Raw genomic sequence first — 72,089 nt, forward strand, 5'->3', positions numbered from 1 at the left:
CTAAAGGACAAAGCTCTAGCCTGGGTCTCTCCCCTTTTGGAACAGAATGTTACACTCCTGCATGATGCTGATGAGTTCATTTCTGCTTTGTCTTCTGTGTTTGGGACTTCTGGCCGTACCTCTGCTGCGGAATATTCTCTCCTAGATCTCCGCCAAGGCAATAAAACTGTGGCACAATTTGCCATCGAGTTTCGCACCTTGGCACTTGAAACCACTTGGGATGGCAGTACTCTCAAGGCAGCCTTTAGGAGGGGTCTCCATGAATGCATCAAAGATGAACTAACTTATTGTGATATTCCTTTTTCTTTGGAAGACTTTATAGCGCTTTGTATTAATCTGGACTCTCGCTTTCATAAAAAGGCAAGCCAAGAGAGATAGAACTAGGAGGGTCCTTCCCCCTTGTCCTCTTGTTTGCCCTGTTTCAGCACCAAGCACTACCCCTTCAGCTACTCCAGTTACCTCAGTAGAGGAACCCATGGATCTCTCCTCCTTCAAACCTTCAGAGTCTGAAAGACAGAGAAGAAGGAGACAGACTATGTTTTTATTGTGGATCTAACACCCACCAACTGAAGGACTGTGACATTCGGCCGGGAAAAAACAATGCTTAGGAGGTAACACTGGGGTACCTCTAGGCATGGTCTCAACAAAATCCCCTCACTCCTCTCGGATCCTGGTACCTGTTACACTTACCTTCCTTCAGAATACTGTCCACACTGAAGCCTTCATTGATTCAGGGGCTGGAAACTTCCTGGATCACTGTTTTATGATTCAAGTTGGTTTGCCTCTTCTTCAGAAAAGACATTGTCTCAAAATAACCACCCTGGATCGCACCCCCCTTGGTTCTGGCGTGATCCATTTTGAGTCAGCACCCCTGACCCTGACTTTGGGAGTCCTCCACTCTGAACAGCTGCAGTTTGAGGTCATTCATTCCCCAGCACAGCCTGTCATCCTTGGCCTTCCTTGGCTTTGGGTACACAATTCGACTGGGCTGAGGGGCAACTGGCCTCCTGGGGTACCTCCTGTTTCCACTCCTGCCTTGCTAAAGTCATTCCTCTGCCCCATATTCCCATAGCCAGTATACAGACTCCTTCAAACCTTCCTTCAGTATACACAGACTTTGCGGATGTGTTCGAGAAAAAAGCAGCCGACGTGCTGCCACCCCTTCGTCCTTAAGATCAACCTCTTTCCCAGAGCCCCACTTCCTAAAGGGAGGACTTATCCATTCTCCAAGACTAAAACCAAATCCATGGATGAGTACATCCAAGAGAACCTAGCTAAAGGGTTCATTCGCCCTTCCTCCTCTCCTGCTGGGGCTGGCTTCTTTTTTGTCAGTAAGAAGGAGGGTGGGCTCAGACCCTGCATTGACTACAGGGCCTTGAACAACATAACCATCAAGAATCGCTACCCCATACCATTGTTCATCGAACTGTATGACTCACTCCAGGATGCTTGCTTTTTCACCAAATTGGACTTATGTGGGGCATACAATCTGATTCACATCTCTCCAGGCCACGAATAGAAGACCACCTTTAATGCAAGATCTGGGCATTACGAATACCTTGTAATGCTCTTTGGGCTGTGTAACGCCCCTGCAGTCTTCCAGGCATTTGTCAATGATGTCTTCCGTGACCTCCTCAACTGCACTGTCATCGTTTATCTGGATGATATCCTTGTTTTCTCTTCCACTTTAGAGGAGTATCATAGGCACGTGAGACAGGTGCTTCTTCGCCTCAGAGAAAATTCCTTGGTAGCCAAGCTAGAAAAGTGTGAGTTTGATCAAGAGCAAATCCAATTCCTTGGATATGTCATCTCAAAGGAAGGTTTTGCCATGGATCCTGCTAAACTCACCGCAGTACTAGAATGGCCTCAACCTACCTCTATAAAGGAATTGCAGAGGTTCTTGGGATTCTCCAATTATTACAGCAAGTTTATATAGAACTTTTCTCAAACAGTAGCTCCTCTCACTGAATTGACAAAACGGAACAAAGACTGTAAACATTGGCCTCCTGAGGCCATAAATGCCTTCTCTTGTATGAAAAAGGCTTTTTGTTCAGCTCCTGTGCTTCGCCATCCTGATCCTGACCTACAGTTCACTCTAGAGGTTGATGCCTCCGAGATAGGGGCTGGAGCAGTTCTTATCCAGAGGGACCCTTTGACTTCCAAGTCACACCCTGTAGCCTTTTTCTCTAAACGCTTTACTCCTGCTGAGAGGAACTACGATGTGGGTAATCGTGAACACTTAGCCATTAAGATGGTCTTGACTGAATGGTGTCACTGGTTAGAGGGCACCACCAATCCTATTCAGATTCTCACCGACCACAAGAATCTGGCTTACCTAGAGACTGCTCATCGTCTCAATCCTCGACAGGCCAGGTGGGCCTTGTTCTTTTCCCGTTTTAACTTTGTGGTCTCTTATCTTCCTGGGACCAAGAACAAGAAGGCGGGCACCCTTTCCCGTCAGTTCCCTCACTCAAATGATTCCTCAGAAGCTCCTATCAAGCACATCATTCCCCCCTCCTGTGTGGTTGCTCAACTCAATACCACCCTTCTGCAAAGATTCCAACGTGCTCAGTCTAGTAAACCTCCTAGTGCCCCCATGGCCTCCAATATCCTCTTTGTACCTCTGAACCTACATATCCCTGTGCTAGCCTGGACTCATGATAGCAAATTCTCAGGACATCCTGGTTCGACTAAGACTTTCAAGCGTCTTTCCCAACATGTATGGTGGCCTACTATGAAGTCTGACGCTCAGGATTATGTGAAAGCCTGCACAATTTGTGTGGCCAACAAGACTCCCCCATTCTTGACTCCTGGCTTGCTCCAACAATTGTCCAACGACCCTGGACACACATAACAATGGACTTCATTGTGAACCTTCCTTCTTCCAACCACCATACAGTTATCTGGGTTGTGGTGGACCACTTTTCCAGACTGGCTCACTTCATAACCCTAACCAAACTAACTTCTGCTTAGGAATTGCCGTCCCTTTTTCTCTTGCATGTGGTGGGACTTCATGGCATTCTTTTTTTTTTTTTAATATTTTTTTTATTGAAGGTGAAAAAAAGGAGATAACAACAAAGTTAAAAAAAACCAGTATAAATCTGTCACCTATACATTCAGCATACAAATAGACAACATTTCATAGAGTCAATGTTTTACTGCTCAATCTAAGACACTCTCACCATTACATGATAGATTTAATAGAGTGACCTAAATGTTTCCTCAATTTCTACCTAAACGTACTGATATAACCACTGAGTTATACTCCTTATCTGTCTGAAATCTTAAACTCAGCTATATACTGCATGAATTATTTACATAAACGGCCATCAAAAGAAAAAAACATAATTTATGTAAGAACTTACCTGATAAATTCATTTCTTTCATATTAGCAAGAGTCCATGAGCTAGTGACGTATGGGATATACATTCCTACCATGAGGGGCAAAGTTTCCCAAACCTCAAAATGCCTATAAATACACCCCTCACCACACCCACAATTCAGTTTAACGAATAGCCAAGAAGTGGGGTGATAAAAAAGGAGCGAAAGCATCAAAAATAAGGAATTGGAATAATTGTGCTTTATACAAAAAAATCATAACCACCACAAAAAGGGTGGGTCTCATGGACTCTTGCTAATATGAAAGAAATGAATTTAACAGGTAAGTTCTTAAATAAATTATGTTTTCTTTCATGTAATTAGCAAGAGTCCATGAGCTAGTGACGTATGGGATAGCAGATACCCAAGATGTGGAACTTCCATGCAAGAGTCACTAGAGAGGGAGGGATAAAATAAAGACAGCCAATTCCGCTGAAAAAATAATCCACAACCCAAATCTTTTTTCTTAATAATGAAAAAAACTGAAATCATAAGCAGAAGAATCTAACTGAAACAGCTGCCTGAAGTACTTTTCTACCAAAAGCTGCTTCAGAAGAAGAGAAAACATCAAAATGGTAGAATTTAGTAAAAGTATGCAAAGAAGACCAAGTTGCTGCTTTGCAAATCTGATCAACAGAAGCTTCATTCCTAAAAGCCCAGGAAGTAGAAACTGACCTAGTAGAATGAGCCGTAATCCTTTGAAGCGGGGACTTACCAGACTCCACATAAGCATGATGAATCAAAGACTTTAACCAAGATGCCAAAGAAATGGCAGAAGCTTTCTGACCTTTCCTGGAACCAGAAAAGATAACAAATAGACTAGAAGTCTTTCTAAAATCTTTAGTAGCTTCAACATAATATTTTAAAGCTCTTACTACATCCAAAGAATGTAAAGATCTTTCCTTTGAATTCTTAGGATTAGGACACAATGAAGGGACAACAATTTCTCTACTAATGTTGTTAGAATTCACAACCTTAGGTAAAAATTGAAATGAAGTCCGCAACACTGCATTATCCTGATGAAAAATCAGAAAAGGAGATTCAGAAGAAAGAGCAGATAACTCAGAAACTCTTCTAGCAGAAGAGATGGCCAAAAGGAACAAAACTTTCCAAGAAAGTAATTTAATATCCAGAGAATGCATAGGTTCAAACGGAGGAGCCTGTAAAGCCCTCAGAACCAAATTAAGACTCCAAGGAGGAGAGATTGACTTACTGACAGGTTTGATACGAACCAAAGCCTGTACAAAACAATGAATATCAGGAAGATTAGCAATCTTTCTGTGAAAAAGAACAGAAAGAGCAGAGATTTGTCCTTTCAAAGAACTTGCAGATAAACCTTTATCCAAACCATCCTGAAGAAACTGTAAAATTCTAAAAATTCTAAAAGAATGCCAAGAGAACTTATGAGAACACCAAGAAATGTAAGTCTTCCAGACTCGATAATAAATCTTCCTAGACACAGATTTACGAGCCTGTAACATAGTATTAATTACTGAGTCAGAGAAACCTTTATGATTTAGAATCAAGCGTTCAATTTCCATACCTTCAAATTTAATGATTTGAGATCCTGATGGAAAAATGGGCCTTGAGATAGAAGGTCTGGTCTTAACGGAAGTGTCCAAGGTTGGCAACTGGCCATCCGAATGAGATCCGCATGCCAAAACCTGTGAGGCCATGCTGGAGCCACCAGCAGTACAAATGAACGTTCCATTAGAATCTTGGAAATCACTCTTGGAAGAAGAACTAGAGGCGGAAAGATATAGGCAGGATGATAATTCCAAGGAAGCGACAACGCGTCCACTGCTTCCGCCTGAGGATCCCTGGATCTGGACAGATACCTGGGAAGTTTCTTGTTTAGATGAGAGGCCATCAGATCTATTTCTGGAAGACCCCAGATATGAACAATCTGAAGGAATACCTCTGGGTGAAGAGACCATTCGCCCGGATGTAACGTCTGGCGACTGAGATAATCCACTTCCCAATTGTCTACACCTGGGATGTGAACCGCAGAAATTAGACAGGAGCTGGATTCCGCCCATACAAGTATCCAAGATACTTCTTTCATAGCTTGAGGACTGTGAGTCCCACCCTGATGATTGACATACGCCACGGTTGTGACATTGTCCGTCTGAAAACAAATAAACGATTCTCTCTTCAGAAGAGGCCAGAACTGAAGAGCTCTGAAAATTGCACGGAGTTCCAAAATGTTGATTGGTAATCTTGCCTCCTGAGATTCCCAAACCCCCTGCGCTGTCAGAGATCCCCATACAGCTCCCCAACCTGAAAGACTCGCATCTGTTGAGATCACAGTCCAGGTTGGGCGAACAAAAGAGGCCCCTTGAATTAAACAATGGTGATCCAACCACCAAGTCAGAGAAGACCGAACATTGGGATTTAAGGATATTATTTGTGATATCCTTGAATAATCCCTGCACCACCGGTTCAGCATACAAAGCTGAAGAGGTCTCATGAGAAAACGAGCAAAGGGGATCGCGTCCGATGCAGCAGTCATGAGACCTAGAATTTCCATGCAAAAAGCTACCAAAGGGAATGATTGAGACTGAAGGCTTCGACAAGCTGAAACCAACTTCAGACGTCTTTTCTCTGTTAGAGACAAAGTCATGGACACTGAATCTATTTGAAAGCCCAAAAAGGTTACCTTTGTCTGAGGGATCAAAGAACTCTTTGGTAAATTGATCCTCCAACCATGTTTTTGAAGAAACAACACAAGTTGATTCGTATGAGATTCTGGAGAATGTAAAGACTGAGCAAGTACCAAGATTGTCCAAATAAGGAAATACCGCAATACCCTGTTCTCCGATTACAGAGAGAAGGGCACCGAGAACCTTTGAAAAGATCCTTGGAGCTGTTGCTAGGCCAAATGGAAGAGCAACAAACTGGTAATGCTTGTCTAGAAAAGAGAATCTCAGAAACTGAAAGTGATCTGGATGAACTGGAATATGAAGATATGCATCCTGTAAATCTATTGTGGACATATAATGCCCTTGCTGAACAAAAGGCAGAATAGTCCTTATAGTCACCATTTTGAATGTTGGTATTCTTACATAACGATTCAATATTTTTAGATCCAGAACTGGTCTGAAGGAATTCTCCTTCTTTGGTACAATGAATAGATTTGAGTAAAACCCCAGACCCCGTTCCAGAACTGGAACTGGTACAATTACCCCAGCCAACTCTAGATCTGAAACACATTTCAGAAATGCCTAAGCCTTCACTGGGCTTACTGGGATGCGAGAGAGAAAAAATTTTCTCACAGGAGGTCTTATCTTGAAACCTATTCTGTATCCTTGAGAAACAATGTTCTGAATCCAAAGACTGTGAATCGAATTGATCCAAACATCTTTGAAAAATCATAACCTGCCCCCTACCAGCTGTGCTGGAATGAGGGCCACACCTTCATGCGGATTTAGGAGCTGGTTTTGGCTTTCTAAAAGGCTTGGATTTATTCCAGACTGGAGAGGGTTTCCAAATGGAAACCGTTCCTTTAGGGGAAGGGTCAGGCTTCTGTTCCTTATTCTGACGAAAGGAACGAAAACGATTAGCAGCCCTGTATTTACCTTTAGATTTTTTTGTCCTGAGGCAAAAAGGTTCCTTTCCCCCCAGTAACAGTTGAAATAATAGAATCCAACTGTGAACCAAATAATTTATTACCTTGGAAGGAAAGAGAAAGCAAAGTTGACTTAGAAGTCATATCTGCATTCCAAGATTTAAGCCATAAAGCTCTTCTAGCTAAGATAGCTAAAGACATATACCTGACATCAATTCTAATGATATCAAAAATGGTATCACAAATAAAGTTATTAGCATGTTGAAGAAGTTTAACAATGCTATAAGCATTATGGTCTGATACTTGTTGCACTAAAGCCTCCAACCAGAAAGTTGAAGATGCAGCAACATCAGCCAAAGAAATAGCAGGTCTAAGAAGATTACCTGAACATAAATAAGCTCTCCTTAGAAAGGATTCAAGTTTCCTGTCTAAAGGATCCTTAAAGGAAGTACTATCCGCTGTAGGAATAGTAGTACGTTTAGCAAGAGTAGAAATAGCCCCATCAACTTTAGGGATTTTATCCCAAAACTCTAATCTATCAGATGGCACAGGGTACAATTTCCTAAACCTTTGAGAAGGAGTAAATGAGGTACCCAGACTATTCCATTCCCTAGAAATTACTTCTGAAATAGCATCAGGAACTGGAAAAACTTCAGGAATAACTACATGAGGTTTGAAAACCGAATTTAAACGCTTAGTAGATTTAGTATCAAGAGGACTAGACTCCTCCATATCTAATGCAATTAACACTTCTTTAATTAAAGAACGAATAAACTCCATCTTAAATAAATAAGAAGATTTATCAGTGTCAATATCTGAGGCAGAATCTTCTGAACCAGATAGATCCTCATCAGAAACAGATAAGTCAGAATGATGACGGTCACTTAAAAATTCATCTGAAATATGAGAAGTTTTAAAAGACCTTTTACGCTTACTGGAAGGAGGAATAACAGACAGAGCCTTCCTAATAGATTTAGAAACAAATTATTTAACATTAACAGGGACATCCTGAACATTAGATGTTGAAGGAACAATAACAGGTAATGGATTATTACTAATGGAAATACAATCTGCATTAGAAAGTTTATCATGACAATTATCACAAACAACAGCTGGAGGAACAGTTACCAAAAGTTTACAACAGATGCACTTAACTTTGGTATAACCAGCATCAGGCAGCGTCTTTCCAGAAGTAGATTCTGATCCAGGGTCATGTTGAGACATCTTGCAATATGTAATATAAAAAACAACATATAAAGCAAAATTATCAAATTCCTTAAATGACAGTTTCAGGAATGGGAAAAAATGCCAAATGAACAAGCCTCTAGCAACCAGAAGCAATGAAAAATGAGACTGAAATAATGTGAAAAAAAGGTGGAGACAAGAATATCGCCCACATTTTTTGGCGCCAAAAAAATGATGCCCACATTATTGGCGCCAAGTACAACGCCCCCACAATTTTGGCGCAAAAAAACATCTGAACGTCAAATATGACGCAACCATACGCAAACTTCCGGCGTCAAATAGGGCGCCGGAAATGACAAAAGTTTTGCGCCAAAAAAGTCAGCGCCAAGAATGACGCAATAAATTGAAGCATTTTCAGCCCCCGCGAGCCTAACAGCCCACAGGGAAAAAAAGTCAATTGAAAAAATTATTTTAAGGTAAGAAAAAATATTTCATATGCATTATCCCAAATAATGAAACTGACTGTCTGAAATAAGGAATACTGATTATCCTGAATCATGGCAAATATAAGTTTAAACACATATATTTAGAACTTTACATATAAAGTGCCCAACCATAGCTTAGAGTGTCATAAAAAATAAGACTTACTTACCCTACGACACTCATCTACATATAGTAGATAGCCAAACCAGTACTGAAACGAGAATCAGTAGAGGTAATGGTATATAAGATTATATCGTCGATCTGAAAAGGGAGGTAAGAGATGAATCTCTACGACCGATAACAGAGAACCTATGAAATAGATCCCGTAGAAGAAGACCATTGAATTCAAATAGGCAATACTCTCTTCACATCCCTCTGACATTCACTGCACTCTGAGAGGAAAACCGGGCTCCAGCCTGCTGCGAAGCGCATATCAACGTAGTATCTAGCACAAATTTACTTCACCACCTCCATGGGAGGCAAAGTTTGTAAAACTGAATTGTGGGTGTGGTGAGGGGTGTATTTATAGGCATTTTGAGGTTTGGGAAACTTTGCCCCTCCTGGTAGGAATGTATATCCCATACGTCACTAGCTCATGGACTCTTGCTAATTACATGAAAGAAAAAGAGATAAGAACACATTCAAAGAAAGATAGCCTGCACAAAAAAAAAAGGACAAGTAAACAAGGAGAATACAATTCCCATTACCGGGTTTCGAGATTAATACCTATTGATTTCCCAGTAGACTCCTGTCTCTTTTATCAGAGCCTGGAGCCTGCTTGCCAGTAGTAAGTTATTTCCTGACCACTTTGAATCACTATTTCTGGCTAAAAATTATTTTACCTCTTCTTTATTTGTTCTGTTATTATTTGCCCCTGCTTCCCAGCTAACTGGAAGAGATCCAACTCAGCGGGAGTGTGCCAGCTATGATCAAATTCAGAAAGGGTATAGAATTTTGAAATGGGGAAATAATCTGCTGTTGTACTACTGGAGATAATCCGCATATATATTTTTTCCACTTCTTGAAAAATATTACTACTTGCTTCTCTGCACCTTTATTCAGCCCCATTTGTTCTACAATGATCTGGCTGTCTATACTTTTCTGAAATTCCACTATGGAAGGGGAGTTTCTCTGTTTCCACATTTTACATATAAGATTTCTTGCGAGGACTTCATGGCAATCCTGTGAATATCATTTCCGACAGAGGTCCACAGTTCATCTCTGCCTTCTGGAAAGCCTTTTGTAAGTTGATTAGAACCACTGTTTCCTTGTCGTCTGGCTACCATCTTTAGACCAATGGACTAATAGAGAGCAAACCAGGATTTTGAAGCCTACCGTATTCTTTAACATTAACAGGGACATCCTGAACATTAGATGTTGAAGGAACAATAACAGGTAATGGATTATTACTAATGGAAATACAATCTGCATTAGAAAGTTTATCATGACAGTTATCACAAACAACAGCTGGAGGAACAGTTACCAAAAGTTTACAACAGATGCACTTAACTTTGGTATAACCAGCATCAGGCAGCGTCTTTCCAGAAGTAGATTCTGATCCAGGGTCATGTTGAGACATCTTGCAATATGTAATAGAAAAAACAACATATAAAGCAAAATTATCAAATTCCTTAAATGACAGTTTCAGGAATGGGAAAAAATGCCAAATGAACAAGCCTCTAGCAACCAGAAGCAATGAAAAATGAGACTGAAATAATGTGAAAAAAAGGTGGAGACAAGAATATCGCCCACATTTTTTGGCGCCAAAAAAATGATGCCCACATTATTGGCGCCAAGTACAACGCCCCCACAATTTTGGCGCAAAAAAACATCTGAACGTCAAATATGACGCAACCATACGCAAACTTCCGGCGTCAAATAGGGCGCCGGAAATGACAAAAGTTTTGCGCCAAAAAAGTCAGCGCCAAGAATGACGCAATAAATTGAAGCATTTTCAGCCCCCGCGAGCCTAACAGCCCACAGGGAAAAAAAGTAAATTGAAAAAATTCTTTTAAGGTAAGAAAAAATATTTCATATGCATTATCCCAAATAATGAAACTGACTGTCTGAAATAAGGAATACTGATTATCCTGAATCATGGCAAATATAAGTTTAAACACATATATTTAGAACTTTACATATAAAGTGCCCAACCATAGCTTAGAGTGTCATAAAAAATAAGACTTACCCTACGACACTCATCTACATATAGTAGATAGCCAAACCAGTACTGAAACGAGAATCAGTAGAGGTAATGGTATATAAGAGTATATCGTCGATCTGAAAAGGGAGGTAAGAGATGAATCTCTACGACCGATAACAGAGAACCTATGAAATAGATCCCGTAGAAGAAGACCATTGAATTCAAATAGGCAATACTCTCTTCACATCCCTCTGACATTCACTGCACTCTGAGAGGAAAACCGGGCTCCAGCCTGCTGCGAAGCGCATATCAACGTAGAATCTAGCACAAATTTACTTCACCACCTCCATGGGAGGCAAAGTTTGTAAAACTGAATTGTGGGTGTGGTGAGGGGTGTATTTATAGGCATTTTGAGGTTTGGGAAACTTTGCCCCTCCTGGTAGGAATGTATATCCCATACGTCACTAGCTCATGGACTCTTGCTAATTACATGAAAGAAAAAGAGATAAGAACACATTCAAAGAAAGATAGCCTGCACAAAAAAAAAAAAAAAAAAAAAAAGGACAAGTAAACAAGGAGAATACAATTCCCATTACCGGGTTTCGAGATTAATACCTATTGATTTCCCAGTAGACTCCTGTCTCTTTTATCAGAGCCTGGAGCCTGCTTGCCAGTAGTAAGTTATTTCCTGACCACTTTGAATCACTATTTCTGGCTAAAAATTATTTTACCTCTTCTTTATTTGTTCTGTTATTATTTGCCCCTGCTTCCCAGCTAACTGGAAGAGATCCAACTCAGCGGGAGTGTGCCAGCTATGATCAAATTCAGAAAGGGTATAGAATTTTGAAATGGGGAAATAATCTGCTGTTGTACTACTGGAGATAATCCGCATATATATTTTTTCCACTTCTTGAAAAATATTACTACTTGCTTCTCTGCACCTTTATTCAGCCCCATTTGTTCTACAATGATCTGGCTGTCTATACTTTTCTGAAATTCCACTATGGAAGGGGAGTTTCTCTGTTTCCACATTTTACATATAAGATTTCTTGCGAGGACTTCATGGCAATCCTGTGAATATCATTTCCGACAGAGGTCCACAGTTCATCTCTGCCTTCTGGAAAGCCTTTTGTAAGTTGATTAGAACCACTGTTTCCTTGTCGTCTGGCTACCATCTTTAGACCAATGGACTAACAGAGAGCAAACCAGGATTTTGAAGCCTACCGTAGATCCTTTGTCAAAGCTCGCCATAACAACTAGTCTGAATTGCTACCACTAGCTGAGCTGGCAAGAAACACTCATTGGCACTCTTCTCTTCGATGTTCTCCATTTCAAGCCGCAGCAGGGTATCAACCTCGTGTCTTCCCTCTTTCAGCTCAGTCCACTGGTGTCCCTGCCGCAGACCGACACGTCACTGAACTCACCACACATTGGCAATGTATTCGCTCTCAGCTGTGTTCAGCTGTCTCTAGATATAAGAAGTTTGCTGATCATCATAGGGCTTCTGTACATGCCATCCCAGTGGGTGAACGTGTTTGGATCTCTACTCGACACATTTGTCTACGTCAACCCTGTCACAAATTGGGGCCTAGGTTTATCAGCCCTTACAAGGTCCTGAAAAGACTGTCTCCTGTTGCCTACAAAGTGGCCTTGGCAAAAACCCTACGCATACATCCAGTCTTCCACATCTCACTACTTAAACCTTACATCAAGAATAGATATACCCGGCTCCGAGCTCCTCCTCCTCCGCTCTTGGTTTGTGGTGACCCTGAATATGAAGTAGCTATGATTCTGGACTCCAGATACAGGCGCAGACAACTGCAGTATCTGATACATTGGAAGGGTTACTCTGTGGCAGATCGTTCCTGGGTTCCTGCCCGTGATGTGCATGCTCCATCTCTGGTCTCCAAATTCCATGCTGCTCATCCTTTGAGGCCGACTTTGGTTCCCGGAGGGAACCCTTGAGAGGGGGGCTCTTTTGCTCCACGCCGCTTTAGCCGTTGCTAGGGGTGCGGCATCTCCTTCCCTGCTCATTGTCAGGGGCAGTGTCGGCTCCAGATGCGTGTGGTGCTGACATCATCGCCGCCCGCTCCGGATGCCTGGCGGACCTCAGTGGCATGAATCTGCACCTATTTAAATCTTTGAAGAAAGATCTGTCACTGCCCAAGTATAGGTGTTACTTTGTGTGCTCCTGGGTGTGACAGATTGTTCTTTCTTGTGCCTCATATCGTTACTGAACCTGCCTGCCTGACTGCTCTACCTGCCTTAACCCTTAAACTGCTGGATTAATTGCTGTTGCTGAACCTGCCTGTCTGACTACTCTACCTGCCTTAACCCTTAAACTGCTGGATTAATTGTTGTTGCTGAACCTGCCTGTCTGACTACTGCCTGTCTGACTACTCTACCTGCCTTAACCCTTACTCTGCTGGACTGTTCTACTGTTGCCAAACCCTGCCTGCCTGACCATTCTAGTGGTGTGCCCTTGGATTGTTTTACTGTTGCCAAACCTTGCCTGCCTGATTATTCTAGTGGTGTGCCCTTGGATTGCTTTACTGTTGCCAAACCCTGCCTGCCTGACTATTCTAGTGGTGTGCCCTTGGATTGCTTTACTGTTGCCAAACCCCCTGCCTGCCTGACCATTCTAGTGGTTCATCCTTGGACTGCTCTGCTGTTGCCGCTGGGGACTGTCCTGCCTGTGGTGAGTGCCGCCTTCCTCATCACATTAACTTTCTCTGCTCTGGGATATTCCCTATTATTCCAGCTTGACGCCGGGATAACAAGACTACTGGCCAAGTTTGGTCTGATAGAGGAGTATCCCACGAGCGTTACAGTATGAACCTTGTGTCTTCCCTCTTTCTGCTCAGTCCAATGGGGTTCCTGCTGCAGACCGACACATCACTAGACTTACCACTCATTGGCAGCGTATTCGCTCTCAGCTATGTTTAGCTGTCTCCAGATATAAGAACTTTGCTAATCATCATACAGCTTCTGTACATGCCATCCCAGTTGGTGAACGTGTTTGGCTCTCTACTCGACACATTCGTTTACGTTAACCCTATCACAAACTAGAGTCTAGGTTTATCGGCCCTTACAAGGTCCTGAAAAGACTATCTCCTGTTGCCTACAAAGTGGCCTTGCCCAAAACCCTGCGCATACACCCAGTCTTCCACATCTGACTACTCAAGCCTTACATCAAAAATAGATATACCCAGCTCCAAGCTCCTCCTCCTCCGCTCCTGGTTTGTGGTGATCGTGAATATGAGGTGTCTAAGATCCTGGACTCCAGATACAGGCACAGACAACTGCAGTATCTGATACATTGGAAGGGTTACTCTGTGGCAGATCGTTCCTGGGTCCCTGCCCGTGATGTGCATGCTCCATCTTTGGTCTCCAGATTCAATGCTGCTCATCCTTTGAGGCCAACTCTGGCCCCTGGGAGGGAACCCTTGAGAAGGGGCTATGTCACGCTGTGCTAGGGGCGTGGTATCTCCTTCCCTGCTCGTTGCCAGGGGCTGTGTCAGGTCCAGAGGCGTGCAGTGCTGACATCATCGTTGCACGCTCCTCTCTGGTCCTGATGCCTGGGCGCGTATCCTGCGCCTTTTTAAATTTACCTTGTGTGCTCCTGGGTGTGATAGATTGTATATTCTCTGATTGCCTTTACTGTTGCTGAACTCAGCTTGCCTGACTACTCTGACTGTTAACCCCTAAATTGCTGGATTGATTTACTGCTGCTGAAACTCTGCTTGCCTGACTACTCTTCCTGTTAACCCCTAAATTGCTGGACTGATTTTCTGTTGCCAAATCCTGCCTGTCTGACCATTCTAGTGGTGTGCCCTGGGGACTGTCCAGCCTGTGGTGAGTGCTGCCTTCCTCATCTTACTAACTTTCTCTGCTCTGGGATATTCCCTATCATTCTGGCTCGACGCCAGGATAACAAGACTACTGGCCAATATCGGTCTGATAGAGGAGTATCCCACGAGCATTACAGCAAGCGGACATGATACAATGTAGCATATCATGTCCGCTGCACATCGATAAATGCTGACAGCATACTCTGTGTGTATTTAGTCTCCCTATGGGAAAAAGGGTGCTTAGAGGAATATGGCTACACCTCACTGACGAGGCTCAATGAAGGCCAAAACGATCATCTGGGGTTGCTGTGTTCCTTGTTCATAGAGGAATTGCCTGGTATTTTGGCACTGGACTGACTGTAATAGGCGGGATCAGACTGATATACTAAAGGAAAGTTCTTCTCTGTAAAAGGCATTACTGGGCTAAAAGAAGCTGCACCCAGGTTGTAAATCGCCATAGAACAGGCTAACAACAGTATTGAGCCAGTTGTTCATTCCTGTAAGTGTGCTTCTCTCTGTGTGTATTTAGTCTCCCTATGGGAAAAAGGGGCAACCAGACGTGGACTCCTTGCTTAGTGTGCTTAGAGGAATATGGCTACACCTCACTGACAAGGCCCAATGAAGGCCGAAACGATCGTCTGGGGTTGCTGTGTTCCTTGTTCAGAGAGGAATTGCCTGGTATTTTGGCGCTGGACTGACCGTAATAGGCGGGATCCGACTGATATACTACAGGAAAGTTTTAATCTGTGAAAAGCATTACTGGGCTAAAAGAAGTGGCACCCGGGTGGTGAATCGACGGGGAACAGGCTAGCAATGGTGTTGAGCTGGTTGTTCGTTCCTGTGAGTGCACTTCTCTCTGTGGGTATTTAGTCTCCCTATGGGAAAAAGGGGCAACCAGACGTGGACTCCTTGTTCAGTGTGCTTAGAGGAATATGGCTACACCTCACTGACGAGGCCCAATGAAGGCCGAAACAATCATCTGGGGTTGCTGTGTTCCTTGTTCAGAGAGCAATTTCCTGGTATTTTGGTGCTGGACTGACCGAAATAGGCAGGATCAGACTGATATTCTACAGGAAAGTTCTTCTCTGTGAAAAGCATTACTGGGATAAAAGAAGCTGCACCCAGGTGGTAAATCACCATAGAACAGGCTAACAATAGTATTGAGCCAGTTGTTCATTTCTGTAAGTGTGCTTCTCTCTGTGTGTATTTAGTCTCCCTATGGGAAAAAGGGGAAACAGACGTGGACTCCTTGCTCAGTGTGCTTAGAGTAATATGGCTACACTTCACTGACGAGGCCCAATGAAGGCCGAAATGATAGTCTGGGGTTGCTGTGTTCCTTGTTCAGAGAGGAATTGTCTGGTATTTCGGCGCTGGACTGACTGTAATAGGCGGGATCAGACTGATATGCTACAGGAAAGTTCTTCTCTGTGAAAAGTATTACTGGGCTAAAAGAAGCTGCACCCAGGTGGTAAATCGCCATAGAACAGGCTAACAATAGTATTGAGCCAGCTGTTCTTTCCTGTAAGTGTGCTTCTCTGTGTGTGTATATATATATATATATATATATATATGTGTGTGTGTTAATATGTGTATATACTTTGATAATTTGGCCCCAAAGTCTGTTAGATGCTGAAGATTTTGGAATCAGCTTAGGATATCCTCCCAGATGGACTGCATGGTCATCATTTTATTCAGCGCTCTAGGTTCTGATTTAACAACAAAAAAAAATTAATGTTAAACTGTTTTGGTCAGTATTGAAAGTGTTTGGTGCAACCTATAAACCAACTTTATGAAGAAAATTTAAAATGGCAAAATCATAAAAGCAATCGTGCTTGAGGAAACCTGAGTAGCACTATAATAGCCCTTGAACTTCAATAAATAATGTTATTAAAGCCCTAGATTTGCGGTAATGTAATCCTGAAACTAAGATGGAAGAGATGATTGACTATTCTAGGTCCTTAAAGTATAGTCTCCTGGGAATATCAACAAGGAAAAATATACTACGTCTAAGACACTATCTATCATGAGGAAAATTGAGTGACAAAAATCTACTCACAACCAAAATAAAGCTGTGCCCATAAGATAAAAATAAATGAAATAAAAAGTGTCTAGACATATGTGTGCCAGAGATCTTGGACTATGTCTGTAAAAAAGTGACCTTGTGTTGAATCATATCAGTGGAGTTAATCAGTAAAGGTAATAAAACCTAGTTAATAATACAAGATCATATAAATTACCACAGTATGCTATTTATATATTCATAATAGGGCTAGATAAAGTAAAAAAAATAATTTATAAAGGCAAGACACAGCTAAACATTTCATGGTGGTGAAGGAGGCTAATGGGTGCTCAAAGCTTTTAATTTAATTTAATTTAATCCTCACATGCAGGAGGGTTACCTATGGATTATGTGGCAATAGCGCCACATTCAAATCCTGTATTTTAATCCAGATGTTACCTTCGAGTAGGTTTGTTAATTTGTTTGCAAGCAGTGATAGCAGTGCATTTTCAATATAGCATCAGTTATTTCTTAATAGAGGGAATTATTTATAACAGAATACTACACTCATCAAACTCTTGATTTTAGCAGCTGTTTGATGGATGTAGATCTTTAAAGGGACATTCAACACTTCCCTTAACATTATTTGCGCTAGAAATATAAGAACCGAAGATCCGCCTGCAGTATATCCCTCCTGCCATGCCGCCTTGCTTCTGTAGTAATCACTTTCGGTAACTTGTGTAATACCGGGTAAATATGGCAGCCGGATTCCCCCCACCGTTACGTAGCTGCCTTCTTCTTCAAATCATCATCAAATCAGAATCCAGTTACCGAAAGTGATTACTGCAGAAGCAAGGCGGCATGGCAGGAGGGATATACTGCAGGCGGATCTTCGGTTCTTATATTTCTAGCGCAAATAATGTTAAGGGAAGTGTTGAATGTCCCTTTAAATGATAGAAATGTATTGTTACAACTATGGCTGCTGAACATATCAGACAGCTGGCTACATTTGTAGCAGACTTTTCATAGGCATCTTATCATTTTTTAATTTACCACTATAGTATTCACAGCAGTAAACCTCCTGCTTGATTATTAGTAGGTAAATTATTCACAGCAGTAAACCTCCTGCTTGATTATTAGTAGGTAAATTATAGGTTGGAAGGCTCAGAATTAATTTTAAATATTTAATAATATTTTTCTATTTTATTTTTAGATGTTTGCCAATCATGTTAATAAAGGGAGATGTGTTTTCTTTTTCTATAACTTTATATCTCCCTAAGCGCCCAGACCCTGGCATGGTAAAAAATGTATTATCAGAATAATACATTTTACTTGCTATAGCTAAATTGTGAAGATGTTATCTAAATTTTAATTAGCAAATTACTCTAATTGCCTTATACTGCATCAATGGGACATACAACCCAAAACCTGTTATTTCATGATTCAGATAGAGTGTCAATTGTAATAATAAAAAAAAAGCAGGTAGGGCAGTGACGGAGTGTGCACGTAACAGGAGAAATTTATGGCAGCACTTGTATAACTGTTATTCATTTGCAAGAACACTAGGTGGCAACAGTGTTTCCTGTCATGTGCTGCTCGAGAAATGTGCACACCTCCTATCTAGACATTTCTTCAACAAAGAATACCATGAGAATTAAGTAAATTTGATAATAGAAGTCAATTGAAAACTTTTTAAAAATTGTTTGCTCTGTCTGAATAACGTATGAAATATTTTGAGTTTCATGTCCTGTTGAATATATCCATGAGCTGGAGCTTCTGGTCTTTATGTAAATTACAAAGTCACCTAATGCAATAGTTTCATTGTTTCATGGCTCTATATGTTTAGGATGAGGTAAGTTGTGGGGCTAAAAAAGTTTTTCAAAACTCCTAATTAAAATGTAGCCTTTTTTTCTTACAGATTAATCCCTTAAGTGGGATGACCACACATGGTTATCATCTACACAATGTATTCAGAGCAGATGACTACCCTGTGTAATCATCTGGGGGGGGGGCACTTTTCGGAGCTCATCTCGTCGGGCCCCCTGCACCTATCCACATCCCTGGTGGTGGTCCGGCAGTGACATCACTAAAGCCCAGGAATCCAAAAGTGGCAGGCAGGACAATAACGCTTGAGGTAGCTGGATAGGGAGGGTAGGTATTCAAACCCCCTCGATCTCAGCTCCCTTAAGCCTTAGAAACTCCCAAGATGTTTGAAAGGCAATCACATCTTGAGGGTATAAAGTAAAAACACACATTTATAAAAAAGAAGTTTGAAATAAATAATTTAACGACGGGGTCTCTAAGCACCTGTAACAGGTCTTAAAAATACCAAGAACCATTTTTAAAGCTCAAAAGCCCCCTCTTTGAAATATATTATTATTATTATTATCGGTTATTTGTAGAGCGCCAACAGATTCCGCAGCGCTATAAACAAAGTGGAGTACAACAAAACAATTATATGGATCAAACGGGTAGAGGGCCCTGCCAAGAGTTGCACTGTTGTAGTCAGCTCTTGAGAAGGTGATCAACAAACAGCTGGACTCTTAGGCTTACATGCCAAGAGGGTTCAGGGGATAGCAATGGAGGAGAGAAACTGGTATAAAGAAAGGTTAGCTTAGGTTGTATGCATCCCTGAACAGTAGAGTCTTTAGGGAGCACATGAAGCTTTCAAAAGTAGGGGAGAGTCTTGTGGAGTGAGGCAGAGAGTTCCACAAGATGGGAGCCAGTCTGGAGAAGTCCTGTAAATGGGAGTGTGAAGAGGTAACAAGAGAGGAGGAGAGTAGGAGGTCATGAGCAGAGCGAAGGGGACGGGAGGGAGAGTATCTGGAGACAAGATCAGAGATAAAGGGGGGAGCAGTGCAGTTGAGGGCTTTGTATGTCAGAGTGAGAATTTTGTGTTTGATCATAGAGGCAAGAGGAAGCCAGTGAAGGGATTAGCAGAGAGGTGCAGCAGATGAAGAGCGACGTGCAAGGAAGATGAGCCTGGCAGAGGCATTCATTATGGATTGTAAAGGAGTTAGGCGGCAGGTGGGGAGACCAGAGAGGACAGAATTGCAGTAATCAAGGTGGGAAAGGATGAGAGAGTGGATTAAAATCTTAGTTGTGTCTTGTGTAAGGAAGTGTCTAATTTTAAAGATGTTTTTAAGGTGGAAGTGGCAGGCTTTAGCCAAGGACTGAATGTGATGAGTGAAAGAAAGATCTGAGTCAAATGTGACCCCGAGACATCGGGCATGCAGGGTAGGGCTAATGATGGAGTTGTCAACAGTTATAGAGAGATTCGGGGTGGAGATTTTGGAAGAAGGTGGGAAAATAAGGAGCTCAGTTTTGGAGAGATTTAGCTTGAGGTAGTGAGAGGACATCCAGGAAGAGATGTGAGAAAGACAGTTAGTGACACGGGTTAGCAAGGAAGGTGATAGGTCTGGTGCAGAGAAGTAGATTTGGGTGTCGTCTGCATACAAATGACATTGAAAACCGTGGGACTTTATTAGGGAACCTAGTGATGATGTGTAGATTGAGAAGAGAAGGGGACTCAGACAGAAAGTGGTGACGGGGGCAGAGGAGACCCCAGAGAAGGCTACACTAAAGGTACGGTTTGACAGGTAGGAAGAGAGCCACAAGAGGGCTGTGTCACAGATGCCGAAGGATTGGAGGGTTTGGAGCAAAAGAGGGTGGTCAACAGTGCGGACATATCAAGGAGGATAAGCAGAGAAAAGTGGCCTTTTGATTTTGCTGTAAGTAGGTCGTTGGCAACCTTAACAATCACTGTCTCTGTGGAGTGATCGGGATGAAATCCAGATTGCAGTGGGTCAAGAAGGGAGTTTAACATAAGGAAATGGGATAGGCGTGCATATACTAGTTTTTCACGAAGCTTTGAGGCAAGAGGGAGGAGGGAAATAGGGCGGAAGTTGGATGGGGAGGTAGGATCAACGCCTATATACATTTAAATAATCAGGGGATCACTGTGGTAATAGCTATCACCTGGCATGAATAAATATACATTTATCTGCATAGAGGCTCATGGGAGCCCCTATGTGCAGATCAAAGCCCATTTATTTATAAGAGCATACACGCGCGTTATCTACACTCATCTTTTTTTACTGTCGTGCACACATATTGCAGGTCGCAATTAAAACTTTAGTTCTCTTGCAGTCGCATCCTCAGGCAGAAAAAAGACCTTGCAAAGTTGTGAAAGCGGGATTGTATTCCCCCATAGAATTTCGTTTCGAACAAAACAAAAATAGCCGCCAGCTCACTCAAAAACAAGCGCAGGATTGCAATGAGATATATGTATTTTTATACATTTGTATATCTGTATTTATATGTGTAAATATGTCTGTAAATACATATATACACATATACATACATATATACACATATAAATACATATATACATATGTATAGAAATAACTACATATATATTCATAGGCATACATATATTTACATGTGTTCCTATGGATACCTATGTAAAAGCAATTTCCTGTGTTTTTTTATAACACCTGACATCTCATATTTTTGCCCCTTTATAACTTTTTCATACAATAATTGTTATCAGGCAGTGTTAATATGAGTGTTACATGTGTTCTTGATATTTTTTGTGAAACTTTTTAGTCAAGCGTAACAGTTAACCAGAGCTCTGAAGTCGCACTAACCCGACGAGCGTGTTTGCGTTTACTTTCAATTTGTAATACGAACGGTCTTTTACATTCACCCGAAAGGCTAAAAATAGAGCTCTGAAGTTGCACTAACCCGATGAGCGTGTTTGCGTTTACTTTCAACTTGTAAAATAACTGTCTTTTACATTCACCCTAAAGGCTAAAAATATTTTGTCACTTGTAATCTAGCACTTAATCATTCTGTTATGGAAGTATTCAAGCTGTGCATGAAAGTTATTACCTTATGTATGTATAAAAAAAAATAATTAAACTACAAAAAATATTTAATGATTTAGACAGAGCATACACATTTAAAGTGTTTTTTTTTTTATTGAATTCTCTTTTCAAATTTGCTTCATTCTTTTTGTATCGTTTGTTGAAGGAGCAGCAATGCACTACTGGGAGCTAGCTGAATACATCAGGTGAGCCAAGGACAAGAGGCATATATGTGCAGCCCCCAATCAGCAGCTAGCTCCCAGTAGTGCACTGCTGCTCCTGAGCCTACCTAGCAATGCTGTTCAACAAAGGATACTAAAATACAAAGCAAATTAGATAACATTTAACTGGAAGGTTGTTTAAAATTGCCTGTGCTATCTGAATTGGGGGTCAAGTCCAGCGGGAACACATGGGAATGGATTTCCTGTACTATTTTTACAGGAGGAACTAAGTTCCCCCTGGAGAGAGAACAGACATGCTTCAGTCTGGTTAGAGGATAGTGAGATCCTTTAGTAATGGGCAGTAACACCCTGTCCTGGAAAAGAAGGAGAGGGGAGGAAGGAGGGTGTGAGGAACTGAAGCTAAACTGGCTATGCACCATGTAGGTTAAAAACAAAGTATGGACACCCTGGACCCTGACATTGAACAGCTGTTCATGTGTGTCTAGTTTAGTTATTTTCAAGTTGTTTTAAAAAAAAGTTCAGTGTTTCACCAAAAAAAACATTTGCTCATCAGGGGCGCGATCCGATATAGATCGCAGTTTGCGTCGCCCGCAGTTTCAGCTCGCAACTCGAGCTATCCCATATATGTCGCCGTCAGTTGCTAACGCGCCGTAAGTCTGACAAACCAGCGATGTCTAGAAATCTGCGCAATTACAAATTTCTGGCGTCGCCAGTGACTTGCGGCACGTTAGAAACTGCCGGCGCCTACAAAACCTGACTAAAGTCTAAATCACCCGCACTGTCTAACACGCCTCCCTAGCATAGCCCGACACGTCTAACACGCCTCCCTAACATAGCCCGACACGTCTAACCCTCTATCCGCTATCCCCCCTCACTATCCTAACAATAAAATATGTATTAACCCCTAAACCGCTGCTACCTAATAAAGTTATTAACCCCTAAACCGCCGCCAGCTATATTAAATCTATAACCCCCTAAAGTGAGCCCCTAACACCGCCGCCATCTACCTTACCTACCCCCTAAAGTGAGCCCCTACCCCGCCGCTATTTTAAAATTATTAACCCCTAATATAATCCCCCTACCCCGCCGCCATCTATATTAAATTATTTAACCCCTAAAATACTAAATTATCCCTACCACTAAACCTAAGTCTAACCCTACAAATAGCCCTGAAAAGGGCTTTTTGCGTGGCATTGCCCCAAAGTAACAGCTCTTTTGCCAGCCCTTAAAAGGGCTTTTTGCGGGGCATGCCCCAAAGTAACAGCTCTTTTGCCAGCCCTTAAAAGGGCTTTTGGCGGGGCTTTGTCACAAAGTAAACTGCTCTTTTGCCTACAATCTACATCCCCCTACACCGCGGCCACCTATAATAAATGTATTAACCCCTAATCTAATCCCCCTACACCGCCGCCAGCTATATTAACTATATTAACCCTAATTATATTAGGGTTAATATAGTTAATATAGTTATTATATTATATATATTAACTATATTAACCCTAATTATATTAGGGTTAATATAGTTAATATCGTTATTATATTATATATATATTAAGTATAATAACCCTATCTAACTCTAACATCCTAACTAAACTCTTATTAAAATAAATCTAATAATATTATTAATTAAAATATTCCTATTTAAATCTAAATACTTACCTATAAAATAAACCCTAAGATAGCTACAATGTAATTAATAATTACATTATAGCTATGTTAGGGTTTATATTTATTTTACAGGTAAATTGTTAATTATTTTAACTAGGTATAATAGCTATTAAATAGTTATTAACTATTTAATATCTACCTAGTTAAAATAATTACCTAATTACCTGTAAAATAAATCCTAACCTAAGTTACAAATACACCTACACTATCAATAAATTAACTAAATTACAAATATCTATCTAAAAATACAATTAAATTAACTAAACTAAATTACAAAAAAAACAAACACTAAATTACAAAAAATAAAAAAAAGATTACAAGATTTTTAAGCTAATTACACCTATTCTAAGCCCCCTAATAAAATAATAAAGCCCCCAAAATAAAAAAAATTCCCTGCCCTATTCTAAATTAAATAAAGTTCAAAGCTCTTTACCTTACCAGCCCTTAAAAGGGCCTTTTGTGGGGCATGCCCCAAAGAATTCAGCTCTTTTGCATTTAAAAACATATACAATACCCCCCCCCCCATTACAACCCACCACCCACATACCCCTATTCTAAAACCACCCAAACCCCCCTTAAAAAAGCCTAACACTACCCCCCTGAAGATCTCCCTACCTTGTCTTCACCACACCGGGCCGAACTCCTCATCCGATCCGGGCAATGTGTTGCTCCAAGCGGCAAAGAAGAATTCTTCCTCCGGCGATGTCTTCCTCCAAGCGGCAAAGAAGAATTCTTCCTCCGGCGACGTCTTCCTCCAAGCGGCAGCAAAGTCTTCATCCTTCCGGCGACATCTTTAATCTTCTTTCTTCGCTCCGCCGCTGCGGAGCATCCATCCCGGCCGACGACTGAACGACGAATGAGGTACCTTTAAATGACGTCATCCAAGATGGCGTCCTCCGAATTCCGATTGGCTGATAGGATTCTATCAGCCAATCGGAATTAAGTTAGAAAAATCTGATTGGCTGATTGAATCAGCCAATCAGATTCAAGTTCAATCCGATTGGCTGATCCAATCAGCCAATCAGATTGAGCTTGCATTCTATTGGCTGTTCCGATCAGCCAATAGAATGCGAGCTCAATCTGATTGGCTGATTGGATCAGCCAATCGGATTGAACTTGAATCTGATTGGCTGATTCAATCAGCCAATCAGATTTTTCTAACTTAATTCCGATTGGCTGATAGAATCCTATCAGCCAATCGGAATTCGGCGGACGCCATCTTGGATGACGTCATTTAAAGGTACCTCATTCGTCGTTCAGTCGTCGGCCGGGATGGATGCTCCGCGGCGGCGGAGAGAAGAAAGAAGATTGAAGATGCCGCCGGAAGGATGAAGACTTTGCTGCCGCTTGGAGGAAGACGTCGCCGGAGGAAGAATTCTTCTTTGCCGCTTGGAGGAAGACATCGCCGGAGGAAGAATTCTTCTTTGCCGCTTGGAGCAACACATCGCCCGGATCGGATGAGGAGTTCGGCCCGGTGTGGTGAAGACAAGGTAGGGAGATCTTCAGGGGGGTAGTGTTAGGCTTTTTTAAGGGGGGTTTGGGTGGTTTTAGAATAGGGGTATGTGGGTGGTGGGTTGTAATGGGGGGGGGGTATTGTATATGTTTTTAAATGCAAAAGAGCTGAATTCTTTGGGGCATGCCCCACAAAAGGCCCTTTTAAGGGCTGGTAAGGTAAAGAGCTTTGAACTTTATTTAATTTAGAATAGGGCAGGGAATTTTTTTTATTTTGGGGGCTTTATTATTTTATTAGGGGGCTTAGAATAGGTGTAATTAGCTTAAAAATCTTGTAATCTTTTTTTTATTTTTTGTAATTTAGTTTAGTTAATTTAATTGTATTTTTAGATAGATGTTTGTAGTTTATTTAATTTATTGATAGTGTAGGTGTATTTGTAACTTAGGTTAGGATTTATTTTACAGGTAATTGGGTAATTATTTTAACTAGGTAGCTATTAAATAGTTAATAACTATTTAATAGCTATTATACCTAGTTAAAATAATTAACAATTTACCTGTAAAATAAATATTAACCCTAACATAGCTACAATGTAATTATTAATTATATTGTAGCTATCTTAGGGTTTATTTTATAGGTAAGTATTTAGATTTAAATAGGAATATTTTAGTTTATAAATGAATTTTATTAATTTAATATAAATTTAGTTAGGGGTGTTAGGGTTAGATAGAGTTAATATAGTTAATATAAATACTATAGTAACTATATTAACTATATTAACCCTAATATAATTAGGGTTAATATAGTTAATATATATAATGTAATACCTATATTAACTATAATATACTTAGGGTTAATATAGATAATATAGCTGGCGGCGGGGTAGGTAGATTAAATTAGGGGTTAATAATTTTAATAGAGATGGCGGCGGTGTAAGGGGCTTACATTAGGGGTTAATAATATTAATATAGCTGGCGGCGGTATAGGGGGATTAGATTAGGGGTTAATAATTTTTATATAGGTGGCGGCGGTGTAAGGGGTTCACATTAGGGGATAGATAAGGTAGATGGCGGCGGTTTTAGGGGCTCACAGTAGGGGGTTAGTTTATGTAGATGGCGGCGGCGTCCGGGAGCGGCGGTTTAGGGGTTAATAACTTTATTAGGGATTTCGGGGGGGGGGATCGCGGTTGACAGGTAGATAGACATTGCGCATGCGTTAGGTGTTAGGTTTTATTTAGCAGATCGCGGGTGACAGGTAGATAGACATTGCGCATGCGTTAGGTGTTAGGTTTATTTTCTAGCTAGTTTAGGGAGTTACGGGGCTCCAATAGTCAGCGTAAGGCTTCTTACGGCTGCTTTTTGTGGCGAGGTGAAAATGGAGTAAGTTTTCTCCATTTTCGCCACGTAAGTCCTTACGCTGCATATTGGATACCAAACTGCGCTGGTTTGGTATACCTGCCTATGGCCCAAAAAACTACGGGCGACGGCAGAAATATACGGGCTTAACTTCTAGGTTACGCCGTATATAGGATACCAAACCAGCGCAAATATTGGCATCGCCGGCTTTTGCGGGCGACGATTTTTATCGGATCGACCCCCAAGTAGGGAAGAGTCATGTCCTTCCTGCTAACTGCTTTATCTATGATTGGGATTCATTTTAGTTTAGTTCTTCCAGATATACAGTAGTTGGGATGAGGTTTGCAATTACTTTATATTATACACCAATAGTATGTGCAGTTTGTTTATTTATGTTGGTGACTGTATGACTTTCAATTTATTGTCAGCAGGCCAGATTCTCTGCAGAATATTGACCTGGGCAAGATAATGGGGCCAATTATCAAAGTGCAGCAGACATGATCCGCTGTAGTGAATCATGTCCGCTGCACATTAATAAATGCTGACAGCATATGCTGTCGGCATTTATCATTGCACAAGCATTTCTAGTGAATGAGATCGGGCTGATTGCTGTCCGCCACCTCAGAGGTAGCAATCAATTTAAGGCTTGTGCGGAACAGGTGTATACGGCTCCATGCGGGCCATGATAAATTGGCCTCATTGTATTTGCTGCTGATTCAACCTTACCAATTTCATCCGAAAGTCAAAGGTGACCTATTTTACTTTCAATGTTACTGTGCCCTCCTGCTTCCTCTGCCAGAGTTATTTGCTTCCCATTTACTTGGTATACTTGTTAATGGTAAAAGAAAATGGCATGGGACCATAATTGCACTTTAAATCACATTATCATTGTTTTTTTACTGCATAGTAAGTGCACACACAAACCTTATCAAGATCATGATATCAGATGTTTACATTACAGAGCCTTACTGTCAGGGTGCCAGGAATCAGACTGAGATGAGAAGTGCAAAAATAATCACACCTTTATTAATAACAAAAAAATAATAAAAAGTCCACAAGTCAAATAACAAGCCGGGAGTCAAAACCAGAGCTGGTAGTCAGACGAGCCGAGTCAGGAGCCAAAGCGAATAGTCAAACGAGCTGGAATCAGAATCATTGTTTTTTTACTGCATAGTAAGTGCACACACAAACCTTATCAAGATCATGATATCAGATGTTTACATTACAGAGCCTTACTGTCAGGGTGCCAGGAATCAGACTGAGATGAGAAGTGCAAAAATAATCACACCTTTATTAATAACAAAAAAATAATAAAAAGTCCACAAGTCAAATAACAAGCCGGGAGTCAAAACCAGAGCTGGTAGTCAGACGAGCCGAGTCAGGAGCCAAAGCGAATAGTCAAACGAGCTGGAATCAGAAACAAGGAAAACAGCAGAGTCAGGAACAAGCCAAGGATCAGGAACCAGGAAGGACGTCAGGCAGCCAGGTAATACACAGGAACTCTCACAAACAGGTCTGAGACAACGCAAAGGCAAAGCATTCCAAAAGATACAGAATGGAAGTGGCGCCAATTAAGGCTATCTGATTACTTAGTAGACAATATGTGTATCTGAATATGGATATTTAAAATAAAGCAAATTACTACAATTGCAGGTTTAAAGAATGATCCACAATGATTTATTAATCAGTAAAAACAGATAATAGTTCTCAAGTTCATTCTATTTAGAGGGTTCAATTCATTTAGATGGTTCAATTCCTATCTAAAACAATGCATTAATTATATATCTAAAAAACATTCAATCTTTGTCTAAAAACACCGGTGTTCACTTCTAAAACCTAACTGGTTAATATGACTCAACTGATAAGTACAAAACAAGCCTTATACATACGTTGCAGGGATTGGAAATTCAGTTACCATAACACAAATCTAATTTCTCTATGAGCTTTAAACATATGTTACAGGGATTAAAAATTAATTTACCCTACACAAAGCTAATTTCTCTATGTGCTTTGTTAACAGAATGAAGACTCAGCGGTCTGATTGGCTACTTATATTACTGAAACACTTGCTTATGCAAACGTGTAGTGTCATACACTGGTAGATAGAGTCTATTGTATTCAGCTCTATTTTAGCAGCCAATTACTAATGATCAGGCAAAAAAGTTCATTCATAAATGTGTTTGAAATATTCTTGTGTGAGCCACTTAGCAGCTGTTTCCAGTGCTCTTTCAAGCTGCCGCTTCAGTGTGTCCTCTCCACAATCCTCCTGCCCGGAGTTCCGGTATGGGAGGAGGCAAGATACAAACACTCGCCTATGTTCATACAGCGTTGCCTTTAATCACAGTGTATCTTCTAAGTGTGCACACTTACAGTTTTTTCCTTTCTTTCACTCTTCGCTCCTACCGTCTGCTCAGCGTTGTTTTGCAGTAATTCCACTTTGGGCTGGTTTTGACGGTCCTGGGAGCCAGAAAAGTCTTTTCCAAAACGATTGAGTCTTTCCCAAACAAACTCTGGTGTGGTTTTCTACGCGTTTCAGCTCTCCAGGGAGCCTTTGTCAAGATAACCCTCACCAGCTGTGTTGCCTTTTTATACGATTACTCCATATTTAACCCTTTCTTAGGATTTTCCAAGTCTTTTAAGAACTTTCTGGTTCAAACTCATATTATTTCAAACCCATATTATTTCCCTTTTTAAAGGTTATGCACTGTCCCATACATTCAATAAAACATTTAATAAAACTTTTATGATGTTTCAATGCATTGTAAAAAACGGCTGTGTCTTCAGTTGGTCATACTTTAAAATTAATTTAGCAATTTGCTTCATAAACCCATCTCAAATCTAAATAAAAGAATTTAATAAATGAGTTTTGAATTGGTCTCAAATAAATGTACAATTGCAACGTTTCATTAAAAAATTAGAAAAAATTATTATAACAATAAAATATATATTTTGGTCAGATTCAAACTGGTGACTTAATGGTCTAGAGTCCATATCCCTAACCATTGTGCTATAATGGTTAGATGTCTTGTTGTCTAGACATATCTGAATCATATCTCTTTATCTAATCATCTTTTTAAGGGAAAAAAAGTTTACTAGTGCTTTCAATTCTATTTTCCTTCTCTGGATTAGAACTCCTGATCCTGCCCTGTCAGTGGTCGACGTCTTAACCACTATGCTATTTGTACAGTAGCTATAATAGTCTCAGCATTGAATCTTTTATATAATTTTAATTCAAATAATCTAGATATTCATCTCTCCTTACTTTCTATAGAGGAAGTGATATTTAATCAGTATTATATGATGTCAAATAAATATTTATGTCTGATTATGAGTGTAAAAAATTATTTTTAATAGTGAAAAAATATTTTTATTTTTTAATAGTGAAAAAATATTTTTGATAGTGAGAAGATATTTTTCCAAAAACTCCCTTATTTTATCTTAACTCATTTAGCTAAAAAACTCATAGGTCATATATCAAATCATGGATGATAGTATATATATTGTTCGATTAATTTGAACCTTCACATGATTAAGGGTTGTTTATTTTACCGTTCATTATATTAAATTATATTAAATGGAATTAGTACCTATCGTTTAGTCAAGGTTATATTTGATACTCGTCAAATATTTAAAAGATTGTCCAATTAAATGAAAGAGTTTATGTCCATTTCACTATTTAGACCTTTTGGGTGTAGTGTACCAAAGTTAAAAATAAATTCGGCCTCCTGCTTTAGTAGTCTCCTTGTTAATTTCCCTCTCCTCCCATCTGGTGTTACTTTTTTAATTCCCCAGAATTTAAGAGCTCCTATATTTCCCCTATGGACCTCTTTAAAATGTTTATACAAGATGGTATCCTCTCTTTCATGCTCAATCGCCAGAATATGTTAGCGTATACGGTCTTTCAGTTTTCGCCCTGTCTGTCCAAAGTACCTCAAATTACAATCGCACTGCAACATGTATATGATATTTGTATCTGTACATCTTATAATCTCGGTAATCCTTATAACCCTTCCATCTTTTCCAGATGTAATCTGTTTAAGTTTAGTGCTGTTCTTGCATGCCTTACATTGGTGGCAGGGAAAAAAACCCTCAATTTTCTCTCCTTCTAAGGTTTTATAACCCTTATTGCACATTTTTATATCTCCTCTAAACTCGCTAGGGGCTAGCATTGATTTTAAGTTCTTTGCCTTTCTATAAATGAATCTTGGATTCCTTCCTAGATTCGGCCCTAATAGGGGATCTTTCAGTAGAAGATGCCAGTGTTTTTGTACTAAATTTTGGAATAATTTATGGTGTGCAGAGTATGTTGTGATTACCGGTATATCAAATGTTTCTTTATACCCTTCTTTTTGCGATTTTTCTTTTTTAAGTAATAGTTTTTCTCGATCAATATTTTTTATGTCCTTTACTATATCTTGGATTTTATCGGTATTATAACCTTTCTGCCCAAATCTTTGTAAAAGAACTTCTGATTGTTCCTCAAAGTCTCTTAAATCCGTGCAATTCCTTCTAACTCTCATTATCTGTCCTTTTGGTATATTCCTTTTCCATTTGATGTGATGGCAACTTGCCGCATCAATGTAATTGTTGGAGTCGACTTTTTAAAAAAAAGTCTTTGTTTTCATTTTCCCGTTTTTTATCTCTATCTCTATATCCAAATAATTGATTTTTAGATTACTAAACTCATATGTGAATTTTAGGCCAAATCTATTGGTGTTCAGATCATCAATGAACATATCTAATAGCTCTGTGTCACCCCTCCAAATAAAAAACAGGTCATCAATGTAGCGTCTATAGAGCACAAGGTTCGCACCCCATGGGGACTGGTCAATGACCTCTCTTTCAAATATCCCCATAAATAGATTTGCATAACTGGGTGCGAACCTTGTGCCCATAGCCGTACCCTTAACCTGTAGGAAATAGCTACTTTCAAATTTGAAGTAGTTGTTTCCCAGAATGTATTTGATACATTTCAACAAAAAGACTCTTCGAATCTCTGTCATGTTAGGATCTTGTTTAAAGAAATATTCTATAGCCTGCACTCCCAGTTCGTGTTCTATGTTCGTATAAAGGGAACTCACGTCACATGTGACAAGTACAAAATTCTTTTCCCATTTTATATCTCTTACGATTCTTAGAAAATGCGCTGAGTTTGAGATGTAAGAGGGGAGTTCTTTCACATAGTCTTGTAAGAAGAAGTCAATATATTGCAACATATTTGATGTAATTGAGTCAATACCCGATATTATTGGGCGTCCTGGTGGTTCTTTAAGATTCTTATGAATCTTGGGCAAGAAGTAGAATATGGGGGTTCTGAAATTTTTAATTAAGAGGAAATTAAATTCCTGTTCAGTTAACAAATTCGCTAATTTAGCTTCATCTAGCATTTCTTTCAATTTGCAATAATAGTTATCACCTGAATCATTTAAAAGTTTTTTATAGGTGGATGTATCATTCAATAGTCTATAGGCCTCAGTTTTATAGTTTGTACTGTTCATAATCACCAGACCCCCTCCTTTATCCGCCTGCTTTATGACTATATCGTCTCTAGATTGTAATTCTTTTAAGATAGTTTTTTCTTTCAAACTCAGGTTCCATTTAAGATTCTTAGTTTTTTTGGTGTCAATTTCCTCTAGTTCTTGTTTCACCAACTTTTCGAAAGACTCTATATAATTACCCTTTTCTTGTGTTGGGAAAAATTGTGATTTGGGTCTAAAATTCGTATGGATATATTCTCTTTTTTCCACCGAATCAATATTTAAAATTGGATTTTTTAAGAAATGTTTTTTAAGAGTTAGTTTTCTTACAAATTGGTTAATATTAATGTAATGTTCAAATTTATTCATCACTGCGGTTGGGGCAAAGGATAGTCCCTTTTTCAAAACATTTTCTTGCGTCCTAGTTAATTCTAGATTACTGAGGTTGAAGATTCCATTACTCTCTGTATTTTTAGGTGTATCAATTCTAATTGGGTCACTTTTTCCATTAATCAATAGATCTCTCTTTCCTCTCCCTCCTCTTCCCCCTCTCTTCTTCTTTTCCCTCTTGGTGGGTCGTGATTCCTGTTCTGGCCCACTTCTAAAAAGGCAAAGCATACTGAACAGAGGCCCTTTAATTAATAAGTGATGACATTACAATTCTGACACTGCATCCTGTCTCACACAGATGATGCACACCAGTCAGGCCCTAAAAGGAAGTGCAGGAAATGAGCAGCATCCCCCACAATGCACCAAGTCAGCAAGAGAGGTGAGTAAAATGGCTGCCAGCAGCACATGGCAAACAAAACAGGGAAAAAACCCTGACAGTACCCTCCCCTCAACGACCCCTCCCCCACGGAGGACAAAAGGCTTATTGGGGAAACGGGTATGGAAGGCATGGAGGAGGGCAGGCGCATGAACATCAGAGGAGGGAACCCAAGAATGCTCCTCTGGACCGTAGCCCCTCCAGTGAACTAAATACTGTACATGGCCCCTGGACATATGAGAGTCAATAATGCTGCTGACCTCATACTCCTCATGGTTGTCAACAAAGATAGGACAGGTACGAGGCAACACAGTGGTAAACCGGTTACAAACCAATGGTTTCAAGAGGGAGACATGAAAAACATTGGAGATGCGCATTGCAGGAGGAAGGTCAAGAGCGTAGGCCACAGGATTGACCCGTTGGAGTATTCGAAAAGGACCAACATAACGAGGATACAGTTTATTGGAAGGCACACAAAGGTTCAAGTTGTGGGAGGACAGCCAAACTCTCTCACCAACCTGGTAGGAAGGCATGGGCAGACGCCTACGATCAGCCTGGAAAGAATGATCAGCTCTGTATAGAACGATGAAGGCAATCCTGAATCTGCACCCACGTGGAACGGAGTTGCCGGAGATGCTCCTCCAAAGCTGGAATACCCTGAGACATGAATGAATCGGGCAACAAGGATGGTTGAAACCCATAATTTGCCATGAACGGGAATAACTTGGAGGAAGCATTAATAGCACTATTATGAGCAAACTCTGCCAAAGGTAACAGTTCAGACCAATTATTGTGGTGATCTGAGACATAGCAATGGAGGAACTGTTCCAGAGCTTGATTAGACCGTTCTGCAGCCCCATTGGATTGAGGGTGATATGCCGAGGAGAAGGAAAGATGGATCCCCATTTGAGCACAAAAGGAATGCCAAAATCTGGAGACAAACTGACTACCCCGGTCCGATACTATCTCCTTGGGTAACCCATGTAAATGGAAGACCACCCGGGCAAAAATTGAAGCAAGCTCCTGAGCGGTAGGCAACTTCATCAAGGGAATGCAATGTGACATTTTAGAAAAACGGTCAACCACCATAAGGATAACAGTTTTGCCATTGGAAACAGGGAGCTCGACAATGAAGTCCATGGAAAGATGTGTACAAGGACACTCACCATTAGCAATAGGTTAAAGAAGACCCACAGGAAGACGTTGAGGAGTCTTATTCTGTGCACGAACTGAGCAGGAGGCAACATACGCAGCAACATCAGAATGAAGACCTGGCCACCAGAATTGTAGAGTGACAGACCAAATCATTTGGTTCTTGCCTGGGTGACTGCGGCTTTAGGATAGTAGTCAGTGTGCAAAAGTTTAGTTCGAAGATTCTCAGGAACAAAACACTTACCACTAGATTTCTCAGAAGGTGCATTGGTTTGTGCAGCCAGGATCTCCTCCCCCAAGGGAGAAGTCAAATTAGTATGTATGGTAGCTAAAATATGGTCAGGAGGTATAACAGGAGTAGGTACAGACTCCTCCTTGGACAGAGGCGAAAATTGTTGAGAGAGGGCATCAGCCCTCTGGCCTGTCGGGCGACAAACGTTTGCTTCAGATAGAAAAGTTAAATTCTTTTGGTCAGTAAGAATGAGCTAGTACCCTCGAGAAGATGCCTCCATTCCTTGAGTGCCATAATTATGGCCAGTAATTCCCTGTCACCAATTTCATAATTGCACTCCGCTGGAGACAATTTCTTAGAGATGCAAGGAACCGTCAGGCGTAGGACGTTGAGACAAGAGGGCACCTACTCCAGTCTCAGACGCATCGACCTCAAGAACGAAAGGCAGGACAGGGTTAGGATGAGCCAGAACTGGAGCGGCAGCAAAGGCATTCTTAAGACTATCAAAGGCCTTAATGACAGTAGGTGACCAATGGAGTGGATCATTCTCTTTACGGGTCATGTCTGTGATAGGTTTGACTAAGGAAGAAAAGTTTTTAATAAAGTTTGTATAGTAAATGGCGAACCCCAAAAAACATTGAATAGACCGAAGACCAACTGGGCGAGGCCACTGCAGAACTGCAGATAACTTGTCAGGATCCATGGAGAACCCTGCAATGGAGATAACATAACCTAGGAAGGTTACTTGAGTCTGATGAAACTCACATTTCTCGAGTTTACAAAACAGGCCATTCTCACGTAGTCTCTGAAGAACCCGTGTAACATCAGAATGATGAGCCTCAAGTGTGGGTGAGTTTATGAGGATGTCGTCTAAGTACACCACAACACACTGTTGCAACATATCTCGTAGGACATCATTAATAAATTCCTGGAAAACAGCAAAAGCATTACATAGGCCAAAGGGCATTACAAGATACACATAATGCCCGCTCCTGGTGTTGAACGTTGTTTTCCATTCGTGGCCCTCCTTGATCCTAACGAGATTGTACGCTCCTCTCAAATCAAGTTTAGTAAAGACTGTAGCTCCCATGAGGCGTCAAAGAGTTCCGTAATGAGCAGTATAGGGAAAGCATTCTTAATGGTAAGACGATTAAGACCCCTATAATCGATGCATGGTCTTAACTCGCCACCCTTTTTCTTCACAAGGAAGAAGCCAGCCCCTGCAGGAGAGCAGGATTTGCAGATGATCCCCCACGACAGAGCATCGGCAACATACTCCTCCATAGCACAATTCTCTGCAACAGACTGAGGGTAAACCCGGCCCTGAGGAGGAATGGCTCCGGGTTGCAGGTCTATGGCACAATCGTAAGACCGGTAAGGAGGCAACGTACCGGCACGCACCTTGTCAAAAATGTCTAGGAACTTTCGGAACTCCTCTGGCAATTGAGATACCGAAGAAGTGCACAAGACTTTAACTGGTTTCCGAAGACAAGTGGAAATACATTGCAGGGACCACAACAAAATTTCGGACCTGCGCCAGTCGAGACTGGGATTGTGCTTTTGGAGCCAGGGATAACCCAGAACAACCAGAAAATGCGGAGAGTTTATCACCTGAAACTGGAGGGTTTCAAAATGGAGAGCCCCAACAACCATGGACAATGGAGCAGTTTCGTGAGTAACAAGTGCAGGCTGAAGGGGCCTGCCATCAATGGCCTCAATAGCAAGCGGAACAGACCGAGGCAAAACAGAAATGGAGTGCTTTAATACAAAAGCACTGTCAATAAAATAGCCCGGAGTCAACAAGAGCCTGAGTGACTATGGAGGAGTCCACCCAGGAAAGGACAACCATGACCAAAGGTTTCTCCTGAAGCAGTTACGGGGACGAGGATAAACCACCCAAGGTCTGCCCCCGACAGGACCTTAGGTGTGAGCGTTTCCCGGCCGTGTAGGACAAGACTTCAAAAGGTGGCTCTGTAAACCACAATAGAGGCAGAGCCCCTCCCTCCTCTTAAATGCCCTCTCCGCCGCAGAGAGATGCATGAATCCCAACTGCATTGGCTCAGCAGTACCTGGTGACTCGGGACCAGGAGGCATGGGAGGAGAGGGAGGCATGGGTGGGAATGAACAAGTAGGAGACAATGGAACAGGAGGCTTCCGCAAGAGCTCCTTGAAACAGGGCCTCTCTCTGAGTCTGATGTCAATTAGGATAAAAAAGACACCAATGCCTCAAGATCCTCTGGTAAATCTCTGGCAGCAACTTCGTCTTTAATCACATCAGAGAGCCCATGAAAGAAGGCGGCAACAAGGGCTTCATTGTTCCAACCAACCTCTGCAGCAAGCGTACGGAACTCAATAGCATACTGAGCAACAGATCTTGTACCTTGCTGAATGGACATGAGTCATTTAGCAGCAGAGGAGGAGCGAGCCGGAAAATCAAATACCCTTCGAAAGGAGGCAACAAGTTCAGGGTAATTTGAAATCAGAGGTTTATTAGTCTCCCACAAGTGATTAGCCCAGGCAGGAGCTGTGTCAGAGAGTAATGAGATGAGAAATCCCACCTTAGCTCTGTCAGAGGGAAACGCCTGAGGTAACATCTCAAAGTAAATGCCCACCTGGTTCAAAAACCCTCTGCACTGAATAGGATCGCCTCCATATCGCTGAGGTAGAGGTGCAGAACCAGACATGCTCCTGGTAGGACTAGGTGCAGCAGCGGAAACAGGAGCAGCCATAACTTGTGGTACACTTTGGTCCAAATGTGCAGTGTGAGTCAGCAGGGTTTGCAGGGCTAGTGCAAATTGATCCAAGCGGTGATCCTGTTCATCCATCCTGGAAATGATGGCAGGTAAAGGTAGATTATTAGCACCATCAGGATTCATGGCCTTTGCGTAATGTCAGGATGCCAGGAATCGGACTGAGACAAGAAGTGCAAAAATAATCACACCTTTATTAATAACAAAAAAATAATAAAAAGTCCACAAGTCAAATAACAAGCCAGGAGTCAAAACAAGAGCTGGTAGTCAGACGAGTCAAGTCAGGAGCCAAAGCGAATAGTCAGGCGAGCTGGAATCAGGAAAAAGGAAAACAGCAGAGTCAGGAGCAAGCCAGGGATCAGGAACCATGAAGGACATCAGGCAGCCAGGTAATACACAGGAACTCTCACAAACAGGTCTGAGATAACGCAAAGGCAAAGCATACTGAACAGAGGCCCTTTAAATAATAAGTGATGACATCACAATTCTGAGACTGCATCCTGTCTCACACAGATGATGCACACCAGTCTGGCCATAAAAGGAAGTGCAGGAAATGAGCAGCATCCCCCACAATGCACCAAGTCAGCAAGAGAGGTGAGTAAAATGGCTGTCAGCAGCACATGGCAAACAAAACAGGGACAAAACCCTGACACTTACACATCCTGAGAGCCAGTGAGTAACATCTCCTACAATTGCACTAAGGCTCTTAGCTTTTTATTCAACATCATCTATATACAAGTGCCCCTTCATGTGTTCTAAAAAGTGTGTGTTTTGCTTCTCAGTAGTCAGTGTCAGTTGAATCCTAAATTACAAATAAAAATGTCACCCCTGACATGTAAAAATGTAACCATGGCTGTCCATCCTCATTCCCTGCATATGAAAAGACAATTTAGACAAACAGGAGACAGCAGTAGTCTGTAAAGGTCTCACACTTTATGGGCTTGATTAGTGAAAACCATAATGTTATTAAAAAATAAGCAAAACTAGACATTGTTACAAAAACACTACCAGATGGGCTGTATAAATGGATCATCTACAAACCATTTATGCAAAGAAAAATCTACTGTACAATGTCCATTTAATATAAAGTGAACTTTGCAGTTGTTATCTGATAAAGCCCATTTGGAACAGATATGTAGTAGAGTTAGCCTGGATACGTCAGCAGTTGCATTTCAAGTTCTTAGAATTTAACATTTCTGACTTTTTCCGAGCTAAACTTCATGAAAAGGAGGAAAAATAAATCATGAAAATATATTGTAAACTTGTTTCATTATACATAACTAAACAAATAACCCCACAGTAGAAATATGGGGCACAAGAAAGGGATTGTAGCACTCTACCTCTAAAATTAAGTGTAATAAAAATAAAAATTAACTTTTATTATATATCAATAAAATGTCCAGGAAACCCTGTGACGATCCCAACCACCACACTAAAAACACTACTCTGTCGGTAATATACCTCCCTGTTCCCTGGCCGATAACAGCATACGTCATCTTCAGGTGCTAGAGGTGTACAAACTGTGAAAACAAACGCGTTTCAGCCTGTGAAAGGCCTATTTCAATGTTCCCAATGCTGACAAAGTATGGACAAACCGAGCTGGTATCAGTTATCTCTTAAATATCTCCTGTAAAATAAAACCGCCAATCATGACGCATTACATCATCACAACTCCTCCTCCGATCTCCATATAGAAATTCTTATTGGATGAAATAGGGGCGTGAGTGCCGGTTTGGTACTTGATTGGGTTCACTAATACTCGGTTCATTGTTAATATGTACCTGTTCGTTACTGTATCGACAATTGTATGCCATTTAATAACAGCATCGCTCTCAATTGTATAATGCCATGTTACTGACATCTCGACCCTTATTCGGAACGTACCGCTCTCACTTGCAGTTAAGGAGATTGGATAATTCTATTCCTTATGTCCTCTTTGTTAACGGCACCAATGATCATACACCAATGTGATACCTGAATATTTAAACACAAAATCACTTAGGAGTTTTAAACCCAATAAACAATGGTTAGCAGAAGTTTCTAGTAATCATAGATTTAAAGGGACAGTCTACACCAGAATTTTTATTGTTTAAAAAGATAGATAATCCCTTTATTACCCATTCCCCAGTTTTGTATAACCAACACCGTTATATAAATATGTTTTTTACCTTTGTGATTAGCTTGTATCTAAGCCTCTGCAGACTGTCCCCTTATCCAGACATGCAGTTTAGCCAATCAGTGCTGACTCATAAATAACTCCACAGGCGTGGGCACAATGCTATCTATATGAAACACATGAACTAGTACTGTCTAACTGTGAAAAAATGCTCTGAGCTAAGAGATGGGTTTCAACGGTTTAGAAATCAGTTTAAGCCTACCTAGGTTTAGCTTTTCAAAAATACCACCAAGGGAACAAAGAAAATTTAATGGTAAAAGCCAATTGGAAAGTTGTTTTAAAATTTCATGCCCTATCTGATTTATGAAAGTTTAATTTTGACTAGACTGTCCCTTTAAGTGGAGATCTAGGTATAGTCAACTACCCATCTATCGTAATAAATATACCGATAAAAGCCAGTTCGGTTTACCACATAATTTTCTATTACATTAGTTCAAGACTAAACTATCCTGAACATAATGTCAGTTATGCCTCTATATCAGACTGTAAATTTGGGTAAAGACCATCATAGTTAAAATCCCCACATCTTTAAATGTGTGATTACTAGAAGCTTCTGCTAACCATTGTTCATCGGGATTAAAACTCCTAAGTGATTTGGTATTTAAATATTCAGGTATCACATTGGTGGATGATCATTGGTGCCGTAAACAAAGAGGACATAAAGAATTATCCAATCTCCTTATCTGCAAGTGAGAGATAAGGTGTTTACAGTTCCTTTAATGGTGTATGTTTATATGTATTAGAGATACTGAGTTCTATTCTAAGTAATTCTACTTTTGTTTATTGGAACAAGTAGAGCAAGCTTACGGGAAACCATGTGACTATAAGAAAACACTTTGTAAGGGACTTACCAAAGGCAATCATTTAACAGATCCTGTTTACTTGGAAAAAAACTCATGAAAAGAAAAACTCATGGAAAGATCTATTCATTTAAAGATCAAGTTTCACTTCTTTACTTGGATATGAGAGTCTATATTACAGGAATCAATGTGATTATAAGAAAGAAAGTCTAAAAAGGCTACGCAAATATTTACACATTATGGGCCAGATTACAAGTGGAGCGTTCATTTATTGTACCATTACAAGTGGCTGGTTATTGCTACAGCGAGCAATTAGTGCTGAGGAAATTAACCAGATCAAATCTCTGGTTAAGCTTTAAAAAAGTGCTCCAATTGGCCACAATTTAAAAGGTATTTTAGTTTTTATGTTGATTTTTTTCTATAAAAAAAACTATTGCACAAAGCAGTTTTTATGGGTTAAGCAGGTGTGGGGTGTTAGAAAAAAAATGGCACTGAAAAGTGCCTTTACATTGTGGTCTTTGGAACTGTGTGTATATACATATATATATTTATGTGTTACTATGTGTATATACATATATATTTATGTGTTACTATGTGTATATACATATACTATTTATGTGTTACTATGTGTATATACAGATATATTTATGTGTTACTATGTGTATATACAGATATATTTATGTGTTACTATGTGTATATACAGATATATTTATGTGTTACTATGTGTATATACAGATATATTTATGTGTTACTATGTGTATATACATATATATTTATGTGTTACTATGTTTATATACATATATATTTATGTGTTACTATGTGTATATACATATACTATTTATGTGTTACTATGTGTATATACAGATATATTTATGTGTTACTATGTGTATATACATATATATTTATGTGTTACTATGTGTATATACATATATATTTATGTGTTACTATGTGTATATACATATATATTTATGTGTTAATATGTGTATATACAGATATATTTATGTGTTAATATGTGTATATACATATATATTTATGTGTTAATATGTGTATATACAGATATATTTATGTGTTACTATGTGTATATACAGATATATTTATGTGTATGTGTATATACATATATATTTATGTGTTAATATGTGTATATACATATATATTTATGTGTTACTATGTGTATATACATATATATTTATGTGTTACTATGTGTATATACAGATATATTTATGTGTTACTATGTGTATATACATATATATTTATGTGTTACTATGTGTATATACATATATATTTATGTGTTACTATGTGTATATACATACATATATTTATGTGTTACTATGTGTATATACATATATATTTATGTGTTACTATGTGTATATACATATATATTTATGTGCTAATATGTGTATATACCAAAGGCAATCATTTAACAGATCCTGTTTACTTGGAAAAAAACTCATGAAAAGAAAAACTCATGGAAAGATCTATTCATTTAAAGATCAAGTTTCACTTCTTTACTTGGATATGAGAGTCTATATTACAGGAATCAATGTGATTATAAGAAAGAAAGTCTAAAAAGGCTACGCAAATATTTACACATTATGGGCCAGATTACAAGTGGAGCGTTCATTTATTGTACCATTACAAGTGGCTGGTTATTGCTACAGCGAGCAATTAGTGCTGAGGAAATTAACCAGATCAAATCTCTGGTTAAGCTTTAAAAAAGTGCTCCAATTGGCCACAATTTAAAAGGTATTTTAGTTTTTATGTTGATTTTTTTCTATAAAAAAAACTATTGCACAAAGCAGTTTTTATGGGTTAAGCAGGTGTGGGGTGTTAGAAAAAAAATGGCACTGAAAAGTGCCTTTACATTGTGGTCTTTGGAACTGTGTGTATATACATATATATATTTATGTGTTACTATGTGTATATACATATATATTTATGTGTTACTATGTGTATATACATATACTATTTATGTGTTAATATGTGTATATACAGATATATTTATGTGTTACTATGTGTATATACAGATATATTTATGTGTTACTATGTGTATATACAGATATATTTATGTGTTACTATGTGTATATACAGATATATTTATGTGTTACTATGTGTATATACAGATATATTTATGTGTTACTATGTGTATATACATATATATTTATGTGTTACTATGTGTATATACATATATATTTATGTGTTACTATGTGTATATACATATACTATTTATGTGTTACTATGTGTATATACAGATATATTTATGTGTTACTATGTGTATATACATATATATTTATGTGTTACTATGTGTATATACATATATATTTATGTGTTACTATGTGTATATACATATATATTTATGTGTTAATATGTGTATATACAGATATATTTATGTGTTAATATGTGTATATACATATATATTTATGTGTTAATATGTGTATATACAGATATATTTATGTGTTACTATGTGTATATACATATATATTTATGTGTATGTGTATATACATATATATTTATGTGTTAATATGTGTATATACATATATATTTATGTGTTACTATGTGTATATACATATATATTTATGTGTTACTATGTGTATATACAGATATATTTATGTGTTACTATGTGTATATACATATATATTTATGTGTTACTATGTGTATATACATATATATTTATGTGTTACTATGTGTATATACATACATATATTTATGTGTTACTATGTGTATATACATATATATTTATGTGTTACTATGTGTATATACATATATATTTATGTGCTAATATGTGTATATACAGATATATTTATGTGTTACTTTGTGTATATACAGATATATTTATGTGTTACTATGTGTATATACATATATATTTATGTGTTACTATGTGTATATACATATATATTTATGTGTTACTATGTGTATATACATATATATTTATGTGTTACTATGTGTATATACATATATATTTATGTGTTAATATGTGTATATACATATATATTTATGTGTTACTATGTGTATATACATATATATTTATGTGTTACTATGTGTATATACATATATATTTATGTGTTACTATGTGTATATACAGATATATTTATGTGTTACTATGTGTATATACAGATATATTTATGTGTTACTATGTGTATATACAGATATATTTATGTATTACTATGTGTATATACATATATATTTATGTGTTACTATGTGTATATACAGATATATTTATGTGCTAATATGTGTATATACATATATATTTATGTGTTACTATGTGTATATACAGATATATTTATGTGTTATTCTGTGTATATACAGATATATTTATGTGTTACTATGTGTATATACAGATATATTTATGTGCTAATATGTGTATATACATATATATTTATGTGTTAATATGTGTATATACAGATATATTTATGTGTTACTATGTGTATATACAGATATATTTATGTGTTACTATGTGTATATACAGATATATTTATGTGCTAATATGTGTATATATATATATATATATTTATGTGTTAATATGTGTATATACAGATATATTTATGTGTTAATATGTGTATATACAGATATATTTATGTGTTAATATGTGTATATACAGATATATTTATGTGTTACTATGTGTATATACAGATATATTTATGTGTTAATATATGTATATACAGATATATTTATGTGTTAATATGTGTATATACAGATATATTTATGTGTTAATATGTGTATATACAGATATATTTATGTGCTAAAATGTGTATATACAGATATATTTATCTGTTAATATGTGTATATACAGATATATTTATGTGTTAATAAGTGTATATACAGATATATTTATTTGTTATTATTAGTGATGTTGCAAATTGTTCGCCGGCGAATAGTTCCCGGCGAACATAGCATGTTTGCGTTCACCGCGGCGGGCGAACATATGCGATGTTCGATCCGCCCCCTATTCGTCATCATTGAGTAATACTTTGACCCTCTACCTCACAGTCAGCAGGCACATTCCAGCCAATCAGCAGCAGACCCTCCCTCCCAGACCCTCCTGGACAGCATCCATTTTAGATTAATTCGGAAGCTGCATTGTTAGTGAGAGGAGGGACAGTGTAGCTGCTGCTGATTTAGTAGGGAAATCTATAGCTAGGCTAGTGTATTCAGTGTCCACTACAGTCCTGAAGGACTCATCTGATCTCTGCTGTAAGGACAGCACCCCAAAAAGCCCTTTTTAGGGCTGCTTTTTTTTTTTTTTTCCCTGTGTAATCTAATTGCAGTTGCCTGCCTGCCAGCGTGTGTGTCAGGCTCACAGCGTATACTGTGCCCACTTGCCCAGTGCCACCACTCATATCTGGTGTAACAGTAGTGTAGATTTAAAAAAAATATATATTTTTTTTGACTGTGAAATAATAGCAGAATGCTGCCAGTACCCAAGATGGTCGCCAATAAGGCAGATGGGGAGGGTTAGAGAGCTGACTTTTTTGACTGTGTTAAATAATAGCAGTCAGTTTCCTTCACACGTGTGCGTTTAAGTGCCTGCCTGCCAGGGCACAGTGTCACCCCCGTGCAACTCATATCAGGTGTAACAGTAGTGTAGATTTAAAAAAAAAAAAACACTTTTTTGACTGTGTTAAATAATAGCAGTCAGTTTCCTTCACACGTGTACGTTTAAGTGCCTGCCTGCCAGGGCACAGTGTCACCCCAGCGCAACTCATATCTGGTGTAACAGTAGTGTAGATTTAAAAAACAACAACACTTTTTTGACTGTGTTAAATAATAGCAGTCAGTTTCCTTCACACGTGTACGTTTCAGTGCCTGCCTGCCAGGGCACAGTGTCACCCCAGTGCAACTCATATCTGGTGTAACAGTAGTGTACATACCTGATGTTTTAAAGCACGTTATTCCAAACAATTTAGCAATGTTAGGTGATTTATGCCCTTTATGGATTAAAACCAGACTCTGCATCAACTATGTAATTTTCCATGGGAGTTTTGCCATGGATCCCCCTCCGGCATGCCACAGTCCAGGTGTTAGTACCCTTGAAACAACTTTTCCATCACTATTGTGGCCAGAAAGAGTCCCTGTGGGTTTTAAAATTCGCCTGCCTATTGAAGTCTATGGCGGTTCGCCCGGTTCGCCCGTTCGCGAACAGTTGTGGAAGTTCGCGTCCGCCGTTCGCAAACGAAAAATTTTAGGTTTGCAACATCACTAGTTATTATGTATATATTTATATTTATGTGTTAATATGCTTATATACATATATATTTATCTGTCAATATGTGTATATACAGATATATTTATGTGTTATTATGTGTATATACATATATATTTATGTGCTAATATGCTTATGTACATATATATTTATGTGTTAATATGCTTATATACATATATATTTATGTGTTACTATGATTATATACACATATATTTATGTTACTGTGCTTATATACAGATATATTTATGTGCTAATATGTGTATATACATATATATTTATGTGCTAATATGTGTATATACATATATATATTTATGTGTTACTATGTGTATATACATATATGTTTATGTGCTAATATGTGTATATACATATATATATGTATGTGTTAATATGTGTATATACATATATATTTATCTGTCAATATGTGTATATACAGATTTATTTATGTGTTAATATGTGTATATACTGTACATATATCTTTATGTACTAATATGTGTATATACATACATATTTATCTGTCAATATGTGTATATACAGATATATTTATGTGTAATTATGTGTATATACATATATATTTATGTGCTAATATGTGTATATACATATATATTTATGTGTTAATATGCTTATATACATATATATTTATGTGTTAATATGTGTATATACATATATATGTATGTGTTAATATGTGAATATACATATGTATTTATGTGTTATATGCTAATTGTATATACATATATATTTATGTGTTATATGCTTATTTATATATATATTTATGTGTTACGATGTGTATATACGTATATATTTATTTGTTATTATGTGTATATACATATATATGTATGTGTTAATATGCTTATATACATATATATTTATGTGTTACTATGTGTATATACATATATATTTATGTGTTAATATGTGTATTATTTTTGATAATTGTGTTTGTTATTTTTGTAAGCATAGTGTTTTTTTATTTTTTGTAATTTAGTGTTTATTATTTGTGTTAAATAATAGCAGTCAGTTTCCTTCACACGTGTACGTTTAAGTGCCTGCCTGCCAGGGCACAGTGTCACCCCAGTGCAACTCATATCTGGTGTAACAGTAGTGTAGATTTAAAAAAACAACACTTTTTTGACTGTGTTAAATAATAGCAGTCAGTTTCCTTCACACGTGTACGTTTCAGTGCCTGCCTGCCAGGGCACAGTGTCACCCCAGTGCAACTCATATCTGGTGTAACAGTAGTGTACATACCTGATGTTTTAAAGCACGTTATTCCAAACAATTTAGCAATGTTAGGTGATTTATGCCCTTTATGGATTAAAACCAGACTCTGCATCAACTATGTAATTTTCCATGGGAGTTTTGCCATGGATCCCCCTCCGGCATGCCACAGTCCAGGTGTTAGTACCCTTGAAACAACTTTTCCATCACTATTGTGGCCAGAAAGAGTCCCTGTGGGTTTTAAAATTCGCCTGCCTATTGAAGTCTATGGCGGTTCGCCCGGTTCGCCCGTTCGCGAACAGTTGTGGAAGTTCGCGTCCGCCGTTCGCGAACGAAAAATTTTAGGTTTGCGACATCACTAGTTATTATGTATATATATATATTTATGTGTTAATATGCTTATATACATATATATTTATCTGTCAATATGTGTATATACAGATATATTTATGTGTTATTATGTGTATATACATATATATTTATGTGCTAATATGCTTATGTACATATATATTTATGAGTTATTATGTGTATATACAGATATATTTATTAGTTAATATGTTTATATACATACATATTTATGTGTTAATATGCTTATATACATATATATTTATGTGTTACTATGATTATATACACATATATTTATGTGTTACTGTGCTTATATACAGATATATTTATGTGCTAATATGTGTATATACATATATATTTATGTGCTAATATGTGTATATACATATATATATTTATGTGTTACTATGTGTATATACAGATATATTTATGTGTTAATATGTGTATATACATATATGTTTATGTGCTAATATGTGTATATACATATATATGTATGTGTTAATATGTGTATATACATATATATTTATCTGTCAATATGTGTATATACAGATTTATTTTATGTGTTAATATGTGTATATACTGTACATATATGTTTATGTGCTAATATGTGTATATACATACATATTTATCTGTCAATATGTGTATATACAGATATATTTATGTGTTATTATGTGTATATACATATATATTTATGTGCTAATATGTGTATATGCATATATATTTATGTGTTAATATGCTTATATACATATATATTTATCTGTTAATATGTGTATATACATATATATGTATGTGTTAATATGTGAATATACATATATATTTATGTGTTATATGCTTATATACATATATATTTCTATGTTACTATGTGTATATACATATATATTTATGTGTTACTATGTGTATATACATATATATTTATGTGTTATATGCTTATTTATATATATATATTTATGTGTTACTATGTGTATATACATATATATTTATGTGTTAATATGTGTATATACATATACAGTGAGTGCAGAATTATTAGGCAAATTAGTATTTTGACCACATCATCCTCTTTATGCATGTTGTCTTACTCCAAGCTGTATAGGCTCGAAAGCCTACTACCAATTAAGCATATTAGGTGATGTGCATCTCTGTAATGAGAAGGGGTGTGGTCTAATGACATCAACACCCTATATCAGGTGTGCATAATTATTAGGAAACTTCCTTTCCTTTGGCAAAATGGGTCAAAAGAAGGACTTGACAGGCTCAGAAAAGTCAAAAATAGTGAGATATCTTGCAGAGGGATGCAGCACTCTTAAAATTGCAAAGCTTCTGAAGAGTGATCATCGAACAATCAAGCGTTTCATTCAAAATAGTCAACAGGGTCGCAAGAAGCGTGTGGAAAAACCAAGGCGCAAAATAACTGCCCATGAACTGAGAAAAGTCAAGCGTGCAGCTGCCAAGATGCCACTTGCCACCAGTTTGGCCATATTTCAGAGCTGCAACATCACTGGAGTGCCCAAAAGCACAAGGTGTGCAATACTCAGAGACATGGCCAAGGTAAGAAAGGCTGAAAGACGACCACCACTGAACAAGACACACAAGCTGAAACGTCAAGACTGGGCCAAGAAATATCTCAAGATTGATTTTTCTAAGGTTTTATGGACTGATGAAATGAGAGTAAGTCTTGATGGGCCAGATGGATGGGCCCGTGGCTGGATTGGTAAAGGGCAGAGAGCTCCAGTCCGACTCAGACGCCAGCAAGGTGGAGGTGGAGTACTGGTTTGGGCTGGTATCATCAAAGATGAGCTTGTGGGGCCTTTTCGGGTTGAGGATGGAGTCAAGCTCAACTCCCAGTCCTACTGCCAGTTTCTGGAAGACACCTTCTTTAAGCAGTGGTACAGGAAGAAGTCTGCATCCTTCAAGAAAAACAGGATTTTCATGCAGGACAATGCTCCATCACACGCGTCCAAGTACTCCACAGCGTGGCTGGCAAGAAAGGGTATAAAAGAAGAAAATCTAATGACATGGCCTCCTTGTTCACCTGATCTGAACCCCATTGAGAACCTGTGGTCCATCATCAAATGTGAGATTTACAAGGAGGGAAAACAGTACACCTCTCTGAACAGTGTCTGGGAGGCTGTGGTTGCTGCTGCACGCAATGTTGATGGTGAACAGATCAAAACACTGACAGAATCCATGGATGGCAGGCTTTTGAGTGTCCTTGCAAAGAAAGGTGGCTATATTGGTCACTGATTTGTTTTTGTTTTGTTTTTGAATGTCAGAAATGTATATTTGTGAATGTTGAGATGTTATATTGGTTTCACTGGTAAAAATAAATAATTGAAATGGGTATATATTTGTTTTTTGTTAAGTTGCCTAATAATTATGCACAGTAATAGTCACCTGCACACACAGATATCCCCCTAAAATAGCTAAAACTAAAAACAAACTAAAAACTACTTCCAAAAATATTCAGCTTTGATATTAATGAGTTTTTTGGGTTCATTGAGAACATGGTTGTTGTTCAATAATAAAATTAATCCTCAAAAATACAACTTGCCTAATAATTCTGCACTCCCTGTATATTTATGTGTTAATATGTAAATATACATATATATTTATGTGTTAATGTGTGTATATACATATATATTTATGTGTTATATGCTTATATACATATATATTTATATATTACTATGTGTATATACATATATATTTATGTGTTACTATGTGTATATACATATATATTTATGTGTTAATATGCTTATATTCATATATATTTATGTGTTATGTGTATATACCTATATATTTATGTGTTAGTATGTGTATATACATATATATTTATGTGTTACTATGCTTATATTCATATATATTTATGTGTTATGTGTATATACCTATATATTTATGTGTTAGTATGTGTATATACATATATATTTATGTGTTACTATGTGTATATACATACATATTTATGTGTTAATATGTGTATATATATATATATATATTTATGTGTTACTAATTGTATATACATATATATTTATGTGTTATATGCTTATTTATATATATATTTATGTGTTATGATGTGTATATACGTATATATTTATTTGTTATTATGTGTATATACATATAAATATATATTTATGTGTTATTATGTGTATATACATATATATGTATGTGTTAATATGCTTATATTCATATATATTTATGTGTTATGTGTATATACCTATATATTTATGTGTTAGTATGTGTATATACATATATATTTATGTGTTACTATGTGTATATACATACATATTTATGTGTTAATATGTGTATATATATATATATATATTTATGTGTTACTAATTGTATATACATATATATTTATGTGTTATATGCTTATTTATATATATATTTATGTGTTACGATGTGTATATACGTATATATTTATTTGTTATTATGTGTATATACATATATATTTATGTGTTAATATGCTTATATACATATATATTTATGTGTTACTATGTGTATATACATATATATTTATGTGTTAATATGTGTATTATTTTTGATAATTGTGTTTGTTATTTTTGTAAGCATAGTGTTTTTTTATTTTTTGTAATTTAGTGTTTATTATTTTTTGTCATTTTTTCATTTTTCTCGTAGTGTTAGTTTTTTTAAAATTTGTAAGATTTTTTAATTGGTAGTATTTTTTATTTTATTAGAATAGTAAGGTTGGGTTAATTTATAGTTTAATGTTAGGTTTATTTTATTTCACAGGTAAGTTTTTATTTATATAAATATAGTTATATTTTAATTTCAAGTTAGGGGGGGTTAGGGGGTTTATAGTTCAATTTAGTGTTTTGCGATGTGGGGGGTCAGCGGTTTAGGGGTTAATAGGTTTATTTAGTTGCGGAGATGTGGGAGGCCGGAGGTTTAGGGGTAAATAACTTTATTATTGTGTCGGTGATGTCGGGGAGCGGCAGATTAGGGGTTAATAGCTTTATTATAGTGTCAGCGATGTCAGGGAGAAGCAGAATAAGGGTTAATAACTTTATTTTAGTTGCGGTGATGTCGGGGATCGGTAGAATAGGGGTTAATAATTTTTATTAGTGTCGGCAATGTCGGGAGTGGCAGATTAGGGGTTAATAATTTATTTAATAGTCGCAATGTGGGTGGGTAGCAGATTAGGGGTTATTAGGTTTAATATAGTGTTTGCAAAGCGGGAGGGTGGCGGTTTAAGGTTTAATAGGTATAGTTTATGGGTGTTAGTGTACTTTGTAACACTTTAGTTATGAATTTTATGAAACATTTTTGTGGCTCAAAATCCATATTACTTCTTTCAGATGGCAGTATGGATCGTGTTGGTATAGGCTGTAACGCAAGCTTTTTAGCCTCACCACACAACCTGTAATACCGGCGCTATATAAATCCCACGCAAAGAAGTAATTTTTTTGAGTGCGGAATAGACGTTGTGTTACAGGCTAAAATGCTTGTGGTATAGTTATACCGACACGACTCGCAATAGCTGCATTACTGCCATTTTTTTCAGCGTAAAAACCATAACGCAAAACTCGTAATCTACCTGTGAGTTTGTTATGATGCATTTAAAACCTGCCTATTAAAAATGTTTTTTTTTTTTTTTGCTTTATTCATATAGAGCAATACATTTAATACAATTTATTAAATGTTATTATAAATCTTCCTCTATTATCTTGGTAGACTTATTTTAATATCTTGAAATTAGCCCATTTTGGAATCAGCACCATGGACAGTGCTTGCTTATTGATGGCTACATTTACCTACTAATAATCAAGTGTAATCCAGGTCATGAGCCTACAAACTTCCTGCACCTAAGATTTACATTTCTGATTTGATAAGAAATATTGATATTGAGTTAAAAAAAAACCCCATTAATAATACAATACTTATTGAAAGTTTATTCAAAGTTTATTGTAAATACTATTATTGAAATCCATTTTTTTTATTTTAATCCTGTTAAATAATCTATGTATTATACATATCTTTATTAACTTAAACATATAACTTATCTAAAATATATTCTAAATAAAAATTAAAACTATGTGTAATTCTACCTGAAATATGTGAATAACTTGGATTATACTATATACAAATTCTATTTTAACAACCTATTTAAAGATAAGTGAAAAAGCAAAAATAAAAATAGATATAAAGAAAAAGATAGAGATATATAGAGACAGAGAGAGAGAAACTAGTCAGACAAAGATAGAGATAGACACTACACAGAGAAAGAGAAATATATAGGGGCCCATTTATCAAGCTCCGTAAGGAGCTTGTGGGCCCGTGTTTCTGGCGAGTCTTCAGACTCGTCAGAAACAGCAGTTAAGAAGCAGCGGTCACAAATACCGCTGCTCCATAACGCTGTCCGCCTGCTCTGAGCAGGCGGACAGGAATCGCCGGAAATCAACCCGATCGAGTACGATCGGGTTGATTGACAGTTCCCTGCTGGCGGCCGGTTGGCCGCGAGTCAGCAGGGGGCGGCGTTGCACCAGCAGCTCTTGTGAGCTGCCGGTGCAATGCTGAATACGGAGAGTGTATTGCTCTCCGCATTCAGCGAGGTCGGATCAGGTCCGCAAGACCTTTAGTAAATATGCCTCATAGAGTTGTAAAGAGTCATACAAATACATAAGCAGATAGAGACAATTGTAAAAAAGATAGAATAACAAATATAACTACACAGATAGACACCGAATTAGACAAACATATACAGAAATAGACACACAGAGAGACTGAGATAGACAGAGAGAAAAATAGACAGAGAGAGACATATAGAGAGTCAGAGATAGGCACACATAGACAGAGGGAGAGAGAGAGACAAAGATATATAGATATAAGTAAACAAAAATAGATAAATATATATGGAGTGAGTTAAAGAGATAAATATAGATACACACAGTGAAATAAAGTGAAAGATTGTGCGATTTTGATAGAAAGAGCAAGTCAATCATTGATATGCAATATAGATAGTGTTAAAATAAATAAAAATATAGACATAGAGAAATATAAGTATTGAAATGTATAATAGAGGGAGTTATTGAGAGTTTGTATGAGTAATAATTTGTTAGAGGATCGAAAGATATAGATAGTGAACTGCATATTTTGTAGATAAACATGGGGCCCGATCGGATAAAAATCGTCGCCCGCAAAAGCTGGCGACGCCAATATTTGCACTGGTTTGGTATCCTATATACGGCGTAACTTAGAAATTACGCGCGTATATTTCTGCCGTCGCCCGTAGTTTTTTGGGCCATAGGCAGGTATACCAAACCAGTGCAGTTTGGTATCCAATATACAGCGTAAGGACTTACGTGGCGAAAATTGAGAAATCTTACTCCATTTTCACCTCGCCACAAAAAGCAGCCGTAAGAAGCCTTACGCTGACTATTGGAGCCCCGTAACTACCTAAACTACCTTGAAAATAAAACCTAACACCTAACGCATGCGCAATGTCTATCTACCTGTCAACCGCGATCCCCCGCCGCAATCCCTAATAAAGTATTTAACCCCTAAACCGTCGCTCCCGGACCCCGCCGCCATCTACATAAACTAACCCCCTACTGTGAGCCCCTAAAACCGCCACCATCTAACTGATCTATCCCCTAATGTGAACCCCCTAAAACCGCCGCCATCTACCTTATCTATCCACTAATGTGAACCCCTTACACCGCCGCCATCTACCTTATCTATCCCCTAATCTGACCCTTACACCGCCGCCACCTATATAAAAATTATTAACCCCTAATCTAATCCCCCTATACCGCCGCCAGCTATATTAATATTATTAACCCCTAATCTAATATCCCTAAAGTAATAAGCTCTATTACCAGCCCTTAAAAGGGCCTTTTGCGGGGCTTTGCCCCAAAGTAAACAGCTCTTTTGCCCTATAACCTGCCCTCCCTACACCGCCGCCACCTATATTAATAGTATTAACCACTAATGTAAGCCCCTTACACGGCCGCCATCTATATTAAAATTATTAACCCCTAATTTAATCTACCTACCCCGCCGCCAGCTATATTATCTATATTAACCCTAAGTATATTATAGTTAATATAGTTATTACATTATATATATATTAACTATATTAACCCTAATTATATTAGGGTTAATATAGTTAATATAGTTACTATAGTATTTATATTAACTATATTAACTCTATCTAACCCTAACACCCCTAACTAAATTCTTATTAAATAAATCTAATTCATATTATAAACTAAAATATTCCTATTTAAATCTAAATACTTACCTATAAAATAAACCCTAAGATAGCTACAATATAATTAATAATTACATTGTAGCTATGTTAGTTTTTATATTTATTTTACAGGTAAATTGTTAATTATTTTAACTAGGTATAATAGCTATTAAATAGTTATTAACTATTTAATAGCTACCTAGTTAAAATAATTACCCAATTACCTGTAAAATACCCAGCTCTGTACCAGCCCTTAAAAGGGCTTTTTGCAGGGTATTTACCCCAAGTTAACTGCTCTTTTGCCTGTAAAAAAAAAGAACACAACACCCCCCCTCCAACATTACAACCCACCACCCACATACCCCTATTCTAAACCCACCCAAACCCCACTTAAAAAAACCTAACACTACCCCCCTGAAGATCTCCCTACCTTGTCTTCACCCAACCGGGCCAAACTCCTCATCTGATCCGGGCGATGTCTTTATCCAATCGGCAAAGAAGAAGTCTTCATCCCGGCAATGTCTTTATCCAAGCGGCAAAGAAGAAGTCTTCATCCCGGCGATGTCTTTCTCCAAGCGGCAGCAAAGTCTTCTTCCATCCGGCGGCATCTTCCATCAAGCGGCATCTTCAATCTTCTTTCTTCGCTCCTCCGACGCGGAGCATCCATCCCGGCCGACGACTGAACGACGAATGAGGTACCTTTAAATGACGTCATCAAAGATGGCGTCCGTCGAATTCCGATTGGCTGATAGGATTCTATCAGCCAATCGGAATTAAGGTAGGAAAAATCTGATTGGCTGATGGAATCAGCCAATCAGATTTTTCCTACCTTAATTCCGATTGGCTGATAGAATCCTATCAGCCAATCGGAATTCGAGGGACGCCATCTTGGATGACGTCCCTTAAAGGAACCTTCATTCGTCGTCTAGTCGTCGGAAGAAGAGGATGGATCCGCGCCGGAGGTCTTGAAGATCAGCCGCTCGTCATCGGATGGAAGAACATAGAAGATGCCGCCTGAATGAAGATGTTTGCCGGTCTGGATGTCCTCTTCTGCCCGGATAGGATGAAGACTTCTGCCCGAAGATGGACTTCTTCAGCCGCCGCTTGGATCAAGACTTTAGCCGGAGGATGGACATCACTCTTCAGCCCCCGCTTGGGCTTGGATCAAGACTTCGGAGGCTTGGATCAAGACTTCGGTGGACGGATCGGTGAACCCGGCGTGGTGAAGATAAGGTAGGAAGCTCTTCAGGGGCTTAGTGTTAGGTTTATTTAAGGGGGGTTTGGGTTAGATTAGGGGTATGTGGGTGGTGGGTTGTAATGTTGGGGGGAGGGTATTGTATGTTTTTTTTTCCAGGCAAAAGAGCTGAATTCTTTGGGGCATGCCCCGCAAAAGGCCCTTTTAAGGGCTGGTAAGGTAAAAGAGCTTTTCTATTTTAATTTTAGAATAGGGTAGGGCATTTTTTTATTTTGGGGGGCTTTGTTATTTTATTAGGGGGCTTAGAGTAGGTGTAATTAGTTTAAAATTGTTGTAATATTTTTCTAATGTTTGTAAATATTTTTTTATTTTTTGTAACTTAGTTCTTTTTTATTTTTTGTACTTTAGTTAGTTTATTTAATTGTATTTATTTGTAGGTATTGTATTTAATTAATTTATTGATAGTGTAGTGTTAGGTTTAATTGTAGATAATTGTAGGTATTTTATTTAATTAATTTATGATAGTGTAGTGTTAGGTTTAATTGTAACTTAGGTTAGGATTTATTTTACAGGTAATTTTGTAATTATTTTAACTAGGTAGCTATTAAATAGTTCTTAACTATTTAATAGCTATTGTACCTGGTTAAAATAATTACAAAGTTGCCTGTAAAATAAATATTAATCCTAAAATAGCTACAATATAATTATTCGTTATATTGTAGCTATATTAGGGTTTATTTTACAGGTAAGTATTTAGCTTTAAATAGGAATAATTTATTTAATATGAGTTAATTTATTTCGTTAGATAAAAATTATATTTAACTTAGGGGGGTGTTAGTGTTAGGGTTAGACTTAGCTTTAGGGGTTAATACATTTATTAGAGTAGCGGCGAGGTCCGGTGGGCAGATTAGGGGTTAATACTTGAAGTTAGGTGTCGGTGAGGGTAGGGAGGGCAGATTAGGGGTTAATACTATTTATTATAGGGTTATTGAGGCGGGAGTGAGGCGGATTAGGTGTTAATAACTTTATTATAGTAGCGGGAGGTCCGGTCGGCAGATTAGGGGTTAATAAGTGTAGGTAGGTGTCGGCGACGTTGAGGGCAGCAGATTAGGGGTTAATAAATATAATATAGGGGTCGGCAGTGTTAGGGGCAGCAGATTAGGGGTACATAAGTATAACGTAGGTGGCGGCGGTGTGCGGTCGGCAGATTAGGGGTTAAAAAAAATTATTATAGTGGCGGCGATGTGGGGGGACCTCGGTTTAGGGGTACATAGGTAGTTTATGGGTGTTAGTGTACTTTAGAGCACAGTAGTTAAGAGCTTTATGAACCGGCGTTAGCCCAGAAAGCTCTTAACTCCTGTTTTTTTTCTGCGGCTGGAGTTTTGTCGTTAGATTTCTAACGCTCACTTCAGCCAAGACTCTAAATACCGGCGTTAGAAAGATCCCATTGAAAAGATAGGATACGCAATTGCGATATGGAAAAGTTGCGGCTGCAAAGTGAGCGTTAGACCCTTTAATGACTGACTCCAAATACCAGCGGGCGGTAAAAACCAGCGTTAGGAGCCTCTAACGCTGGTTTTGACGGCTACCGCAAAACTCTAAATCTAGGCGTGTGATAGCAGCGCTGTAGGGAAGTGAGCGGTGACAATAACGTGCAAGTTAGTACTGCACCTCTCATAACGCAAAACTCGTAATATAGCCGAATGTTTTTATTTATTTTTTGTTTTTCTGTGTTTAAAATTTTGAAAATTCTAAAAAATTAAAAAAGAATAAAAAATTAAGAAATAAAAAATTATATTTAACGCTGTCAATTATGAAAAATGTCTTCTTTTTTTAACTTGAAAACTTAAAAAAAAAAAAAATATATATATATATATAAATGCACACAGCTGCAAATATACTAATCATTGTTAAGTATATGTAGATTGGAACTCACAAAACGCATAAGAGGCTTTTTGTTTAAAGTGAACATAGGGTTAAACACCAATTTCAGCATAACTTGTTAATTAAATTTTAACCAATTAGGTTTTCCCAGCTGCCTTAAATAGGCAAGCTGGGATTTTATCTGTAGCTTTGATTACGCCTTGATAGGCGAAACATGTCAGCAGCAGTATTTTTCAAGTTTTTGCTACCCTTGTGAGATTTCTCTCTTGATCATGTACGCATGGATTTTTAACTGAAATAAATCGAGTTTTGGTTTTGGAAAGTCGTCTGCATCTCTATTTTTTTTTTGTTGCTACATATCCTCAGGCAGCAGAGACTTTCCATTTTCTGTTTAGTCCCTGGAGTCCCGCACATACTGGTGACTGTAGACGACTCCTATATGCTAGTTGAGCTGGACAGACGAGTTGGACGGATCAGATTTCCGGGATCACGAGGTGTTTGTCACTCCCCCTGCACACGTAGGGTGCCGAAGATACCGTCTTCCTTACAAACGGAGGTTACTGCAGAACAGCACATTACAGGATGTTTACTGTTCCCCTGATGGCAAAGCTGCACCGAAACCGAGGTTGCCTGGTATGGTGAGTTAAAGTCTTATTGACTGAACAGTTTTTTCCTCTATATTTGGTCATATTGGCGTGACGGAGTGACATCACTCTCTATTTGATCCCCAACCTGAACTGCATTTTGGACTGTATATTCAGGAGCATTCCATCTCCGTTCATTTGGGGACTTTATGTGCTTAAGTATTTGGCACAATAACACTATACTGGGCTACTGAAGTATTACTGTGATTTTTTCCACTCATATTATTTTTTGGTGTATGCCTGATAACACCTTTTTCACAGTTGATACTTTTTGCTAACCTAAGGGACTTACCATTACTAATCATGGAAATCTCACAATTTTATTCATTTAGGCCTCTTTCAGCAAGGGACAGTCCTGATACAGATATAACTAAGGTTTTTTTCCACAGATAAAGCTAATTATTCGCTTTCTGGTCTTTTTGAAGAAATGGAGAAACTACTAATAAGGGAACATAAGTTGCAGTGGGATATCTGGACAATGGAAACTTATGCTAAACTTAAAATCATTCCCCGTGGACTGCGCATTAACAAATTTCCTACTTTTGATGTTTCTGATGTTGATTTCATTAATTCTTGGAATGATGTTCTTTCAGAATGTTCCATTCATTTAATGGTGTTGTTAAAATCATACAAATTGCATTTGTTAAATATTGTTAGAGAAGAAATTGGTCTTTTACAAGCTGAAATGAATAATAGGTTAACTGATATTAACTTTGCCAGATTTGATCCTATACTCAAAAGTGGTGTGGCCGAAGTGAAACAGACCGTATTAGAGACCAAACATACGAAATTTGTCAGAGATCAATCTGATTACACAAACAACAGTGTGTATATCTGGAAACGCTCTGATAGGGGTAACTCTAGACGTAACAGGAGTAGATCTAGGAATAGACGACAGAACCAAACTACTAATAAAAATAAAAACAAGGGCCAACAAAATTCAACATCTAACCAAAAGAAAGTCACATATTCAGATAGTGAATTTGAGTCAGGAGAAGACACTGGGGCCTCAGGAGGTGAGGAACCCCATAAGGGTATCTTAAAAACACCAACTACACATATTCAATCACAGATTAGTAACTTTCAGGGTACACCTCAAGTACAAGTGGTTAGACCTAAAGATTCCCATCCTGGCTCTATCATTGTGAATTCAAAATATATTTATGTAACAGACACAGTGGGTGCACAGACACAGGGCCCAAATGTCTCTAATGAAGAAAAATTGAATTTGGCTCAGGTTTTTTGTCTCCCTCCACAGAAAACAGGGATAGGACTAGGGGCACAACAGAGTCAAGACCAATATCAGCTGAGAGGCAACAGAGGGAACAGAGGGAACAGGGGACAACAGAAATACAAGTAACTGACAATGTTGTGAATTTATCAAGATATAAACTTACGCCAACCCAGTTATCTGTACTCAGTTTTGGTTTAAACGTTTCCCCTACAAGTAATTTTTATATTTTTAAAACACTTTTGGATGTTAATAAATTGATAAGGAACATTACTCTAAACAAATTCTATCAAGGAGAATCTGATTTGACAGTGACTAATACTGAACCTCCTAGAATAGCAGTATTACCCATACCAGGTGATGCCAGACACAAACATTCAGTGAGGTTTGTGACACTCTCACATTAGAGCATTTATTGAGAGAAGGCAGTTTAGACACTAAGCTAAACAATATTAACTCCCTCAGATTTCTACCCTATACACACTAGAGGCCAAGTATTGGAAACCTTCTTCAAGAGGGTGGAACGTGACCTATCAGCGTTAAGAACAGCTGAAAATAAGATCAGTTCTAACCTAACCAGACAACAAAAATTGTCCTTAGATGATGTTAGAACCAGGGAAGTGTTGTGCGTTCAGCAGATAAAGGTGGCTCTATCGTGGTTCTCAACAGAACTGATTATGTTCAAGAAGCCTTTCGCCAACTAAAGAATATTGAGAATTATACCCCTTTACCTGCTGATCCTACCCATGCTTATAAACGTGAACTTTTGAGTATCTTGGATGATGGTTTGGAGGGTGGGCACTTTGACTCTAACACCTTTGAGTTTCTATGTGTTGACCATCCTATAGTGCCCATCTTCCACCATCTTCCTAAGATACATAAGTCCCTCAGTGAGGTGAAGGGACATCCCATTGTTAGTGGGATAGGTTCTTTGACTGAACATGTGTCACAATGGATAGACGGTATCCTTCAACCATTTGTTTTGTCGCTCAGCGATACCAAACATGCTATTGAGTTACTTGAATATAAAAAATTGAATTTTGGCTCATATCGATGGACCACTATTGATGTGGTTGCGTTATATTCCTCCATTCCCCAAAAAGAAGGTTTGGAAGCTGTGTGGTTCTTCCTTAAAAACTATTCTGACTTTAGTGAAGACTTTAAAAAATATATTCTGAGGGTACTTGGGTTCCTGCTTACCCACAATTATTTTAAGTTTGAAGGGGAGTTCTATCTCCAGAGATGTGGGACAGCAATGGGGGCAAAGTTTGCCCCCTCCTATGCCAACCTTTTTATGGGTTGGTGGGAGCTGTCCCACATCTATGGAGATAGCAACCCCACATAGGCATATGATCCAGAATTATGGGCGCTATATGGATGACCTTCTCCTCATTTGGATGGGCGGGGACTCAGACTTCTCAGAATTTGTTGATCTTTTAAACAATAATGATATTGGTATCAAATTTACCTTTGAGTTACGTACTAACACCATTGACTTTCTGATATTTCTCTAGAAGGAACAGAACAAGGAAAGATCATCAGCAAGGTTTATAGAAAACCCACAGCTGGCAATGCACTGTTGCATGCCAACAGTTGCCATCCTCGACATGTTCCATTCGCAGTCGCAAAGAGACAATTTGTTAGGGTTAAACGGAATTGTACTCTAGACCATACTTGCCGTGAACAATCGATAGAACTTAGCAATAGATTGAAAAAAAGAGGCTATTCGAATCATATTGTTCTCAAAGCAGAACAACAAGTTCAGAAAATTGATAGAACTACCCTAATTCATGAACATTCAAAGGTAAGGTCCAACCCTGACACACACTTCCAATGTGTAACTTTTGTGACTGATTTTAGCTCACAATACACCCAAATATGTAAAATTGTTAAAAAAAAAACACTTTAATTTTCTCTCAGCTGATGATAAATTGGAATGTTGTGTCAGTTCTGGACTGCGCTGCTCATATAGGAGAGCTAAAACCCTAGCCAATGTACTATCACCTTCATCGTTGCCCGAATTAAATAAACCCACCAGTTCCTGGTTGGTTCACAAAGGTTTGTTTAAATGTAGACAAAAGTGTCGGGTCTGTGAGTATATTATGGTATCAAATATTTTCAGATCAGAAGTCACTGGAGACACTTTTCCCATTTATAGTTGTTTGAAGTGTACTTCAACTTACGTTGTTTACCTACTTACCTGCACACTCTGTCACCTACAATATGTAGGTTTAACTACAAATGAAGTCAAGGTTCGCATTCGAAACCACTTGTCCACGATTCAAGCAGGAGATGATAGCACACCATTGGTCAAGCTATCAGTAGCTTGAGATGGCAAGCCAGAGAAAGAGTTAATTGTCCTCCCAGAGGAGGTGATCGTGATCAATTGCTGCGAAAGAGGGAGATGTACTGGATCTTCAAACTTCAGACCCGAGTACCCTTGGGTCTGAATTCTGAATATGATTTAATAAACTTTTGGAAATAACATTCCTTAGGGTCCGTTCATCTCCCTCTTTCAAAGATAAAATATATGTGTATTAATTAATTAATTTATTTATTTAAATAAGATTAAATATATATACCAGTGCTTCCTGCAATGTCTAACAATCCTTCACCCCTCCTTTCACCCTGCTACCTTCCTTCCCTCCTCCCCCCCCTCTTCCTTCCTTCCCTACCACATTTACAATTATATTTTTTATATATGTGCCTTTAATGGCCGCTTCATATAGATTCCCAAGTTTACATATGTGCATTGTTCTTCATGTGTGTGCATACGCATAAATGCAGGTTGTTTGACCTGTGTTTTACCCACATTTATACATTTATGTGTATTAAAATGATAACCATATACTGGTTCCAACAAATTGGGTAAATGTATTATGTAGTTAGCTATCTCTATGTAATCTTTGTTCAGAGGTTAGTAATTGTATCTCAGCATGTCCCATTGTGTCCCAAACAAATATACATATACATGCACACAGTTGCAAATATATTAATCATTGTTAAGTATATGTAGATTGGAACTCACAAAACACATAATAGAGGCTTTTTGTTTAAAGTGAACATAGGGTTAAACACCAATTTCAGCATAACTTGTTAATTAAATTTTTACCAATTAGGTTTTCCCAGCTGCCTTAAATAGGCAAGCTGGGATTTTATCTGTAGCTATGATTACACCTTGATAGGTGAAACATGTCAGCAGCAGTATTTTTCAAGTTTTTGCTACCCTTGTGAGATTTCTCTCTTGATCATGTACGCATGGATTTTTAACTGAAATAAATCGAGTTTTGGTTTTCGAAAGTCGTCTGCATCTCTATTTTTTTGTTGTTGCTTTATATATATATATATATATATATATATATATATATATATATATATATATATATATATGTGTGTGAATATACATTAAAGGGACACTGAACCCAATTTTTTTCTTTTGTGATTCAGATAGAGCATGCAATTTTAAGCAACTTTCTCATTTACTCCTACTATCATTTTTTCTTCGTTCTCTTGCTATCTTTATTTGAAAAAGAAGACATCTAAGCTTTGTTTTGGTTCAGACTCTGGACAGCACTTTTTTATTGGTGGATGAATTTATCCACCAATCAGCAAGGACAACCCAGGTTGTTCACCAAAAATGGGCCGGCATCTAAACTTACATTCTTGCATTTCAACTAAAGATACCAAGAGAATTAAGAAAATGTGATAATAGGAGTAAATTAGAAAGTTGCTTAAAATTTCATGCTCTATCTGAATCACAAAAGAAAAAAATTGAGTTCAGTGTCTCTTTAAACTAGTGTGGTACATACATATAACATATTAAACTGTTGTACTTTTTGAAATCAGATTTTCATTGTTCAGTTCTGGGTCTTTTAGAGCTTGGTGTTTCTTACGAGGATGACAATCTGATTAATTGGGTTAGTGATTCAACACAATTACGTAACATATACACACCAGCTCTAAATGTCTCATTTCGCTCTCTACTTCTAGTTTTTGCTCCTCTATTTTTATTCTATCCTTTAAGTAATTGCCAAACATCTGCATAACATTGAGGTGGTCATCCCTAAAATTAAGGGCAATTGTCACCATCTCCTGTAGTGCCGCTCTCTCTGGGGGACCTTCTATTGATCTACTTTCCACATCAGAAGCATTTTCTAAATCTTGTATTGGTGTAGACAATTCTGTAGACTGCGGTTGTTGATGTGCCCTTGATTGAGCTGATGTATTGGCCCCTGACAAGGACTCTTCAATCAAAGTCATTTGTGAATCTTCCTCTAAAGGTTCTACAATCCTTAGGATTTTTCACCACTACTCAAATCATCCTGTGTCCATCTTCATTCTCTAAAAAAAATATTACAAAATATTGAAAGGGACAGTCAACACTTTATTAATAAAGAAGTTAGATATCAACGTTACTACCATTCAACAGCTATGAACTACCATATTTGTTCTATTTATATTCTTTATCACATTTAAACTTCAAAATTAGTGCCTGTTTATAAGCCAATAAATGCAGTGCCTTACCACATTATTTTATATTAGCAACAGGAGTCGGCAAGTTCATATGGGCCATATAGAATAAATTTCAATGATGCACGTTAGATAGTGAACACAGCGCTATTTGTATATAAAGCAAAGGAATAGTTAATAATTATAATAAAATATGATGTAACTCTCTTTTGGTACATGAATAGAGTCCCTGTCAATCTGCAAAGTATTCACTGCACTCTGGTGTTTTTTCCTCTCCTGTAACTCTCTTTTGGTACGTGAATATATTCCCTGTCAATCTGCAAAGTATTCACTGCACTCTGGTGTTTTTTCCTCTCCTGTAACTCTCTTTTGGTATGTGTATATTTATAAAGAGCAAATGATTTTAGGTTGTTAATTTAGTCCTACATTTGTTGTACTGTTATCCAATGTCTTACTTCTGTTTTGTTAATTGCCATGTGATGTTCAATCCTTATCAATACTTGCTATTATTCTAACATTTATAGCTGTCTTATGCCATAGTTTTAACCTCCTCCAAATGTTTTTGTCTGTTTACTTAACTCACCCTGACCAGACCAGAATCTAACTTTCAAATTGGCCCTTCATTTGTCTCTGATTTATCAATCAAGTAATTTAGTGGACACAGCTGACTTCCCTGCCTATATACTTTAACATCAGCTTGGGATGTGCATTGCACTGGGCTGTGCATTGCTATAACAACATATGCTCACATTTTTAAAGTGAACATTTTATAAGTGAGGCATTAACAATATAATTATACAAGAATTCAACAAGGATTGGGCAAAAGGCAAGTACTTCTCTAATATTATGATTTATGTACTTCATTGTTTCCTTATGCAATTGCTACTGTAATACTGTGTCTTATGTGTTTAATTGGATCCTACTTTTGTAAAAATGCTCAATATATTCACATTCCTTTTTGCTGCCTCTTGTCTCTATAACAAACTACATTATTCAATTACTCCTTCTCCCTCTCCACCTGCACTGTTCATTAGCCCATCTCTCTTAAACTCACCTTACTTTTGTACCCATGAACTTTACCTATTCCTAAACACTCTCTCGCCCCCCTGCACTTCGTCTCAAAAGCAGTCTCATTACTGCAAATCTGTCGCTCATGTCACTCTCCCTCTTACTTTTACTAACTGCTGGTGACATCTCCCCAAATCCTGGTCCCCAACAACTGCCTAGCCGTGCACATCCATGTGTACCGTCCCATAGTCTCAGAAAACCAAACTCAATCAACCTTACTCACATTCCTCTTGCATCAAAAGCCACTACCCCTTTCACTTGTGCACTCTGGAACTCTCACTCTGTTTGCAACAAGCTCACTTCTATACATGACCTCTTTATCTCTTGCTCCCTCAACGTTCTGGCCCTCTCCAGAAACCTGGCTCTCTTCCCTAGACACAGCATCCACTGCTGCTCTGTCACATGGGGGTCTCCACTTCAGCCACACTTCTAGGTCCAGTAATAGACAAGGAGGTGGTGTAGATATTTTACTTTCCTCTCGTTGCACCTTTCAACAAATACAACCCATCTCTTCCCTCACATTTTCCTTATTCGAAACCCACATGATTTGCTTATTCTCTCTCTATACGTGTTGCAGTCATATACCGACCCCCTGGCTCCTCAACTCAATTTCTAGATCATTCTTGGTGACTTCAACATCCCTCTTGACAATCCCACTGCCTCATCTGCAAAACAACTTCTGCAACTCACTTCTTCTTTTGGTTTGTCACAATGGACTGATTCTCCCACTCATACAGACGGTCACTCCCTTGACCTGATCTTTAGCTATCAATTACTCTCTCAAACTTCTCAAACTCCCCCTTTCCTCTTTCTGACCACCATTTCCTTACTTGCAACATATCATCCCTCCCTACAACTCTCCCTCCTTCTACTCCTCACACCAAACTTCACAGAAGCATTATGTCTTTAGATCAGCAACAGCTTGTTAATTCCCTAAAACCTCTCCTCTTTCTCCTCCTTTTCCTGCCCAGACCAATTTATCTGACACTATAATTCCACCCTTATATCCGTCCTTGACAATCTGGCCTCTCTTACCATAGCTTGGAAATCACACATTCATCCTCAGCCCTGGCATACTCCTCTAACACGGTACCTACGCAGATGTTCCTGTACTGCTGAGCGGCACTGGAGAAAATCTTGGAGTTCAGCTGATTTTCTTCATTACAAATTCATCTTGAACTCCTACTATTCTGCCCTTAATTTCTATAAACAACACTACTTCTCTACTCTTATCTCTAATCTTTCTTCAAACCCAAAACATCTGTTCTCCACTTTCAATACCTTTCTCTGCCCTCCCCCACCTCCTAATACAACTTCTCTGTCAGCTCAAGACTTTGCCAGCCACTTCATTAACAAAACCGACTCCATCAGAAACGAAATCAGCTCTCAACATAATTCCATTCTCTCACCCCCTCAAATGCTCTCAATCAACCACAACTCACATAACCTTAAACTTTGCTCATTCTCCCCTGTTAAGGAAGGAATAAGTTTCGGCACTTATACTGCGCTCTCACCTCACTACCTGTCCCCTTGACCCTATCCCCTCACAGCTACTCCCCTCCCTCTCTGCTACCCTTACCCCTATACTCACACACATTTTCAACCTCTCCCTCAGCACCGGTATATTTCCCTCATCTCTGAAACATGCACTGGTCTCACCTATCCTCAAAAAACCTTCCCTTGATCCTACCTCCCCATCCAACTACCGCCCTATTTCCCTCCTCCCTCTTGCCTCAAAGCTTCTCGAAAGACTAGTATATGCATGCCTATCCCATTTCCTTACATTAAACTCCCTCCTTGACCCACTGCAATCTGGATTTCGTCCCCATCACTCCATAGAGACAGCTATTGTTAAAGTTACCAACGACCTACTTATAGCAAAATCAAAAGGCCACTTCTCTCTGCTCATCCTCCTTGATCTGTCCGCAGCCTTTGACACTGTTGACCACCCTCTTTTGTTCCAAACCCTCCAATCCTTCTGCATCTGTGACACAGTCCTCTCATGGCTCTCTTCCTACCAGTCAAACCGTACCATTAGTGTAGCCTTCTCTGGGGCCTCCTCTGCCCCGTCACCACTTTCTGTCAGAGTACCGCAAGGCTCTGTCCTCAGTCAATTTCTCTTCTCAATCTACACGTCATCACTAGGTTCCCTAATAAAGTCCCACAGTTTCCAATATTATTTGTATGCCGACAACACCCAAATCTACTTCTCTGCACCAGACCTATCTCCTTCCTTGCTAACCCGTGTCACTAACTGTCTTTCTCACATCTCTTCCTGGATGTCCTCTCACTACCTCAAGCTAAATCTCTCCAAAACTGAGCTCCTTATTTTCCCCCCTTCTTCCAAATGCTCCACCCCTAATCTCTCTATAACTGTCGACAACTCCATCATTACCCCTATCCCACATGCCCCATGTCTCAGGGTCACATTTGACTCAGATCTTTCTTTTACTCCTCACATTCAGTCCTTGGCTAAAGCCTGCCGCTTCCACCTTAAAAACATCTCTAAAACTAGACACTTCCTTACACAAGACACAACTAAGATTTTAAATATGCAAAGTGCAAAGTAGGAGCACCGTCTTCATAAGAAGAGTGGCTTAAGTGCGGCGTAGAAATGTATTATATATGCAAGTGTAACTATATAATAGAACATGCATACAGTACCTGGCAATATGTCTGACCATGTGCAGTTACAGGATGCGCAAATTATATCAGTTATAATCAATTATAACTGGGGGTTTTTTTTACTTTATTTTTAACAAGCAATAGATACAGAAAAACACAAGTTACAAATCTTGCGCCACGCAGGGCCCGATATCACAAATTATACATATACAGAAGAAGGGGGAAAAACAAAAAAACAGGCGCAATTAGAGGATTATCCATAATAAACAAGATTCTGGCAATAAACAACATCTATAATTAACTGCATACCCTGCTGGGGGTTTTAAATCTTTTTTCCTAAACACAACAACTAATCTAAACCATTTAATGCACAATAGTCTGGGGTAATAAGGAATAAAACAAAAAAAAAAATAGAAATAAAACATAGAAATAATAATATCCTCTTCTACAGAGTGAAAAAACCATCCCATGTATATCAATTCTGTGAACATTTGTCACTTCATTTTCGTGGAAAAAGAAAAAGAAAAATTAAATTAAAAAATTATATATATATTATTCTCTCTCTCACTCCCCTCCCCATCCCCCCACTCACCTCATCCACCATCGTCTCATACATTATATATTAACCCGTGGCTTCAATGCTTATGGGCTAATGGGCTATCCCTAACTTTTAAATCAAGCTAATCCTGCCTTACTGATATCTAGAGATCCAACTCCCTGTATCATGCCAGCCAAGTTGAGGGGAAAAGACCGGATATTACAAGCTCAGCGAACGAGATAGAATTTAAAAAGGGAGATAATATACGTCTTTGAATTGGGAGTGGGTAAGATTTAATAATTGGCAGCCAATCCAGGAGGAAGATTTTTATCCTTGGTTCAGCTAAAAAGTTCGTATAATAAGATTCGAATAAAATCTGATATTGTATTTCTTTGAGAAATAATGAAAAACTGTGTGCCACATGATCTTTCCAGCTTTTCAATATTAAATGTCTTGTAGTAAGAATAATAGTATTTAAAACTTTAATCATTCTTTTAGATCTAGAATCAGAACAAGTAAGGAGGAATATATCTTCTGCTGTATAAATATTATGATCTTGGTAAAGTTTACTATACCAATACCAGATCTTTTGCCAGAACTGATAAATTTTCGGACAAGACCAAAATACGTGTAGAATCTCTGCTTTAGGAAAAGAGCAACGTGAGCAACAAAAGCTTTGAGAAGGATAGAATCTGGACATTCTGTCCGGTGATAAATAATAATTATTGATAAGTTTCATATGAGATTCTCTCCAGGATGTTGATATCAATAACTTCTCTATCGACAAAAAGCTTTGATTCATCCTATTCTCTTCCAGAGACGGGAAGTACCTCATCCAAAAACTATGTAATTTATTTACATGTAATTCTCCTTGCTTAGCCAACATAATATCATATATCAATGATATTCCTAAACGAATCTACATATTATTTTCCTAATATCAGACCACTCAGACAATGCTTCAGTATCCCATTTCTGGGAAGAAGCAAAATGACGCCGCTGAAAATACGCATATCAATTCGATCTGGGAAGACTAAACTTTTGAAATAGGAGCTCTGAGGTCATTATTTGATTTGAGCTGAAGATTTGATGAACATATAATAGACCAAGGTCCGCCCATCTTTTGAACACTTCTTGTGATATACCTGGGCTAAATTCTGGATTACCTATTATAGGAAGAAACTCTGAAAATGCTGGAGACACTTTAAGTAAATTACAGATTTTCTGCCAGGCAATGATGATATTTTTTATAGAAATCAATTTAGAAACATTCAAAGGGAGTTTCTTTACGGAGCAATGTAGGATAGCCTTTAATGAAAATGGTCTTACTAAAAATGCCTCTAAATCCAATAAGATAAATCTTTTTAATTCAGTTATCCACTCCAAAGCGACCTTGGCTACAAATGCCCAATTATACAATCTTATGTCTGGAAGGGCCAGTCCCGCTCTGAGTCTATTTAACATTAGTTTCTTAAGAGCAATCCGGGGTTTTTTTTTCCCCCCAGATAAAGTTAGATTGCCAGCCCTGCAGATCTGATATATCTTTATTAGACAGTAATAAAGGAAGATTTTGAAGTATATATAATATACGAGGAAAAATAATCGTTTTTATCAAGTTAACCCTTGCTGAGAGAGAGATTGGTAATGCCAACCAGGAATCTAGGTCAGACTTAATTTTCTGCAATAATGGACCGTAATTCAACTTGTACCATCTTTCTGGATTTCTATGTAAAACTATACCCAAGTATCGAAAAGAATCAACTACTTTAAATGGATGAAGAAATGGCTTAATTCTGAAAGTACTAATAGTTCACTTTTATTATAATTAATCTTATATCCTGAGAACGAGGAAAAGAAATGAAAAAACTGTAAGATTTGGGGAATAGCTTTATATACATTATCAAGAAAAATAAGCAGATCATCTGCATAAAGCAGAATGTTTAACGTATGAGAACCCATTCGTATACCTGATAGATTGTCCCTCAAAAAAATAGCAAATGGCTCCAATGCCAAATTAAAAAGTAAGGGGGAGAGAGGACATCCCTGATGGGTCCCTCTCTTTAAAAGAATCTTAGGGGATAGAGAGCCATTAATACATAGATAAGATATAGGAGATTTATAAAGATTACGCACAAATTGAAGGAATTGATTTCTAAGTCCAAATTTCTCTACAGCTATAAATAAATAATTCCAGTTAATTGCATCAAATGCTTTTTCCGCATCAACAGTAAGTATAGCTCCTTCCCTATAATTATTAAATTCCTCTTTACTATGATCCAAATTCCATACATAGTCCAGTAATGACGTAACTTGTCGAATATTTCTAAATGAATTTCTGTTTTTCATAAATCCTGTCTGATCAGAATGAATGAATTTATCCAGAAGTAACGTTAGTCTGGAAGAAATAATAGATGTCAGTATCTTATAATCTGCATTAAGAACTGAAATAGGTCTGTAAGCCCCTGGGTCTAAAGGATCTTTACCTTTTTTTAATATATGAGAAATACGTGCCGCAGTAAAGTAACTTGACATTTCATTTCCAGAATAAAAGTAATCATTAAATAGACTAACTAAGGGGATTTTTATTTCTTCAGACAAGATTTTATAAAATTCTATTGGGAGGCCATCGGGTCCCGAAGCCTTATTGCTACTAGCTGAGTGGATAGCTTCTAATATCTCCTCTTCTAATATTGGTTGATTCAAAGCTTGGAGTTCCTCCTCGGAGATCATAGGTATCTTAATTTTAGTCCAAAAATTAATAAAGTTATCCATATCTACCTCTGATTCTGAGTATAATTGCTGAAAGACATTAAAAAATACTTTATTAATGTCATCGGGATTAGTATAATTTATATTTCTGTCTTTAATAGATAAAATGAGATTTTTATTCTTTCTGATTTTTACTAATTTGGCCAAATATTTGGCAGAATTGCCATATGACCCTCTAAACTGTAGATTCATTTTCTGTTCTTCTTCATGACATCTTTGTCTTAGAAATATTTCCCTTTCTCTTCTGGCCTTACAATATTTATTCCAGTTACTGGAAGATCTATATGTAAGATAATTTCTGAAAGCATTTCTAACATGGGCGGCCAACTGCAATTCAATGGCCATGGTCTTTTTTCTCCAACTATAAAGATATGATTTGATTTCCCCCCTCATTACTGCTTTCGCAGCTTCCCAGAAAATCTCGATTTTATCCAATTGAGCTATATTAAATACAGTAAAATCCTTCCATTTCTGTTTTAAACAATTAATAAATCTAGGGTTATTTGCCAAAAAATGGGGATAAAAGAAGGGAGACAATTGCTTCTTAGATAGAGCTGCTCCACCAAGTGTAACTGAGATTGGGGCATGATCTGATATCACGATATCATTAATACTGGCCTCTGTTCTACCAGTAGCCAATGGTTTAGAAATAAATAAAAAAAATCTATTCTGGAGAGAGTTTTGTGAACTTTTGATTCACATGTAAAACTTCGGAGGTCGGGATTTTTTAATCTCCATATATCTACTAAACTTAGTTCATAGCAACACTTTTTAAAGTATTTAGCGGCTTTATGATAAGCCCTAACATTTTTTAATGAAAGTCTGTCCAATTCTGGGCAGATGGACATATTGAAACCCCCCCCTAATATTAAGTTTCCCCCACTAAAGGGGAACAATTTGTGTCTAATATTTTCCCAGAAAGCTGGAGAGAAAATCTTAGGACCATACACACTACAAAGAGTGTAATTAATACCATTAAGTTGTACAAACAAGATAATATATCTTCCTTCTGGATCAGCTTGAAGGTTGAGTATTTTATAGTCCAAATTTTTATGGAAAAGGATTGCAATCCCTGACCTCCTTTTAACTGCAGATGCTGCTACCACTTCCCCTACCCATTTACACCTTAATTTAGGGAGTTCCATTTCCTTCAGATGTGTTTCCTGAAGCATTACCACATCAGGGTTAAATTTTGCTAGGTATTTAATAATAAGTTTACGCTTTCTAGGGGATGTAATACCCCCCACATTTCATGAAAGAATATTAATCTTAACTGTAATTACAGATATCTAAGACTACACGGAACCCTTTGAAGGAGATGAGACAAAGTGGGCGGAGCCGGGGGGAAAGGGGGGGGGAGGGAGAGGAGAGAGAAAAAAAAGTCTCCAGCCTCAGTAAAAAAACAAAAACTGATATTTCCTATGCAATGCACATAAAAAAAAGAACCTGGGCTGATTCATTAAAATAAACAATAAATAATAAAAACAAAATTATAACACACCTTCCAGGACTAAAATCATAACTAGAGTTGGACACACTTATAAAAAACGACAAAAAAAGCAACCTAAGCTGCTGCAATCTTATGAGCAGTATGATTTTTCTAAGCATATATTTTCTTTTATGGGAAACAAAGATAAAGGAATAGGCAAAAAGAGAAAAAAAAAATAAGCGAAGAGATATATTTCTATAGATCTATTTTTACATAGCAATAAGAACCTACTCATATGACTTTATAAAGGGCTTAAGAATAATAATACCCACTTATACTAGATCTTATCAATAAACTCCTGGGCTTCTTGCATGCTATTTAAAGCCCGCCTATTATCCTTGTCTTCCACAATTATATTAGCTGGGTAAGTTAACCACGCTTTCAAACCTTTTTGTTTCAGGTGAGAAGTCTTGAAACAATAAAAGTTTGTTAATATCAAAAATAAATTAATCAGTTTTTCTATAAAGTTTCAAGAGTTCCACTTTGTCTTGATATCTTAATAGCTTAAAAATGCACATTCTACTTCTGTGTTGGCTATCTACATTAGATTTTCTAGGACCCATCCTATGTGCCCTTTCCACAACTAGTGGCAGCTGGTGGGCCGGGAAACCTAAGGCTTGAGGTAGTAATAAAGAGGTAAATTTCAAGAGATCCTCATATTGAGGGGTTTCTGGGAGACCAACAATTCTGACATTGTTGCGTCTGGAACGATCGTCAAGATCCTCCAGGTGCAATTGAAAA

Source organism: Bombina bombina, chromosome 7 (assembly GCF_027579735.1).
Source record: "Bombina bombina isolate aBomBom1 chromosome 7, aBomBom1.pri, whole genome shotgun sequence".
Taxonomy (NCBI): Eukaryota; Metazoa; Chordata; class Amphibia; order Anura; family Bombinatoridae; genus Bombina; species Bombina bombina.